At 40.3% G+C, this 60240-nt stretch overlaps 3 protein-coding genes and 1 non-coding gene across 4 annotated transcripts; all 4 read left to right on the forward strand.

The window, feature by feature from the left end:
* Window positions 1-2513: 2513 nt before the first annotated feature.
* On the forward strand, window positions 2514-31387 carry LOC141912217 (calcitonin gene-related peptide type 1 receptor-like). The gene is made up of 12 exons (XM_074803436.1): window positions 2514-2651; window positions 7578-8037; window positions 8482-8579; window positions 11583-11674; window positions 13770-13917; window positions 17756-17906; window positions 19454-19514; window positions 22239-22305; window positions 22395-22477; window positions 23384-23561; window positions 27645-27713; window positions 30676-31387. The coding sequence occupies exons 1-12, from the start codon at window positions 2514-2516 to the stop codon at window positions 30988-30990; spliced, it is 1860 nt and encodes a 619-aa protein (XP_074659537.1). The 3' UTR covers window positions 30991-31387.
* Window positions 17488-17560, forward strand: Trnar-ucg (transfer RNA arginine (anticodon UCG)). The gene has a single exon. It is a non-coding gene; the product is annotated as a tRNA-Arg (tRNA).
* Window positions 31388-33094: 1707 nt separating the features above from the next.
* Window positions 33095-35944, forward strand: LOC141912102 (uncharacterized). Its single transcript, XM_074803320.1, has 5 exons — window positions 33095-33166; window positions 33273-33300; window positions 35004-35218; window positions 35402-35517; window positions 35753-35944. Exons 2-5 carry the CDS (start codon window positions 33273-33275, stop codon window positions 35883-35885), a joined length of 492 nt encoding a protein of 163 aa, XP_074659421.1. The 5' UTR covers window positions 33095-33166; the 3' UTR covers window positions 35886-35944.
* Window positions 35945-46200: 10256 nt separating this feature from the next.
* On the forward strand, window positions 46201-51854 carry LOC141912218 (hatching enzyme 1.2-like; the record flags this gene model as incomplete). Its single annotated transcript, XM_074803437.1, has 10 exons — window positions 46201-46272; window positions 46619-46646; window positions 46789-46874; window positions 47327-47408; window positions 47771-47888; window positions 48559-48755; window positions 49824-50054; window positions 50398-50454; window positions 51019-51186; window positions 51730-51854. Coding segments are annotated over exons 1-10 (1164 nt in total), but the record flags the coding sequence as incomplete, so codon positions are not given.
* Between the last annotated feature and the right edge of the window lie 8386 nt (window positions 51855-60240).

Consider the following 60240-nt stretch of genomic DNA (forward strand, 5'->3'; position numbering starts at 1 on the left):
GGGTAACCTGTTAAGCCGGCTAGTTATGCGGGCACCTGGGTAACCCATCGTCACTAGGGGGTAGATATGTTGATAGTACCATTTCATTAGATTTAATTTCGCTTAACGGCGTCGAATCTAGGTTTCTAATCTATATACATAGACGACGGTTTTAACTGAACGGTCGGTAAACAATTGAATTATACACGTCGAACCCCGAGTGTCGCATGTGTTCATGTCAAACAAAGTCATTACAAATCGAGTATGCTTTCAGGTTCTTCTCGACAATGTATCAAAATATTTATCAATCCGAAATTGCAATTAATATCTCGAATGCTATCTAAATGTTAGCTCAGGTTTAATATCGGATTCGAGCGTTTTTGTTAGTACGTAATCGTTTGAAGCAGACGCCGAAATCGATTTCGATAGAATCTTTAATGACAGTAATTTATGGTTGATTCAATTACTGGTACATGTACTACGCGGAACTAGATGCTGGGTCGACCCGCACAGCTGTAGGACTGAAGGACCGAATTCAAATTTAACGCTCAAAACCGTGGTCCGAATTCAAATTTGATCCCCTAAAATATAAGATGAATTTGGGGCCTGACTCAAATCAACTCGGACACCCATGGAACTGGATCGAGACTCATTTCGAACCAGCACAACTTAAGAATTGAGACCGGAGATAAAAATCTCCATAACTGTGGAACTGGATCCTGAGTTAAAATTAAACCCACACAGCTGTGGAAGTGGATGCAGAGTAAGATTAAACCCACACAACTGTGGAACTGGATGCAGAGTTAAATTAAACCCACACAACTGTGGAACTGGAGCCAGAGATTAAATAAACTCACTATAGAACTAGGTTCAGAGTCAGATTAAATCCGCACAACTGTGGAACTGGATCCAGACAGTAATATCTACAACTGCGGAACTGGTTCCACCACTGACGGCGTATCATCAATAATCACCTGGGAAATCGATCCCAGAACCACAGATATGTACACCTCACTGAAATCGACTAAAGATTAATGACTGCAAAGGGTTTTAACGTAATTAATCATTCGAAAACGATGACAAGTCTCGAATCTACGGCTATAGAACCCATCATCACCGATATGATCATTAATAAGTCTTAGCTGTTTATATATATGTATATGTCTCTGATCAACTGTATCTTAGTATTTATACGGACTCAGCGTCGTAATTCACTTTGTGTCAATATTGAAGATTCGCGAAAAAGGATGTGTGACGTCACGGCAAATAGATATTCAGTTTAATGTTTCACTTGGAAGGATCGCTTGGAGAGGGAGAAGAAGGGGGAGAGGGAGAGGTACAGGGACAGGCACAGGCACAGGCACAGGGAGAAGGAGAGGGACTGGGTGAGGGATAGGAAATGGGAAAGGGAGGGGGCAGGGACAGGGAGAGGGACAGGGACGGACCAGGGAGAGGGACAGGGACAGGGAAAGGGAGGGGTGTAGGGAGAGTGATAGGGTCAGGGAGAGAGACAAGGACGGGTCAGGGAGAGGGAGAGGGACAGGGACAGAGACAGGGACAGGGAAGTGACAGGGACAGGGAATAGGGAGAGTGGCAGGGACAAGCACAGCGACAGTGGCAGGAACTGGGACAGGGAGGGGGCAGGGACAGGGAAAGGGAGGGGTATAGGGAGAGTGATAGGGTCAGGGAGAGGGACAAGGACGGGTCAGGGAGAGGGAGAGGGACAGGGACAGAGACAGGGACAGGGAAGTGACAGGGACAGGGACAGGGACAGGGAATATGGAGAGTGGCAGGGACAGGGACATTGGCAGGGACAAGCACAGGGACAGTGGCAGGAACTGGGACAGGGATGGGGAAAGGGACAGGGACAGGGACAGACAGAGGGAGAGGCAGATGGAGGGGTTTCGTCACTATGATTGATTATTAGTTACCTGATTGACAGCTCGTACGCGCGAGTTGTCAAATATGTAAATTTCCATTCAGCAATTATCAAAGATCTGCATGACGATTAGATCGAAACTAGATCCAGAAACTATTATCCGAAAGCTATCAGAGCCGTGAAATTTGAGAATCGCTGCCGATCTTTTTTGACAGGTTTAACGTCAATTCGCAGCCATTAACAAAATTGTCTGATGCGAGGATGTATTGAGTGATCTTTTAATCTGTAATATTTTAGTAAGGCCTGATTGGCTTATTTACCAAATTCGGTGCCAGGGAGGAAGCTGTATTTGGTGACGTGGAAGATAAGAGTGTTAACCTGAAGAGATGTTAGGAGGGAGAGGGAGAAGAATGAACAAAAAGGAGGAATTAGGAGAAAGGGTGCGAGAGAAGTACTGAGCTTCTTCCGTGCCGAAGCTACATTCACTCCACTGCGAAATGAGAGCGAATCGTTTTTCACTTATCTCGCGTGGAATGGCGTGGCGATGTGGTCCTAGGAGCTCTAAGTCTTTACGGTTAAACGGTATCGGCAATAGAGAATTAAGATTCTTGCGCCTTTCTGTGGCGCGCTATACGGTGAATTGTGCGTTGACGCAATGATTGCCTGGAATCCCGTGAACACGCGGGGAGCTTCCAGCGTTAATCTTCACGGGCAAGCGATCAGGTCGGCGACGAGTCTGCGATATACGATTCTCTTAAAGCGATCACTCAACGAAGATGAGAACACGTTCCGGGTACGTTCCGGCGCTTCTGAGACAATAAACAACTACCCGTTACGCGGTGAAACCCGGTCTCAAACCAACGCGATTCTAATCGAGATGTAGAAACAGTTGAAGCATGAAGAACGACGAGTTACTACTAGTGACACCTTGTGGATCATCACTTGCCACAAGTTGGATGTCTAGTGCTGCAGTGTTTGATATCATACTGCACACAAGTGACACCTGGTGAATCTTTTCTCTAGTACGATGCTCTGAAGTTGACCGGAAAGTTTGAAGGCAGTGCGATGGCTAGGTAATCAACAAACTATTACAATAGAATTCTATCTGGATGGGAACCGACCGTGTCTAGAACGCTTATTTCCAAGTAACGTGTGCTTAGATTGCCGTATCACTTGATGGCCTAGTGCACACTAGCGACACCTGGTAAATCCTCGCATTCCACAAGTTGACTCATCTATCTTGATGTGCTAATGTACACCAGTGACAACTTTCCACAAGTGGGATCTTCTATTGCTACGGTCGTTGATGTCCTACCGCACAATAGCGACACCTGGTGGATCCATACTTGCCACAAGTGGGATCCTCTCCTGCGCCAGTAGTTGATGTCCTGCTTTATGCTAGTGACACCTGGTGAATCACTTACCACAAGTGGGATCTTCCATTGCAACAGAAGTTGATGTCCTACCGTACACTAGCGACACCTGGTGAATCCTCACCTATTACAAGTGGAATCCCCAATTGCCACGGCTGGCGTTGTCTTTCGTATATCGATGTCCGGAAGACCGACTATACCAGCGACACCTGGTGGATCCTCGATTGCCGCAGCAGTAGCGTTGTCGGTAGCGCAATTAATTAGTATTCAACTAATAAACCCTAATGTGGCCGCTGATATAAATCAGATAAATGCCGCGCATCATTGTGTCTCGGTCACGTGGCTTTTCGATCATCACAGACGCACGAAACTCTTGGGAACCGGCGGCAGCAGTCACGCAGTAACTACAATATTAAATGTTTCATAAATCGGCTTCTATTCGCGCGATCCGGACATGAACCGCGCATTAATAAACCGTCGAATCGCGACCTCTTATAAACTCATAATTCGCAAATGAAACGGCCTCGTATGTCCCGGTGAGGCTCGTCTGCGGCACGTTCAGCCGATAAAATGCAATATTCATCAACTCATCGTTGCCGTCATAAACTTGTTTTCGAATCACTTACATCAAAGCCAGAGTAAACTTAATTTGTCTGGATACCGTATAAGTTTGCTATCAGCATTTTTTTCTAACACAGATATTTGCCTCGAACACCTAGCATTATCTGGGCTTATGGAATAGACCTGTCCCTTCAAATGTGATGCCGGTGATTCATTATAAGAACATAACCTCCAAATGCGCTCGTGGTCCACACCCTCAACAGGGATTTGAACCTGATGACATCACGAGACTCTGTCACAGTACAAACCCCTGCCCTAGTAGACACATCCTCCCTCAGCAGGGATTTGAACCTGATGACATCATGAGACTCTGTCACAGTACAAACCCCTGTCCTAGCAGACACATCCTCCCTCAGCAGGGATTTGAACCTGATGATATCGTGAGACTCTGTCGCAGTACAAACCCCTGTCCTAATAGACACATCCTCCCTCAGCAGGGATTTGAACCTGATGACATCATGAGACTCTGTCACAGTACATACCCATGCCCTAGTAGACACATCCTCCCTCAGCAGGGATTTGAACCTGATGACATCATGAGACTCTGTCACAGTACAAACCCCTGTCCTAGTAGACACATCCTCCCTCAGCAGGGATTTGAACCTGATGACATCGTGAGACTCTGTCACAGTACAAACCCCTGTCCTAGTAGACACATCCTCCCTCAGCAGGGATTTGAACCTGATGATATCGTGAGACTCTGTCGCAGTACAAACCCCTGTCCTAATAGACACATCCTCCCTCAGCAGGGATTTGAACCTGATGACATCACGAGACTCTATCACAGTATAAAACCCTGTCCTAGTAGACACATCCTCCCTCAGCAGGGATTTGAACCTGATGACATCATGAGACTCTGTCACAGTACAAACCCCTGCCCTAGTAGACACATCCTCCCTCAGCAGGGATTTGAACCTGATGACATCATGAGACTCTGTCACAGTACAAACCCCTGTCCTAGCAGACACATCCTCCCTCAGCAGGGATTTGAACCTGATGACATCATGAGACTCTGTCACAGTACAAACCCCTGTCCTAATAGACACATCCTCTCTCAGCAGGGGTTTGAACCTGATGACATCGCGAGACTCTGTCACAGTACAAACCCCTGCCCCTAGTAGACACATCCTCCCTCAGCAGGGATTTGAACCTGATGACATCGTGAGACTCTGTCACAGTACAAACCCCTGCCCTAGTAGACACATCCTTCATCAGCAGGAACCTGATGACATAAGATGCTATTTTTGCGCCGATGAAGTCGGAATCACCTTTGAAGGCAACTAAGCGACGACGAGTGACGCTTGTAATGCGCACGGATGCGGCAGGCGAATGTGAACGAAGTAGTTGTTTTTTCCGCAATCTGTTGTTTGAGCCGAGTTACGCGGAAACCGATGCGTTTGATTCGGTCGTTTTTAAATCGAATTTGACATCGCTCGAAACCTCTGGAAAAAGTGTGTTACTGTAGCAGGCATGCTACGTTTGGGGTAGGGTTCAATTTTATGTGAATAATCGTCGTGGGAAGCAGCGAACTATGGACTCTTGCCGTAACTCTGGAAAACGAGATTGATTCTTTCAGGAGATCTCTGCTAAGAAGAATACCAGGACTAACGTGGCCGAAAATTATTAACAACAAAAAACTGCGTAAAAGAACGGATACTGTGCCCTGGAGTGAAATCACATAACCAGAAGACGACTAACTTGGCTTGGACATCTGATGCGCCTACCATCTGAAACACCAGTACCTAAAGCACTACAAGAGTCATTGAGACTAACTGAAAGACCCAGAGGACGACCCCGTAAAACCTGGCTGTCAAACATTAAACAAGATCTCTCTATGATTACGATATTAAACCTCAACAATAGAACATCAGATATTGAAATCCTAAAACGAATTACTGCAGATCATGAGCAGTGGTGAAATAAAGTACACAACATCTTGGCGCAGCGGCGCTTGCTGATGTTACTGATGATGGGAATCAGTATGACAATGACTCCAACATTTTAACACACTCTCTCTCTCTCGCTGGTGGGCTCCCGTATTACCTCCACCGAGTTAATATCGATGTATTAATGATTTCTACTAATAGCGGTACTTTCTAAAATGCGAAGCGATTTCAACGCTGCGACAATAAAGTTTTATCGAATACGGACTGTGTCCATTTAGGAAGACCACAAATAATCCATTAGAGTTATTATTGCACAAACACCAGGTAGACGACGGAAGAATGGAAGAAGAGAGAGAGAGAGAGAGAGAGAGAGAGAGAGAGAGAGAGAGAGAGAGAGAGAGAGAGAGAGAGAGAGAGAGAGAGAGAGAGAGAGAGAGAGAGAGAGAGAGAGAGAGAGAGAGAGAGAGAGAGAGAGAGAGAGAGAGAGAGAGAGAGAGAGAGAGAGAGAGAGAGAGAGAGAAGAGAGTGGGGAAAGCGAGGGAGAGAAAGGAGAGAGGTAAGAGGCGGAGAGGGAGAGAGAGGGAGAGTTACTATAGCGGTCTCTGATTGCGTTATCGGACCCAGTGTCTCTCAGTAGATACTGTTCGGCTTTCTTTAATTGGAATCCGTGCCGATATATACCTGTATCGATACTATACACCTGGGGGTTGTACGGATATTCTAATTACCGCTCCCATTAGACTTGTGTAAGGCATCCATTCTTTGCGTGAAATGATGCCTGATTCGTTTATCGATCGCCTTAATAGATCATCCTGCGCTTGGGTATGACGTCACATCGTCCGAGCGCAGCATTGATTTCGGAACAGTCCCAGTGCGTGTGATATCTGTCGAATTGCGAAACAGAAACAACCAGCAGAATCAGAACTATGTTTTACATTATAATATCTTGTCTTTATCTTATCTGCTGCTGGGGCCGGTTGCATAGTCGTGGCTTAGATCCAAGACTAGTTTAAGACCAACTTAATTCTTTAGTCAATCTAACAACGTAAGACAAGTCTTCTTAAGATTTGAGACCACTTAAGTCTAAAAACATGAATTTGCAACTTGGCCCGGAGAAATCTCCAAATATCTAAAACAAATACCACGTGGCCAGTATGTACCAGCGACGGTTTTCAAAATGGATGGTAATCCACTATATATAAATTCTAGGGAAAAACAATATCGAATTTGAGAGATTAATGATGAGAATTTTACGACTTATTTTTTCAGTTTAGAATCGATACTCCCTACGTGAATTTTCTAACCATTATTCAGCGTGAAATGAATGAATGTGTCCAACTTCCAATGCTCTGTTGGGGATGAATAACATTTTATTTCTAATTGTACCGTTCTCGCTGAACTTAACGAAACAATCCCGAATTCAAACATATTTAGAAATAGTAGACAAAAACCCACAATAAAAAGAAAAACTATCTGGTAGCTAAACGTTTCAACTCAATTCTATGAGCCATTTTCAAAAACTATTAAAAATATTTAGAAATTTTGATATATTAAAAACTCAAAATGTCCAATGAGCAATTCTATCAAAAATGGTGTACAGATCCCTTATGTAGTGTGTAGTGTAAATAGTGTATACATTTTTGATATACGTGATAACATAATAAACTCATGTTTTTCAAAATGTCTTTTTTCTCTTTTTGATATCTATAGACAATTTCATTCCCTCCGCGTACCATGCAAATGGTAGAAGAGCAATAGAATTGTCTTATTGAAATAATGTAGCGATTTGAATCGTGGCTTCAAAACAAACATCATTTCCTTGTTCCTCTATCTTTCCAGGTGTTGTGCGCGTTTTGCTCGTTTTGTCGCGACAGCACCGGTGACCTTGAACCGGGCAGATTCAAACTGTTCACGTGCAAGCAGTGCTATCGCTTTTTATTCCGACATAAAGCGCTGGTCAGTCTGGGGCGAACGCATTATCTGATGGCGTTGAACAATACGATATACCGACCCGGCACGCTGATCGCGCCGGATATCCGTAACGGCACGATTCGTTCGCTAGTCTGCAGATCGTTATCGGCGGATGAATGCAGACGATGGACTTTATGTTGTCGGCAAGCCGGCAAATGTTGCGACGAGCAAATCGAAAATCGGCGCCGGCTAACTGTCACCAATGCAACCCGACAGCGCGGTACCTGTCCGAGCACGTGGGACGGGTTCGCCTGTTGGAAAGAGACGCAATCCAGCGAAACGTCCTATAAACGATGTCCATCCTTTTTAAGCTACGCGCATTCCACAGGTAAGGTAACCGTCCTTTTTAAAAATGAACTACAAACACCAGACATTAGATATTTTATGAGTACACTTTAAAAAACTGATCGCCCAAACTTTACATGTGTTCAGAACTTCACCTGAGACATTTTTAATTGAAAATCAAATACCAGACCTTAGACATTTCATCAGGACAATTTAAAAAAACTGATCGCCCACACTTCACAACTTCATCCGAGACATCTTTAATTGAAAAGTAACTACAAACACCAGACATTAGACATTTCATCAGCACACTTTAAAAAACTGATCACACATTCTTGAACCACAAATACCAGACATTTAACATTTTATCAGTAGACTTACAAAAAATGATTGATCACATATTTCAGTGGGAAATTTGTAAGGGTACTAAGTTTCTAGGCTGCAGATCAGTGATTTATTTTCAAGTCGTGTATTTCTGGTTTTCTAGGTAAAGCGTTCAAACGATGCGGAGAAAACGGAACTTGGTTCAGACATCCTAAAAGTGGGAATGAATTCACGAATTATACAACTTGTATCGATGCACAGGTAAGCAGCGTGAGACCCTCAGGCCCGTGGCGTCACGATGGTCGGGTTCATTCCAATCGCATTGTCGCGTCTAGCTGGACCAGAATTGATAGAAGCTGATTTGAAAATACAGCATTCATTCGGTCCGTTTTAATCTTGTCCGTTCCGGAAACGGACTAAATTAAATTCAAATTCAAATTCAAAAAGGTATATTGATCAAGATTCATTCAAAAATTTGGCTAATCTTAAATAACGATTGGAAGAACAAGCGTCTTACACACTGGGTCCGAAGCTTTAAGATTAAATATGATTAAAATTAATCTTTTGGGGGTAAGATTGGTAGACGCGGATGTTGTTGGCCCTCGTGATAAAGCTTTCTCAATTTTATTATTGTTGTTTGTTGAATATTCTTAAAACGTGAAATCGAGTGACGACTTTCAAACTGTTTTATTCCTGCTGATCACAGTAACTGTTGTCCAAGATGTATATGGTCGGATTTTCAATCGATGCAACATTCCGGACTAGAAATAGTCTGAACTGCGCGTGTATTTACAAACACGCAGTGGTAGTAGGGTTTATTCCGGCGTCAATCTCGGTGGAATACGATATGCGACTTACTGATTGGTTACTGCGGCCGGGAACACAATACCCCGATATTTAGGTGTATTGGACGATCGCGACCTCCGCGCGCGAATCGAAAAATGAAACCACTCGAACCGCGAATAATTCATTTTACCGCTTGTAATTCAATATTGAACATCCTTGTGAACAGTTGATTAGTATTTGTAGAATTAGTTTGTCCTATGCGCGGTCTAGTGTTCCAGGCGGTCGAGAGCTCTGTGTCTGCTGCGCCGCGTAATTAACTACTCGAGTCCCGTCGGACCGAACTCGCAGTTTGAAGTCTTGTTTGCGTATTCAATGCGCCCATTCTCTATATTTGATTCTAATTTCGACCCGGAAGGAACAGAATTGACGGATTCCCCACCGGGTTTCAGTTTCGTGACAGTGGCCCACGCTCTGTTCTTTTTTTTATTTCTCTTTGTTAGCCGTCGACAATTTCGTCGCCCGTCTAAATTAGTTCTCGAAATAGTTTTTTCATCACAAAATAGTTGAATCCTCTATTACCGCAATAGTTGATGTCCTACAGCACACTAGCGACACCTGGTGGATCCACACATGGTGGGATCCTCTATTGCCGCAGTAGTTGATGTCCTATTGCACACTAGAGGCACCTGGTGACTCATCACTTGCCACAAGTGGAAACCTCTATTGCCGAATTAGTTGATGTTTGTTTGTTTGTGTGGCTTAACGCCGCTCGGATCTTGGTTTCTAACCAAGACTAACCCTTGGACGACGACGGGACGGCCTTCGAAGTGTTGCCCGCACACTACCCTACTGCACACTAGTGGCACCTGGTGGATCCTTACTTGCCACAAGTTGAATCCTCTATGGCCGCAGTAGTTGTTATCGCATGCAGCCCATCCTCCGTCAGCAGGGGGATTTAAACCTGATGATACGGCTACACTCTGCCGCAGCACTCGCCCTGCTTGGAAAGCCATCGTGCGCAGGAGGAATACATGTGCAGATAAACCGTTCGAGACGTCCGGCGCCAAATCAGATTGTCCGTCGTGTATAAACGCTGGGGCAAATACCGAGCAAAAATAAATGAGTTGACAGATGACAAATACCCGAAATTTGGAAATGAATACAATGTATCTGTTTCCTTTATGTCCTTGAACACTGACGGGGAAAACAAACTATGACGTCACGAATGCGATATCTGATGGGGATTGCAAGCAGTTTTGCCTTTCTGACCGGCGAACTGAGAACTGAGTGTGAATACTTGGGTATAATCTTCCTCTGCCGGCCGTCCATATTAAACAACAACTCTCGGGGTTATATGCAAATCACTAGATCCCATTACGCAGTTTGACGTACGAATAGCGTTCCGTCTATGACGTGTTCATCTCTGGTTTCTAGGTTTTTCATCGTTTCGATATTTTTTTTCGACAATCTCCGAAACGGCTCGCTAAGTCATTTATTCATCAGATCAGCCAAAGATGGTCGAGTTGAAGATTTTTTGATTTTTGATGATGTATCGGCAACGCTACTGTGGCAATCGAGGATTCAAATTTCTCTTCGCGCGTAATTAACCATTCATGAAACTATAAATGCCAAACATCGACAGTAGAAAAGTGAATCTTTCTATTTCTTAGACTCGTTTGTAAACGTTTGGATTCGGATGTTCAAAAATCAGGTTAAAAGCAAAATGAACTATTTTTTCTTAAATATGGATTGTGATTTTTTTTTTTTTAGACCCCAGCCATTTCAACGGTAAAAAGAACTTTACCTTATAAATCATTGAAAAGTAATCAACAATACACACAAGCTCTATTTACATTAAGCTTGTACCAACTATTGGAGAGAGGTCTATGTATTTCTATTCCTATTTTGATGGATTTAGCTATTGTGGGTTGTTTTTATTTTTCTTTCTAAATATATCAAGGTTACCAAAGGTGTTCAAATTCAGATGTTTCTACGGACTTCAAATATAGAATCATAAACTGTAATCGACTGGAAAAATTAACTGTAATTCATCACCAAAAGCATTACAAGCAGAGATTAATCTATCGTTTCTATCTAACCGAAGGATTGATAATTTATTTTTATTATTCTTTATTTTTCTTTCTTTGTTAAAATGAATTTTACACACGCCATCTGGTGGCGAAGTTGGTGTTTATTTTGGATGAACTTAATCATACAACTTAAGCAGAGTCAGTTATTCATGTCCAACTCTTCAAAAAGTCACAGATCTCAAAGCTTTCATTTTAAGTTTTTAATTCTCACTCCAAACCCTGCTCTTCTAACAAATCAGTACATGAAAAAACCATCTAACAAATCAGTAAGTACACAAAAAAACCATCTACTGAAAGTCGGGGGCTTTTTGTGGCTTACAGTATTACAATTGAATTTACCAAGATCCGGTTTTGATATTTAACGAAATCTCTTTTTACTTTATTTCAGTCTCAAAAGTTGGGAATTTTAATCACGGTTTCATGCAATGTCATCAGCATCCTGTTTCTTGTACCGGCTGTAATTATTTTCATCTACTATAGGTAAGTACTGCACTGACCAAAATTTACATTAGGCAGCCGGTTAGCTTTTAAAAGAATCGTGAATCCATTAAATGTTATTTGTTTTGGCCAAACAGTCAAAGCTTAAACTTGTCTTCAATACGTTGTGAAATTCGTCTACGAATAGATCTTTGACCTAGACTGGTCCTAAGTTGTTTGATTAGTTATAAAACTAAAACGAACTGCTTCGACTCGTCGAAGTCATTATATTGGTTTCAGAACAAAAAAGTACTTTGGCAGGTCGTCAACCTGGTAGATAAAACTGAGTTTAGACTGGTCTTAGGTTGTTAGTTTGGTTATAAAACTAAAATGAGCTTAGACGGGTCTTAAATTGTTAGATTGGTTATAGAACTAAAACGAGTTAAGACTGGTCTCGAGTTGTTAGATTGATTATAGAACCAAAATGAACTTAGCCTGGTCTTAAGTTGTAAGATTGGTTATAGAACTAAAATGAGTTTAGACTGGTCTTAGGTTGTTAGTTTGGTATAAAACCAAAATGAGCTTAGACGGGTCTTAAATTGTTAGATTGGCTGTAGAACTAAAACGAGTTAAGACTGGTCTCGAGTTGTTAGATTGATTATGATACACTTGGCTTTATCCTCTTCTATCCACTCTGGCTGTGGAATTGACGTTTGGCTTAATGAATACAAAACAGATGCATGTAGTTAAAACTGAACAACAAACGAAAAAATCGTTTTATTCTTCCAAGTAGAAGTAAACCCACAGATGTCATACGATAGCTCGCAGAATTCGTAATCGATTATCAATATTTATTACCCGACGAGATAAACCTCTAGTAGAGATAATAAAAATCCGTCTTCGTCGGTAGATGATCGATAACCGTAGTGTGTATCAGACGACACCTGCGAGGTATCAGACCGGCAGACGACAGGGCTAATACGCGATTATAGAAACAAGTACGGTTCTAATAGCCATCTGAATCGACCAGTCTCTGCCGTCTGCTGACGACAAAATATCAACATGATTGGTTGTTGAAATTCGACACTGTTACGAATATATATATATATATATATATATATATATATATATATATATATATATATTTGTTATAACCGCTTCCAAGCGGGCTAGTTCTGTTGGCCCACTGCTTAGCTCGCTTTCTTACTAACCCTGTTTAAATCGCTCGAAATTGGCTCGAATATCGATCGTGCGGCTATCAATCCTCGGACTAATTTATTTCCAATTGAGATCGTTTGGCAATTAACTGCACATAAACCTCAATTGCCGCGGTAACCTTTTAACGAGACGACGCCATTAAATCATGAAACGTCGCGTCGCTTCACTGAAGGAATTAGTCGTAGAACGATTAATAATAACAATCGGGGTTTATTTAAATTAACGAGCACCTTGCGATCGATAAATTTCAACAGCCGTTATATACCGGAAGTCATTCATTTAGTCGCGGATTTGCGGACTGTTGAACGCGAAATCCGCCGTTTGACAAATCACGCGACGGATCAGATAAAAATAGTTGGGATTAATCGAAAAGATGATGATTCGAACTTAAAAAGAAACCCGAAAAGAATTAGATTTATTGCCGTCTCATTTTCATCGTTAACTCTGTCTGTTCTAATTTCTAATGGAACCGTAAAAATATTGACGCCTGGGGATTTGTAGCGCGTGAGGATCCACTATCGGCACATTAGGCAGTTTTTGCTGGATCCTCACGAGGTATAGAATGAATTAAATAACACGATCGACTAACCGTTGGGATACCTGGTGGATCCTCACTTGACACAAGTGGAACCTTCTATTGCCGCAGAAGTTGATGTCCTACTGCACACTAGCGACACCTGGTGGATCCTCACCTGCCACAAGTGGAATCTTCTATTGCCGCAGTAGTTGATGTCCTACACACTTGCAACACTAAGGGTGCCCTCACTTGCCCGATGTGAAATCCTGAAGTCTATGTCCATCACACCAGCGACACCTAGTGGATCCTCACAAGTGGGATCATGGCGCAATAGTTTATGTCTTACTGTACACTAACGACACCTGGTGGATCCTCACTGATAAACTTAAATCAAATGATGTAACTTGTATCTCTTTGTTTCAGAGCTCTACTAGCCCAACACCGAGTCAGACTTCATTTAAACCTATTCCTGTCGTTTATAACCAATGGAATCATGATCATCGTGTGGAACATCGTCATCACATACAACACACTCGATAATCCAAATGGCATCACTGTCAACGAAAACTCGGTAAGTTGTAGCTCTTCTGAACACCTACAGGGGCACCACTGTCAATAAAAAGTATTTGATTAGTTTGAGAACTTCTTAACACCCAAATGGGCAGCCACTGTCGATGAGAACCCAGTAAAATTAGTATATATTTCTAAACACGCCCAGGGGGCACCAGTCTCAATAAGAAATACGTTCGTAAGACTTAGTACTTATAACACCTGCAGGGGGAGCCACTGTCAATGAGAACCCAGTAAAATTAGTATATATTTCTAAACACGCCCAGGGGGCACCAGTGTCAATAAGAAATGCGTTCGTAAGACTTAGTACTTATAACACCTGCAGGGGGAGCCACTGTCAATGAGAACCCAGTAAGTTTAGTATATATTTCTAAACACGCCCAGGGGGCACCAGTGTCATTAAGAAATACGTTCGTAAGTCTTAGTACTTATAACACCTGCAGGGGAGCCACTGTCAATGAGAACCCAGTAATCTATAGTATATATTTCTAAACGCGTCCAGGGGGCACCAGTGTCAATAAGAAATACGTACGTCAGTCTTAGTACTTTTAATGCCTACAGGGGGAGCCACTGCCAATGGTAGTTTCAGTAAGTTAAAGTATTTCTAAACCCGTCCAGGGGGCACCACTGTCAATAAAAAATACGTACGTCAGTCTTAGTACTTTTAATGCCTACAGGGGGAGCCACTGCCAATGGTAGTTTCAGTAAGTTAAAGTATTTCTAAACCCGTCCAGGGGGCACCACTGTCAATGAGAACTCGGTTAGTTATAGTATATATTTCTAAACACGCCTAGGGGGCACCAGTGTCTATGTCACTGTCAATAAGAAATACGTTCGTAAGTATTGGTACTTTTTAACACCTACAGGGGGAGCCACTGTCAATGGTAGTTTCAGCAAGTTTTCTGATTTCAGTATTTCTAAACCTGTCCAGGGGGCACCACCGTCAATGAAAATTGGCAAGTTAAAATACTTCTGAACACTAGGATGAACCGCGGTCAATGAGAACAACGGCGAGATATGGCACTTCTAAGCACCTCTAGGTGGAACTAGTGTCATTGAAAACTCGATAAGTTATAGGACCTCAAATCGTGTCATATCAGCCGATAAGCCTATCGCTTAACTGAAGTATCAGTCGATTCTGACGTCCAAAATGACGTACGTGAACGCTAGCAGTTTGCTCTTCTTGCGCTGAGCCTGCGTTTTCTCACATGATGGCGAATTCATCCCCTGATCAAAGCGATCGCGAAAAATTAACCTAATTTCCGTATTTGACTAATCGGCAAAGTTGGTTCGAGTGATGAAATTCGGTAACTATGATAATTAAACCGGAGGTACCCCCCGAGCAATATTCCGCGACAAGTTTTACTGAGGCCTAATTTCTACTCGCGTAGACGGCGGTACGTAGTAACTTCGTCTGGGGAATTAGCATCGCGCTGATTAAATTCGATGTTTACATAAGTCATTAGGTACAATTACAACAACACAAACATGTCGACGGTCTCGTTAAAACGCCGACTTCGTCAAGCGTCGGAGTTCTGCATTAGTATTGATAGTCAACATGTTTTTTTTATTTTATTTTAAACGTTCATTGCCTCCTGGGCTGTGAATTTCAATAAGCCTGGCCATACGATTCAAGAATAACCGATTATGATTCGTACGAGTGCGCTATATAAGAAAATAGATTAATATTATTATCATTATTGTTATCATTGTCATCATGATTATCATCATCATAATTGCAATTATCATTTATCATTAAGAACCAAACTTGGGTCCTGCATGTTTGACAATAAAATGCGCTGAATAAATTCCATAGTTGTGAGTTAAGATTTGACTGGGAGTTACCTTATTGAAAAATGAACCAACTTTGACTCGGAGATAACTTATTGAAAATGAACCAATTTGAATCAGAGTTAACTTATTGGAAATGAACCAATTTGAATCAGAGTTAACTTATGAGAAAATGAACCCATTTGAATCAGAGTTAACTAATTGAAAATGAACCAAATTGAATCAGAGTTAACTTATGAGAAAATGAACCAATTTGAATCAGAGTTAACTTATTGAAAACGAACTAATGTGAGTCAAAATCAACTTATTCAAGTTAACTCTAACTCGCAAACTGTAAAAAAACCGAATCCAGTATCTGGCAAACTGTGTAACGACAAATAAGGTCGTAATGAATTTTCGATCGTATTTCGTGAAATTAACCGCTTGTGCTTTGATCAGTTGATTGAGATTGTTAACCGATTTTCTGACCGGTTAAACACGACCGGTTTATACGTCTGCCGAAAACGTATCGACATCTGAGAAATTCTGATAAACATTGCGAGGCGATTAATCGACGTTTCATCCTCTCACGGTAATCAATGAGTCTTCGCCCAGCCACCCACTCGCGAAGCACAGGCTCCGGCATTACTAGCCGATACTGGCGCCACCTGCCATTATACTTGTAAACGATCTATATTTACGATCTAAGATTTTGCTGTTGTTTTACTATTTTCAGTGGTTCAACAAGTTGTACGTGGGCCAATTAGTTGTATCGGTTTAACTCTGGACTCTGGACCCAGTTCCACACGTGGTGTGGGTTTAATTCGACTCTGAATCCAGTTCCACAGTCGTGTGGGTTTAATTTGACTCTGAATCAAGTTCCACAGTCGTGTGGGTTTAATTTGACTCTGAATCCAGTTCCACAGTCGTGTGGGTTTAATTTGACTCTGGATCCAGTTACACAGTCGTGTGGGCCTAATTCGACTTGGATCCAGTTCCACAGTTGTGTGGGTTTAATTTGAATCTGGATCCAGTTACACAGTTATGTGGGTTTAATTTGACTCTGGATCCAGTTCCACAGTGTTGTGTGGGTTTAATTTGACTCTGGATCCAGTCCCACAGTGTTGTGCGGGTTTAATTCGACTCCGAATCCAGTGCCCTTAACCATCCAAGTTCCACAGTTGTGGGTTTAATTTGACACTGAACCCAAATCCACAGTTGAGGGTTCAATTCTACTCTGGACCCAATTCCCCGTTTGCGTGGGTTAAACTCAACTCGTCCCATTTCACAATTGTGTGGATTTATTCTGATTCTGTATCCAGTTCCACAGTGTTGTGTGGGACAAGTTAACCCCTATACGTATTGAATCAAGCGCGTTTAGAACAGGTAGTTTGTATTGGTCAGGGTCAGCAGTCAGTGGCAGCTGTTTTGATAGGATTGCTTTCATATTTGTTAATCGTCGTGTAACTCGGTGAATATCTCCGCAGAACTATTGACACCCGGGTCAACTGATGAAATTTGGTCTTTGACTCGGTGATTTCCCTGAAGACGATCAAGTTTTTTGCATCGAATGTCGCTTATATATATCCGCTTACACAGTGGACAGTTTATCGATTTCATATTTCTTCATTTTATTACGGTCTGCTCTGGATGGGAAAATCTGAGGGATGAGCTCTATAACGATATTTATATGACATTTCCCAACATTTGAATTCTCGACGAGGAAGACCAATTTAAGATTCCACTTTCATCCGATTTATTAGCTAGAAATATCTTGCTATATTTTTCCGTCCATCCAACTGTCCGCGTGGCCTAATGGATAAGGCGTCTGACTTCGAATCAGAAGATTGCAGGTTCGAGTCCTGTCGCGGACGTTTTCTTTATTCGTACTCTAGCCGAAGTTTTCAGAAGCTAAACATTATTCTACTAATAATTTAAATAATTTAGATAATTTCTATTAATACTTTACGGCGTTTTCGACCTGATGTCCATAAAACCCGTTATCGCTGCTTCGCGGCTATATTTATTGTCATAACTTACTCTGTAACTGTATTGATTTGTGATTTCAGGCTGGCTGCAAATTTCTGTCGACTTTAACCCGATACCTGGAAGGTACTTGTTTCACGTGGATGTTCGCGGAAGGATATTATTTACATCAGCTACTGAGTAATACGTTCAAACCACAAGACAACCTCATACCGTATTACGTGTTCGGGTGGGGTAAGTTAAAACCAACAAAAAGTTTTTATCTCATAATATTTATATCTTCGAAATTTCTAGTGCGTTCCTTCAGTTGTGTTAAGATTTAAGGTTCACCTTTCAAATACTAAGCCCGGCTCTGGCGAATCTTTCCGAAGCGACGGAACTGTTGAACTTTTATGACCTAGTTCCACAGATGTGAGTTCCCAGTTCCAAGCTTGTGGCTCACCACTAGTTTCCCAGTTACGAGTTTTCATTTCCAACGCTATGTGTTCCCAGTTTCGCGGTGTCGCGAATTCCCTGTTCCAAACCACAAATTCCCAGTTTTACAGTTGTGAGTCAGACCTTTGATTAGAAATAACATTCTCAAATCCAAATACGAATCGAATTGTAACGGTTCGGTTCTTCTGGGGATAGATCGGGTTATTACTGGAATTCTGGTTAATTGACTGGAATTCCGACTTAACCAAAATCAAATTTCCATTAAAGAACAAACAGTTCCATTTTCCATAAGTCCAAATCGTGCTGAATTTAATTCCATTAATCGTCTTCTGTTCAAAAGTATTTTCGAAGAATCCATCGGAAACAATTCTTCTTTTTTCAATCTATGGAGTGCGTTACCGTACGATCGTTGCGTCGGAAATTATTGCATTCGTCCTTGACTTTTTGAACCCGTTCTAGGCAGTGTATCACGTGATTCAATTAGGGCCGCTAGCTGTCACAATGTTTACTTTTCAATTAATGATATCTCGTTTTGTTGATGAGCAGCGAAAGATGCCATCGCAACGAAATGACTCAGTTCGTAAGTGGTACTTGACTCTGGCAAAGTAAAACCCGCATTGCACCTGCTTAAAGATATGAAAAATGGAATCGGGAATCTGATACCGAGCTTTGCCACCAGATGGCGTGGCTAATAGTCGGTTTTACCTTTCAGACTTCCTTAAACTATCATTTCTTAGTCAGGATAATGAAGTTATCTTACATTTGTCAAGTTCATTTCCCGTTTGGACGCTCAACCGAATGGCAAATTCAAATCGAGCTATGCCTCCAGATGGCGCTACTAACAGTGGATTTTACTTCTAGAAAAATTGATATGTTGAACGCCACACATTTCCGATTTGCAAAATTCATTGAAAGAATAATGGAATTGGAAATAACATCGTTTCGTTTTTGAAAATATATTCTGTATTTTGTAACAATTATTCTGTGTAAACAATTGTCCTTCCCTCAACTCGCCATAGAAATGGTATGAGATTAATAAGATTTCATCTTATCTTAACTGATCGCTTCTGTGAAATATGTTTATTTTCAATATCTAACTTTGAACTGAATTTTTCAAATTTCCCGAATCCCAAACGGGCAGTAGCAGCTAACCAGTTAATCCTCATTTGCATAAATACAAGAATATTACTTTTCGTTTATGGTTTACGATATTAAATCTTTTATGGTTGAATTTTAGATATCAAACTGTCGAATGATTTACGATTTCAACGGTTTATGGTTTTATCTACGATATTAAACCATATTCTACGGTTCAATATGATATTCACTTGCCGTTCTATTTTCAGGTTTTCCACTTTTGCCGGTGATGATTTACTCGATTATAAGAATATCACTCTTCGATGAAACGTAAGTCGTACTTATCGAAAATTAACACTATAAACACTATATTTGATAAAAGACGTTTTCATCGTCCACACTTCACATGTGTTCAGCGCTTCAACAGAGACATTTCTAATTGAAAATGAACTATAAACACCAGACATTAGACATTTTATCAGCACACTTTCAAAAACTGATCGTCCACACTTCACATGTGTTCAGTGCTTCAACAGAGACATTTCTAATTGAAAATGAACTAGAAACACCAGACATTATACATTTTATCAGAACACTTTCAAAAACTGATCGTCCACACTTCACATGTGTTCAGTGCTTCACCTGAGACATTGTTAATTAATGAGTGCAAACACCAGAAACTACAAACACCAGACATTAGACATTTTATCAGCACACTTTCAAAAACTGATCGTCCACACTTCACATGTGTTCATAACTACTTCACCTGAGACATTTCTAATTGAAAATGAACTACAAACACCAGACATTAGACATTCGATACTTGATCAGAACACTTTCAAAAACTGATCGTCCACACTTCACATGTGTTCAGTGCTTCACCTGAGACATTTTTATTGAAAATGAACTCCAAACACCAGATATTAGACATTTTATCAGCTCACTTTCAAAAACTGATCGTCCACACTTCACATGTGTTCAGTGCTTCACCTGAGACATTTCTAATTGAAAATGAACTACAAACACCAGACATTGGATACTTGATGAGAACACTTTCAAAAACTGATCGTCCACACTTCACATGTGTCCAGTGCTTCACCTGAGACATTGTTAATTAATGAGTGCAAACACCAGAAACTACAAACACCACACATTAGACATTTTATCAGCACACTTTCAAAAACCGATCGTCCACACTTCACATGTGTTCATAACTACTTCACCTGAGACATTTCTAATTGAAAATGAACTACAAACACCAGACATTCGATACTTGATCAGAACACTTTCAAAAACTGATCGTCCACACTTCACATGTGTTCAGTGCTTCACCTGAGACATTTTTATTGAAAATGAACTCCAAACACCAGATATTAGACATTTTATCAGCTCACTTTCAAAAACTGATCGTCCACACTTCACATGTGTTCAGTGCTTCACCTGAGACATTTCTAATTGAAAATGAACTACAAACACCAGACATTGGATACTTGATGAGAACACTTTCAAAAACTGATCGTCCACACTTCACATGTGTTCAGTGCTTCACCTGAGACATTTTTATTGAAAATGAACTACAAACACCAGATATTAGACATTTTATCAGCTCACTTTAAAAAACTGATCGTCCACACTTCACATGTGTCCAGTGCTTCAACTGAAACATTTAAAATCGACAATGAACTATAAACACCAGATATTAGATACTTAATCATCAACACATCACGCTATGAATGGCGAATCTGGTAAGAAAATAGTTTTGACTATCACGGACTGCAAACCGCATACGCAATGCCGTTCGACTCTGATCGACTGAGGGACAGGAGATCAATTCTCTGCCACATAGAAATTGCCGCATGACGACGAGCGAGACCAATCGAGAGAAATCGCGGACGAAATAAATTGTCATCCCGCGGATATCGAACATAAAAATAGCTTCGTCAACAACGACACGGACGAAATTGATCTTAATTGGAAATGAAGCGAGACCGATCTATACGCAAACACTCCCCCCTAAATCTTACTGCGGTACCTAATTCAAAGCAGAACCTGTTTCAGCCAATTGAAGAAAAAAATCGCAGTGTTTCTGTAAGCCGATAGAAAATTGGGCTTGTTCGTGTTACTAGAACGGGAGTGGGAATTTCTATTCGTTTGATCTCAGGTAGATTGCATCTAGATGCTATCATATCGTGGAAGGCGCTTTGTGCAAAGATTCAGCTAGCTTTAACCTATTATCAAACTTGCTCGTAGCTTTAACTCATTGATAAAAGCATGAACGTATATACTCAACTGTACGTCTATGGTGAAACTGAGAGTGTTCAATGGTCGTCTGTTTCGTCACACAGTTTGTATCGAGGATGTGAAGATTCTTCAGACCGAGTTTAAAATCAGTTTTGTTTTAACGCCAGAAAGTTACGAACTAACTGGAGGCATGGAGGAAGGCTTAAATGGTGAAGCTAAGAGCCTTTTGAAAGTCATCACTGTTTGGTGACAGTTTGTATCGATTTGAATATTCTTCAGACCGAGTTTAGAATCAGTTGTGTTTTAATGCCAAAAAGTTACGAACTGGAGGCATGGAGGAAGGCTTAAATGTTTAAACTAAGAGCCTTTTGAAAGTCATCACTGTTTGGTGACAGTTTGTATAGATTTGAATATTCTTCAGACCGAGTTTAGAATCAGTTGTGTTTTAATGCCAAAAAGTTACGAACTGGAGGCATGGAGGAAGGCTTAAATGTTGAAACTAAGAGCCTTTTGAAAGTCATCACTGTTTGGTGACAGTTTGTATCGATTTGAATATTCTTCAGACCGAGTTTAAAATCAGTTGTGTTTTAATGCAGGAAGGTTACGCAGTATCAATCACAGCCACGTGAACAAACCGTGTTTTAGGGATGAAACTATATGAGAGTGTTCGAAAGTCGTCACTCGGTCACAATTTCACGTGGCTCCGAGAATATCGAAATCATCGGGTCCCTGAAAAGAGTGGCTCCGGGTGTACTTGGTTTTTGGGGTCGAATAGAAACGAAGTCGAATGCATTTGTTTCCTTTTTTTTCCAGATGTTGGATCCTCAATATAGGTGCGTTCGAGTGGATTCACTACGTTCCCAATTTAGCCGCCATTGTTGTGAGTGATAAAAAGATGCATTGAATATTTTTCGGAGATGCCTCGAAAAATCGTTGTTCGTACATGTTCGACTCTGTTTTCGTTTTCAGTTCAATTTGGTATTTTTGTGTAACATTTTGCGAATACTGTTAACGCAATTAACAGCTCACCCGAATGAACCCAGTAATTATAGGTAAGCGCTTTGTAGACCTTGCCACTTCAGGCAGTTGCTTCAGAAGTCTTCTGAAGACCTTGTTGCACAGTTTAATTCTAGAGCTAAAACCATTTCAATTAGGCAGCCAAGAAAGTTCACCCCAATCAGTCGCTTGCCGGTTCAGACTGAATGGAAGATTGTTTGAATGAACCGGAATCGAATTTCCAATTATGTACTTCGATTTAAAAAAAAAAATTCTGTTAACTCGACCGCCGATCACACAACTATATTTGTACTTCGATTTCCGATTTTAAAATCAAACCGCCTGTTTCGCTACCGGCAAGTGTGATGGGTCTGTATGGGACACTCAATCAAAATATTCAAACGAAATTTACCAGCCGAATAAATAACAGGGAAATTCCCTATTTTAAGATAAAAAAACCATTTCAATTCCAACTTCGTTCTCTTGACAATCTAACAACTTAAGACTATAGTCTTCCAATTAAGACGAATTTTGGACTCAAGTCGTGACTGTACAACTGTGGTCCCAACTGCACAGTCGAAAAGTGGTCTTTGAACTTAAACCTGGCTTAATCAGTAGATAACCCAACGGACTTAGATTGTCTTGGAGAGGTCCTAAATTTAGGCCGTGACTGTGCAGCTGACCACAGGGACCAAAAAATGATCTTAACTCTTAAGACTGGTCTATGTTAATCGTTAGATCGGCTTTAGAACTAGAATGAGCTTAGACTGGTCTCAACATGTCAGATTGGCTCTCGTCTGCAACACTGTGTTCAGACTCTGCAGGCGTGTATGAATAACTAAACCCAAATTCAGCTTTGACTGATCTAAACTTTAATTCTTGAACCTATTTCAGTGCCGAAATTAACTTAAAAAAAACGATTTTCTATTCTTATAATAATATTCTTCAAATTTGACTTTCAGACGGGCGTTGAAGGCAACGTTCATTCTGGTGCCTTTATTCGGGATACAATGGTTTCTAACGATCTATAGACCCGCTTTCGATGCGCCCGGGTACCGAGTCATAGACATAGCTCATAGGGTCACTACCGGCCTCCAGGGGGCGTTCGTAGCGCTGATATTCTGTTATTTCAACAGCGAGGTACGTAATGAGTATAAATGTATATATATATATATATATATATATATATATATATATATATATATATATATATATATATATATATATATATATATATATATATATATATATATATATATATATATATATATATATATATATATATATATATATATAACCTAATCTGAACATATGACTTTCCTTTTTTTACTCTCAGTGTTAGCATGAAATTCAAACCCTGCCTGGTGTGTGTTCCTTTACTGCATGCATACCTTCGTCTGCATTTCATCTACATGTAGCCTGCCCCTCGCTTAAGGGTCACCCGTCTCGCCGTCAGGGTTTACAAAAACTGCAGCTTGCGGGGTCGGCTATTTGGTATCATAGTCACGTGGTGACGCCATACTTACAGTTAGACGGAATAAGCGGTTTTAACATTACAGATCCCAATAGTTTCTACATCCCCAATCTTTCTGACCCGTTCGCGGAATTGGGACGTAAAAAACCAAGTGAAATTTTTGTTCTATTGCAAAGCTACAATATTGGAATAAAAAAGGGGATGTAGAAAATACTGGAGCAGTGTAACAATATTGACTACGGGGATGTAGAAACCACGGGTCTATCTGTCATGTGAATCATGGCATCCCAAATGGAAGAACGGAGGGTAATGGGCCGGGGCTTTAATCTATATCGAAATTGGGAAGTACCCCATTGCAAACCGAACTGCGAAATGTTTCGTTGAATCGTCGTGATGTTTAAGCGATTGCTTGAAATGTTCATTTTAGGTGCGACGAATAAGTTTTTTACGTCGGTTCGATAAAAAAATTCCTCGCGGGACGATTTACGTCAACGCCCCGGATGCGTCTGGTGACGATGTTAACATCAAGTAAATAGATATCGATCACTTTTAGACATTTCAGATTTTAGAAAATAATTCTGAGTTCGTAGTTATATCAATCACAAACAATAGAAATCTAGTGGCAAATAGTAGAGATTAGAGCGATTTTCCTTACTTACTCGTAGCGACACCTGGATTTATCGTGACAAACTAAGCACCTTACCTTAGCAAATCAAAACACCGGAAAACACAGAACGGCACCCTCTCTCGGTAGAGTTTCGAACCCGATGGCACCGCGAAACTCTGCCAGAGGACGAACATCGTCCACAAAAACAAAATGGCAGCTGTTGAGGGTCTAGAGGACCAGTCTAGGCACAAAATGTTCACTGACCTTGAAATGTCTCACGTCTTTTGTAGCCTTCACTAATTTCACCGCCCTTACACACAAAGCGCCATCTATGATGAAATGTTTCCTCCAAATTAGCCCACATAATGTCAAGGTTAAGGTCAAACGGAAACAGTCATGTGTTTTATTCGTAGAGTACAATTAGTAGTTGGTGGTTTGAACGAGATTCTAGAAGTACATACCGCATCTAGGGCTTAACGTGACCTCAAAATTCAGGGACGTCGGTGAACCGTAGATTTTATATCAATCGAGTACTGATTAGAAGTATTGTCAAAGAGTTTTCTTATTCCCCGAGGTGAATCAGAGAAAAGGTAATTCCAATTATCTATGATATTCCTTGAATTGGAAGATTTTCACGAACATCTGAGGTCACGTGAAGCCCTAGATAAATGAAGCCATCAAGCGACGAATCAGATTAGTAGCACGTGGTTCGGGGACAGTCAGTATCGGCAATTCTACACTGAGTTCGAATCCTGATAATAGCAACGATTATCATATTTGCAGCAGTCTAGTCCCATCGCCTGCACCTGAGCTGTTTTGATGTTGTACTGTGTCAACGACAACGTTAATTGTACTTCTTGAAACGTTTTTTTTTCTAAAGATGCAATCAAAATTATTAAATGTTCATATCGAATAACGGATGAAAACGTGTGCTGACAATTCAAATTATTTCTAAAAGATGTAGAAATTCACATCACAATCAATTAAAGAAAATATGATTATTCACTTATTTTACTTCAAGCATGTCCTTTTATGTTCCCATCCAATGCACAAACTGCTCAGCTTCAAATTCTTGTATGGGATACTGGTAAACACCAGATGGCGCAACAAATCACTTGGTCATTCGTAGTGAAAATCAGTTCATTTTCGATGAAATTTGAACTCAATTTTTAGGCTTCCAAATCCGAAAAAAATACACTATACGGATAGATATCGGATTCACTTTCCACCCAGTGTATGTTGAGGTTGAATAACGGTAACCCAGTGCCACTAGCGATCCTATCGGATCATCGCCGAGTCCTCGCTTCCCTCAGTTGCCGTGCCGGTGTCCCATGAGCTACAGGCAAGATTATATTAGCGAAAAATGAACGAAAAGCCGAGGTGCTTAGTGGAAATTATATCTTTATTTTATTTGTTATGATATTTGGACTCCTAAAACCCTGTTAAAATTGGCGTGCTCACGGAAAAACCGACTGTTTGACACGCCATCTGGTGGATGTTTGTTTCTTCATATTGAAATCCAGTTAAGCAGTAAAAAACGATGATATTGAAAATGAATGAAAACTTCTCTCCCACACATGTTTTCCGTGTGTCTTTTCGCTCCGTAATTTCGCTAACAATCAGATGATCCATCTGATATCATGATATCCATTTGTTCAGAACGGATTTTGCATTCCGAAATAAACATTAGTTTTTCACAACCTCGTTTACGTTTTCATTTATCAGCGATATTTCACGTAATGCTGAATCGGAGACGTTGCCGTGACGTCACCACCTATTCATTTGCATAACAAAATACACTATGTGGCGCCACATTACGGTCCAGAGAATTCGCTTTTCAGCATAGCGTAATCCAGGCAAACAATCGCTGAGAGATGAAAACAAAAAGAACTTTATAGCACGATAACCACACTCAAACGTGGTGAACGGATAAAAAGATTAAAACCCACTATCTACAGATTAAAAGAATTTAAAATCAAGAATTTATTTATTCGAACAATCTAAAATGTATAAAATACACGACGTTTCGATCTCACCCTAGAGATCGATCGTCAGGTGTGAGACCTGACGATGATCTCTAGGGTGAGATCGAAACGTCGTGTTTATTATATATTTTAAATTGTTCGAATAAATCAATTCTTGATTTTAAATTCAATTAATCAGTAGATATTGGGTTTTAATCTTTTTAAAAAGTACTTTATGTGCATTCATAGATCAATTCCGAATCCAAAATCCTCACTGAACAAAATGCTGTGTAAAATACAACTGATTATTAGATAACAGGTCGAAACGTCGCACGGCTAACATGTGGGACAGACTGTACGTTATCAACGCCATCTGGTGTCATACGTAGCTGTTTTTCCGGTACGCCATTCATTTCACTTTACCCTTTGCTATGTTGAAGCAATTTTCGTCTTTTAAGCAGCAGCATGGAAATCGTTGATATTGTTTATTTTATCTAAGGCGGGCGGGTGATTTCTGGTATTTCCCGGAGGTCAGTTACGATTGACGAAAACGTCCAAAAACCCCGAAAAAAGATTTGTATTCGCTCTGAAGATATTGAAATTAAGTTTAACCAAAAGACACATGGCGGTATTGGTGGGTTAAATGCGTTTGCGGTGTCAGGGGTTGAATTATAGGAAACGTTGCCATTTTCACGCTGATTTGACTCTGCGTCCAGTTGCATCGTGTCGAATTGAACCCGCAGAACTGTGAAACTCTGGATCCGGTTTCACAGTTGTGAGTTAAGATTTGACTCTGGGTTAAAACATTGAAAATGAACTAACTTTAACTCAAGAGTTAACCCTCACTCACAACTGTGGAACTGGGTCCTGGATCCTGAGTAAAGATGAACATACCTACAAAACGATAGGACTGGATTCAAATTCGAATTAAACTCACGCAACTGTGGAACTGGATCCAGGAATCGAACACACACGATTGTGGAACTTGATTCGGAGTCAAATTAACCTCACACGACCGTGGGTTTGGATCAACGAATCTTCAAGAATCGAATTTTCAGGATTTTCCAGGGGCGGGAAGGATCTCATCGATGTGGCCTGAATCTCTCCATCTCTCTCCTTCTTCCCTCTTTCTCTTTTCCTCTGCATCGCATATATTTATGCTGTTATTCTCCTTGTAGGTGCTATCGTTTTTAAAACCGAATTGGCAATGTTCCTTGCAGCGCGGTAGGCATCACACTTCACATCATGTACGTTTGAATATGCAAAAATGATCAATAAACATTGTATATATCGGGTGTATAGAGGTCGTGCATGCGTGACGTCATAGTTTGTTCGACCGTAAGACCTGAAGATTTGCCAAATATTACAAGGGGAATTAGAAATTACTTGGGATTATCAGGCATGGTATTAGATTTGAAAAATGGGGATTCAGAAACTTTGCCACTGTTGGTTTTACAAAAATTGCATTTACATAGAAATGGGTATGAAGAACTACTGGTAGTTTCTTCACCCCCATTGTGTCTGATCGCCAATACGGCCTCGGTAGCACCACGTGACTTGAGCTCGCGACTGCACACGCCCTCTATAGGCACCGTCTTAAACGATAGCCAACACATCCATCGATTACATACAATTACAAATCACGCAAACTTGTAGAGACACAGAATATATATCATGGGAAATCGGAAAATCTCGTATTCAGACCATTGGAGTACCGGGTCTGACAAAAGTGTTAATGGATAGCGTTCGTGAAAAAAACGGAATCTTGTGGACGATCTTGCCACGAAAAAGCGAATCTAAAACGGTTCAGTTTTCAGGTTTACCTGGATATACGTAGAAAAAAGCATTACGTACACAAATAGATGACCACTCCTATATCCATCGGCACTTCTGAATTCCCGTTAAAAGCTGCAGAACTTTCCCTTTGTTCTGATGTTCATCGGTATAAAAGAACAAAAACTTTTTTATCTTGACCTACTCGAGTATTTACCTAGCCCAATACAAATACGTATTCCGACTTTCAGCGAATTTAGAATTTAAGAACTAACGATCTAATGAATGAAGACTTGCAAATTTTTGATGGCTGGCATGGCAAGGATTTCTATATTTGCACATGTACCTGGGCTAATGAACAAATACATCCGAAACGATTTAGTGTTTTTAGAGGATAGGTATCCAAATGTGCAGCAGCCTGGTTTGATCGATCACGATCTCATCAAGAAGGGCTATCCTTAACGGAATATCAGGGACCTATACCCCCAGAAATACCCCCCTTTATACATCCACCATTCCTTTCGGTCTATTCCGAACCACCATTCCTTTCGGTCTAGTGTTGTCCCTTCCCCGAATTCGGGAATGATTTCTCTGAAACTTTCATTCTTTTTCCAAATCACTCCGTACTCTTTTGAGCCACGATGTATGAAATATAGTTAATAACGAACCGTGTCAAAGTTTGTACTACCTTGAAATGGATGTTTTGGCTCGTCGTTGCATTTTTCGGTCTGTTTATGAGTTTTAAGTTTAAGTTTATTGAAATATATGTAGGTATCAATTTGCATCGCCTCAGTCAAACGATACATCGAACTTTTCGGCATATTTTTTAGAAATCGAAAGTCAACTAACTACAAAGACCAGATATTAGATATCCTATCTGCAAACTGACTATAACTGATCGTCTGCGCCTCACATTACTAACGGCTCTTTCCGGTTAGCAGATTGATACCCGCATATCTAAAAGATTTTTTAAATTTTTGTATTCTTTTCCTTCACCAAATGAAATCCCGCACCGATAAATTCCAAATGAAATCCCGCACCGATTAATTCCAACTTTTCTGAACACCCTACGAAATACATTTACGTGTTCAACCATAATTCATTAGTAATATAGACCTATGAACTAACTCATATAATAAGTGCATAAAGGCCTACACGACGTAGAACGCGCGGACATGTGCCTTCTCTCACTCGCCATCTATCGCATCGTGTCGTAATTAAACTGCAATCGTATCACTCGATTTATAACGACTGTAATCGCAACCGAATGGCTGGTGTTCGTGGTGACTGATTCGGACCAAAAAAACTAGGAAAAGGAATTATTTTCAAACAGTTGTTTTCAACAACTTTCAGGTCCGGGAAAAAACCCTTTTTTACGAATGGAAATTTCGTAACCCAAATCAGCCACCACACAAATCGAACCGAGTCTAAACTTTGATCCGTCATTTAGCTCAAAAACGAACTCAATGACTAAAGTTAGCTTACGATTCGAAGTCAAAACTGCCCTTAGATGTCTATCTCATCCCTCTGTCTCGTAATTCATTTCGTGTGCATATATTATCTATACAGCGCTTGTGATCTTGTAGTAATTAGTGCAATAACAATTCATTTCGCCTCTAAGATAACCGATGATAAACTGATTTTAAAGCGATGATGATATGATAATGATATTTATAATTCGATTTCGCTGGCTGCTCAAAAGTTTCGAGTTGAGTTAATTCTGAAGAAGCCGATGTTCGATTTCGAAAAAAGAATCTTTGTCAAAATCACGTGATACGATCGTTTGAAATCCCGAGAATAGGATTGGACCATTTTGACACTTTCTGCGACGACAGGAAAGATTTCGAATAACTTTTAACAATACGCCGTATCGCAACGATTGTCAAAATGCTCTTTTTAAAATTTTCAAAAACGATCGAAGAGCTTCTTGTAGCCTAAAATACGACCCTCCATGAAATGCATCACACCAATTTTGGATAGGGCGGCCATATTGATTCGGGGTTCGCGCATGAGCTTCGGGCAAAATATCAGTTGCAATGGGCCCCAAATCCTAGTGAATATGACCAAAACTTAAGATGGTCCTCTTGATAGGAAATAATTATGTAATAAGGATGAGAGTATTTGGCGATGAACTATTCGAGCCATTTTCAAAATCTAATTTGAGTCCGAAACATCAAAAACTCTATCATGGCTTTTCTCCAAAATTGATTTTGGCCAAGAACTTAAAACGCGAGAAAAAACCGAAAAATTGGCCAATGTAAAAATTTGTATCGTGCCTATTGCCGTACAGAACCTTTTTTTATTTACTATTGCCCGAACTAGCCACCATACTTGTCCATTGATTCCAAAATGAAATAAGTTTCCTCATCGAATAATGCACATAATATCACAAATGAATGGTCATCGCTTATCAATCTTTGGTTTTTTTATTGACAGGTCGTGTCGCTATTTAGACGAACCTGTCCGTGTTCGAGATGGCGACGGCGGTTAGACTCGCAAAAAGTATCCATGTCAACGCAGTATACGATCGACCAGTCGAGCAGGACGATCGATAATTCGTCGCTGGGGGCGCCACCAGCCGATGGTATTCTACGTCGCGAGAATAACAACGCGTCGGCGGCGGCGTCGACTAAAGGTAGTCCGTACATTCCTCTGAGACAAATCGACCCTCAAACCGATCGCGACGGGAAGGCCTGTTCGTGGACGGAACAGCGGGACGGTCAGAATCTAGGACAGAACGCGAAAGCCTGATTCGAGGACAGCTAGCGGAAACGCCTGTGCACTGATTCCACGACTGGGCAGCCGGGAAAGGTTTATTCTATGTCGACACAGCGGTTAGGCCTTGCTCTAGGAGAGAAGTTCAGTTCCTCGGAGCGACGACTTGCTGTCGAATTTGAGAAAACGTCATATCTCGGTGACTACGAAAACAAACAAACATTATTTCACGGACGTGACTTGAAATATACGGTACATTTGTTCAGTGTCCAGAACTGCATTCGCCATCGATTGAATTGATTTAATCCACACAAGAAAACGACGGATATCGTTTTATCAATTTCATTTGTTAAAAGATTATATTCATTATCGTTTTACTTCGCTAGTCGAGAAAACTTCACTATTTGTCTCTTTGTTATCGCTGTCGTTTATAAGTTGCATCTAATAAATCGAAATGTTATCTATGTAAAAAAAGAAATGTGAACGTAGGGAAAAGAACTAAAATTTCTGATACAAAACAAAAACGGAATCAAAAAGTCTTTGATTTATTTTGAAGCTGATTTCCATTGAGACTCCGACGACGTTACTCTGGCAATCGACGACTTGTGACAAGTAAGTATCCACTAGGTGGTACTAGAAGTTGAGTGGTTTTCGCTGTATGTGACATAATTATTTTACCCATCAAATTCTATATTTACTCCAAAACTACTCAAATCGCCTCACATTTAGAGGATAATTCTTTCATCCCTCGATACTGAGGGTTAGCAGGTTTGAGGTGTATTGTTCCCCTCAACCCACTGAGTACCACTCAGGGTATTATTAGCAGGTTTGAGGTTTCTTGTTCCCCTCAACCCACTAAGTTCCACTCAAGGTATTATCAGCAGGTTTGAAATTTCTTGTTCCCTCAACCAACTAAGTTCCACTCAAGGTATTATCAGCAGGTTTGAAGTTTCTTGTTCCCCTCAACCCGCTGAGTTCCACTCAGGGCATTAGATGCGGGTTTCTAATAGTTCTTCTAAACCCACCGAGCAGCATTCAGGGTATATCAAAACATGTATCATGATTTCTTCTCCACGGCTGAGACTTGATCATGAAAATCTGCTTAAGTAAGGCCTCCGGTGCGTTGCAAGAAAACCCCGGCAAGCGAGTATTCCTTAAAATCAAGGGTGGCTCCGGGGATTAGACAAACACCTGGAGCGGGGTATTTATCAAGATGTGAAGCCCTGAAGAGAAATAAAAAAACATTTTTGCATAATTGCTGGTGGTTTTTTGTCGACATTAGTCAGTACGATGCGGGTATATAGGCCAACGCGCAGTGATGAAATCAAAAAATCTATCAAACAGGAAGCCTTTTTTCGAGAGTTTCAATATTCGACCTTGAATCATCAAAAGATAGAACTAATGGGGAAAAACGATGATGTAAACAACAAATATCTGAAACAAGCTTTGCTTGAATTGACAATCCATATTACCGTTGTTATTATAATCTATGGCACCTTTGTACGAGGTAATTTGGTCGTCTGCGATCAGTGATGAAAATGGCCGCGTCTAAACTTCTAATTCTCGTGGTTGCGATACTACTGTGCCGCTGTGGTGCCATATCGGAAATAATTGACGAAGTAGAAAGAACGCTGTGGACTTCAGAAAGTAACTTACTGGGTTTTGAGACATACGGGTCGATGGATGATCTGATGGTTGCCCTGCGAGGTGTGGAGTGCTCTAGTATCACAACATTCACCCGACCGAATTAAGGGTACATACCACACAACGCAAGACAACCACAAGTTATAATAATGATGTTTTATTTACGAATTAAATTACAATATAAAGTAGTAGGAATTAGTACAAAATATTGTAAAATAGGACGTTGGACGACAGGTGAAGTTAAAATAAAGTTGGTCCATTTATTATCGGCAATCGCGAAATATCATCGACAGCTATTACATAAATCTCTTTTATCGATATCTATAACAGATGCGTTTACCTAAGATCGTAGGAAGGACCAAGGTAAACAAAGCTGATATTAAATCTGGAATGGACGACGATATTATCAAACTTTATTGGAAAAATGATTACGCAATAAACAAAGATTTATTTCCATTTTGAAATTTTTACTGCTTTTTATCGCGTGGTCGACGCGTATAAAATCAAGCCGTTTTACGAAGTTATTCAGCAGTCTATAGATTGCACCGCAGTTCCAAGCGATATCAAGGTAAGTAAGTGCAGCACTCGATTATAAGTTTCATCATAATTTAGATTGTAGTTATACATTGAATGAAATTGATATATACGTATATATATATATTTTTTTTTTTTAGATGAAATTCCTCGTCGTTGCTATAATTGGTATGTATGAATAAACGGCTAAATGACATCATCTGGTAGAGTTTCACTGTACTATCAGGTTCAAATCCCTACTGATGTAGGATGACTCTTCTAGGGCAGGGGTTTGTACTGTGACAGAGTCTCATGGTGTCATCAGGTTCAAATCTCTGCTGAGGGAGGATGTGTCTACTAGGGACAGGGGTTTGTACTGTGACAGAGTCTCATGATGTCATCAGGTTCAAATCCCTGCTGAGGGACGATGTGTCTTCTAGGGGCAGGGGTTTGTACTGTGACAGAGTCTCACGATGTCATCAGGTTCAAATCTCTGCTGAGGGAGGATGTGTCTACTAGGGGCAGGGGTTTGTACTGTGACAGAGTCTCACGATGTCATCAGGTTCAATCCCTGCTGAGGGAGGATGTGTCTACTAGGACAGGGGTTTGTACTGTGACAGAGTCTCACGATGTCATCAGGTTCAAATCTCTGCTGAGGGAGGATGTGTCTACTAGGGGCAGGGGTTTGTACTGTGACAGAGTCTCACGATGTCATCAGGTTCAAATCTCTGCTGAGGGAGGATGTGTCTACTAGGGGCAGGGGTTTGTACTGTGACAGAGTCTCACGATGTCATCAGGTTCAATCCCTGCTGAGGGAGGATGTGTCTACTAGGGGCAGGGGTTTGTACTGTGACAGAGTCTCGTGATGTCATCAGGTTCAAATACCTGCTGAGGGAGGATGTGTCTACTAGGGGCAGGGGTTTGTACTGTGACAGAGTCTCACGATGTCATCAGGTTCAAATCTCTGCTGAGGGAGGATGTGTCTACTAGGGGCAGGGGTTTGTACTGTGACAGAGTCTCACGATGTCATCAGGTTCAATCCCTGCTGAGGGAGGATGTGTCTACTAGGACAGGGGTTTGTACTGTGACAGAGTCTCACGATGTCATCAGGTTCAAATCTCTGCTGAGGGAGGATGTGTCTACTAGGGGCAGGGGTTTGTACTGTGACAGAGTCTCACGATGTCATCAGGTTCAATCCCTGCTGAGGGAGGATGTGTCTACTAGGGGCAGGGGTTTGTACTGTGACAGAGTCTCACGATGTCATCAGGTTCAAATCTCTGCTGAGGGAGGATGTGTCTACTAGGGGCAGGGGTTTGTACTGTGACAGAGTCTCACGATGTCATCAGGTTCAAATCTCTGCTGAGGGAGGATGTGTCTACTAGGGGCAGGGGTTTGTACTGTGACAGAGTCTCGTGATGTCGTCAGGTTCAAATCCCTGCTGAGGGAGGATGTGTCTACTAGGACAGGGGTTTGTACTGTGACAGAGTCTCACGATGTCATCAGGTTCAAATCTCTGCTGAGGGAGGATGTGTCTACTAGGGCAGGGGTTTGTACTGTGACAGAGTCTCACGATGTCATCAGGTTCAAATCTCTGCTGAGGGAGGATGTGTCTATTAGGGCAGGGGTTTGTACTGTGACAGAGTCTCATGATGTCATCAGGTTCAAATCCCTGCTGAGGGAGGATGTGTCTACTAGGTAAGGGGTTTGTACTGTGATAGAGTCTCATGATGTCATCAGGTTCAAATCCCTGCTGAGGGAGGATGTGTCTACTAGGACAGGGGTTTGTACTGTGACAGAGTCTCATTATGTAATCAAGTTAAAATCCCTGCTAAGAGATGACGTTGCCACTAGGGCAGAGTGAAGCTATTGCAATATTTTCAATTGTATTGAAGGAATCATGTCAATGAGTGGCGTGCTTGGTGTAATAATGCATAGGACTGGGCCTCCAACTTCAGAACGTGACGATGCCGTCAGTCAAGTCACATGCCCGGACGGTTCTTATATTGTCAAATGCAGTTGTTCTTCGATGCGAGACTGTGACTCGAACTTGGTGGTCGGTAACAACATTTGTAGGGTAACGCATACTGGTCAGCGACCGGTAGTCAAGGTAATATAAAAAAGAAAGTGAAATTTCTCATATATATGTCAGGTATTATAACTACCTGGTGAAGTCCTGGCAATTAGTATATCCTGTAAAGAGGTCGATACTCCTTCGATTGTCTACGGGGTTAGATAGCCGTCTCCAGAATGTGGGTAAAAACAGCTGATTCAGTTAGTTATTGTTTTCCAGCCGATCGCCACCTGCGAAACACTGTATCGTGTTGTCCGATCAACTGCATATTCCAAAACACCTACGATCACTTGTCCCGACGGCCTTGTCGTTCGATCTTGTGGCTATTATAACCCGTGAGTACTTTATAACACTAACAAGATACAGGAAATAGGTTACATGTATCAAATTAATGATAACCGAAGTTAACATAAAACGAAGTTCAGGTGTTAATGAATGAGCGAGTTCGGTATAATAGAAAATGAACGAAACACCGAACACAGAATTGGAAACCTGCTCCAAAAGAACTTAGCTTTTAAGAACTTAGCTTTTAAAAACTTAGTTCTTAAACGTATTCTTGTTTACTTTCAGGTGGGCACATGCTCACTATGTACGAATAAAACCACAGAAATTCAAAGAAAACCAGTGTGTACTAAGTGCTCCATGTTCAAGGCATGTTTGTTTGATACAGGCGGTTTGTGTCGATCCAAGACTTATTATGTGAGATCTGACAAGCCAAAATAAATCTTCGAAATAAATCCGATTGATTCGCCGAATAGAAAATTTGCGTCGCTTCGTTTGCTTGGCATACAATGGAAATATTGGTGAAAATGTTTAGAATCTCCGATGAACTTCGCCTAGTCTTTCACAGCCTTGGCCGCATCAGCGGAGTCTCAAATTAAAGGGATCAGAGCAACACTATGATAAACCATTTGTTGAAGAATTTAGAAATTTGCCGTTGAAGTTAAGTATTTGTTTTATGATTTATACTCAACAGAACATCATGCTACCACCCGTAGCGACAAGCCACTCATAGAACTCATATGAATCATAAAACAAAAATATCTCGTGCAAAAAACGATATCTTTTAGCAATCAAAAGTAGACTCAACATTCTATTGTAACTCAACATGGTATTGCATGAAATGCCTCTATACAACTCGCCTTAACATATTAGTACGACGAATATTGGGTAATAACTATGCTACTAGCCCGCGAGCATCGATGGTTTCGTCTAGGCTCGGCGACGGTTCAATAGGTTCTAGCCGGCGAGCATCGATGGTTTCGACTAGGCTCGGCGACGGTTCAATTATGTGTGTTGCTGTTGGTGGAGATTTCGTTACATCTTTCTCAAGGTTGTTCACGAATTCCCCAATCACAAAATCCAATCAACTCACCATTTTCAGTGTTACAAGCTAAACCCTCTTTAACTTTGATTTCATCAAAGCATATCACGACATTTTTTTTCATAATCGCTGAAGTTGATTTCGGATTTGATTTTGCTGATGACCTCACTTTTGCTGATGAACCCAAGATTCGCTTTAATATTCTGCGTGTAGTCGACTAGTGTGCTTTTATGAGGCAAATTGAGAATTTTCGAGTCTTTTAGCATGTCATATGTTGCAGATGTAGCTGTAAGGGCAATACACCATTTCACTAGCATGGGATGCCATAGCATTTGATGTTCATTGGCTTTAGACATGTATATTTGGTGTTGTTCCCATAGCAAGTCAGCCATTGAGTTTGGGTTTGGTTGGTAAGAAGTGACAATTTCTACGAACTCTTTCTCGTGCTTATCTAACTGGATGCCATCTATTTCAATTTTATCGTAACACTTTTCTTCGACAGTCTTCAATTTCTTTTTCAAATAACGATCATTGCGAGTCATTCGTGCACATTTTTCCAATTCCGTTCTCGTTAAACAATCGTTCCCGGTTGTGACCTGACGTGGGCTTCGCAATCTCTTTCTTACACATTAACCTACTCGGCATTTTGCCTAGAGATGATCAATATATCGAACATATAGTGTCACAAACATGAACTTCGTTAAGATATCGCAGTTGACATGTCACACACAATCGTTTTCTTCACGAGCAGTAACATCACCACTTGGATTCTTAAATACCGCGGAGGTGTCTCGGGATCTATCTCTGCACAATCGCTAAAACCGGTCAGCCCTTGGCATATATTTAATGAGACTAGATGAATAAGTAATGATTCTGTGTCATCACTGCTTAGTTTTTGGCAATTGGCCAATTATCGGATACGACATTTTATCACTGGATTCACTGGCAAATCGGATGTGAATTTGACGTTTGACTGCATCGGTAAAATTTGCAATTTTACTGTGAGAAATGAACAAAATTCTTTGAATCAACGTAAAAAAGTCAATTTTAGCGATCATTTCTACATTGAAAAACGTGCGTATCGTGTTTCATGAGCGCAGCCATGTTGTTTAAGGTGTGCAGTGGAATCAATTGTGAGTGTATCCAAGAATTCCGGGTGAACCCGATATCCCGCAGCTGATGGTCGTCAAGGGAAAACTAGCGACGTACATCGTCTAGTAGAAATGAACTGCGCGCGTTTTCCATTCAGTCTGATCACTCCAAGATAAAACCTATTCCGTGGTGTTTGGATTGACTTTGAATTTGGATTGACTTTGAATAGTTGCCGGTACAGGCGAAGTGACATCAATGCAAGAGCTATTTCATACTTTGAGATCAACGACAAACGTTCGTTGTGCGCACGCACCTTAACGCCCAATCGTTAAGTTTTGAATAAAGAGAAATCAATGAAAGAGCATCAAAACTGTAAAAAAATGACTTAAAAACCTGAAAATTTGAATTAAATATGAAATCAGCCGCGATAAAGCTGTTTTTTTTTTTTCTGTAATCAGGGAAGAATCAGTTTTATTTGAATAATGGATAAGCAATAAGGCAGATCAAGCATGTATTTTGACTGGTAACAGTTAAAAATCCCCTCTGTTTAATCCAAACAAGAAAAAGAGATATCGTTTAACCAGTTTCATTTATTAAAAGACTATATTCAATATGTTTTACTTCGTTAGTCGAGAAAACTTTAGACTTGTCTCTTTGTTATCGCTGTCGTTTATAAGTTGCATCTAATAAATCGAAATGTTATCTGTGTATAAAAAGGAAACGTGAACGTAGGGAAAAGAACTAAATTATCAGATATAAAACAAAATTTTTAAGTTTTCGATCGATTTTGAGGCTGATTTCGATGGTGACTCTGACAACGTAACCGTGGCAATCGAGGATTACACTGTGATGACTAAGTATCCACCAGGTGGCCATCACATTTTATATTCATTACAAAACTACTCAAGGTGCCACTTTTTTGAAAGATCATGTTTCGTTCATTCTCAGGACGTTATTGGCAGGTTCAAGATTCATTGTCTCTCCTTAAACCCCTGAAAGAAAGGTATTATTAGCAGGCTCACGAGGTTTCTTGCTCCCCTTAACCCAACAAGTGTCACTCGGGATATTATAAGCAGTTTCGCGAGGTTTCTTGTTCCCCTAAACCCACTGAGCGCCACTCAGGGTATTATTAGCAGGTTTGAAGATTCTTGTTCCCCTCAAGCCACTGAGCGCCACTCAGGATATTATTAGCAGGTTTGAGAGGTCTTCTTCCCCTCAACCCACTGAGCACCACTCAGGGTATTATTAGCAGGTTTGAAGATTCTTGTTCCCCTCAACCCACTGAGCGCCACTCAGGGTATTATTAGCAGGTTTGAAGTTTCTTGTTCCCCTCAACCCACTGAGCACCACTCGGGGTATTATTAGCAGGTTTGAGAGGTCTTCTTCCCCTCAACCCACTGAGCACCACTCAATTCATCGAAACAAGTTCCCGGCACTTATTTGATTTGATTGTAGTGTAAATTAATTTCATATTTTCTTTGTGTATGGCTTTGTTGCTACATGTTGCTTGTGAGTTATTAATTAGCCTTTTATGCATCTGTCCGTCGCAAATCATTCCTTCTCTTTGTCTTACTATGCCTTGCTTAAACTGTTCTACATGTCGCGTCACACAGTCGTATAATAACTTGTTTACGTCTAAGTCACGTGCGCTTTTTAATCTTTGTAGTTAAGCGGCGAAATGATTTGGAACCTGTCCATTGCTAAGATCCAATCGTCCGGATTTTGGTATCCAGACAATATTTGCAGTCCATCTGTTCATTAATATAAAAGAAAATTAATTCTAATCTGGATATCCCGTTGAACCGGTTGAATTTTATTGTTCCCAAATATTCCGAATTAAGCGGATTTCATTGGTAGAAATATTCTGAATAAAGTGTATTCTACCGTATATTGGAGGAATTTGCTGTTGGGAGTTTGATGCGTGTTGCTCTGCAGCACGGTGAGAAGCGTTCCTAGTATCACATTTTCCATTTGGTGCGCACATCTCAGACAATGAAACCAATAATCTGTAAAATCTGCAAATTTCAATACAGGTCATATCAGCATTCTTCACTTACACAATGACGGTTTCCCACCACCTGTTTCTCATTGTTTCTATTCATTAATTCTCGCTTTGTGTGTGGCTACATTTGATGCGAGTGCATTATCTGTTGCCAAGTCTTACAGAATAACTCCAATAATCTGTAAAATCTGTGCCTCTCGAAAATACAGGTACTATCAGTGCTATTCACAAAAACAATGACTGGTTCCCACCACATGTTTCTCGTTTTTTCTATCCGCCAATCTTCGAGTACATTTGGTGCGTATATTTTAGACAATGTTGTCAATAATTTGCAGAATTGGTAACTCTCAGAAAACCCTTAGACATCAATTCGTTTATAGCTGTGATAAAAAATACTGAAGAAGGCGATATTAAGTCACTACTAACACTGGTTTCAACGGTTTTTAAGTCGAAGCCGTCTCTCTCACTGAGGCAAAATCACAATGAGGCACCCGATGTGCAACTGTGGCAATTGAGGATTCCATATATGGAAGGTGAAAATCCGCCAGCTGTCGCTAGTAGATAGTCGGTCTTACGCATTCAATTTCTTCTACATTTTACCTCAAACTGAATGAATATTTTGAATAAATGAATGGATAATTGATGAAAACTATATCGAAATCCGAGTAGAAGAATGAATTTATTGTATATTCGATGGGTGTTGTGATAATGTATGGATTGGGGAGTCTAAAAATCCAGTTCAAACTTTATTTTGACAACGGACGACCTATTGTTCGTCATGCCATCTTATCGGCGGATAGCTGGTGTTCTGGGTTCCCAATTTAACGATCTATTTCTCTGGCCTAACAGAGTAATAATACAACACCATTTTGGACGCTAATCTATTATAATGGCGGATATCAATAGCATTGTTTGCTGCTCCTTTCCCTTTGCGACGCTCGACTCTTTACAAATTAGTTCATATAATACGCATGGATATAATTCTGATTAACTAGATTATCCTAGACACCTAAAAGATGATACTGTGCTCTGCTCTTAATCTAAGAGCACTGGGTAGGTCAAGAGGTTTGGTAATTTTTGATAATGAATTGTAAAATGCTCATCGACGTAGCATACCAGTATCGCCAGTATGTCCAATGATGAAGTCTTACATGGTAGGCCCTATGGTGCCTGTTCTATCATAAAGTCTAAAAATTGTGAAATTGTAAAATGGATATGAATTCTACGTGCAATCCTAATCCGCATTAGCAATTTCCAAATGTTGTGGGCTACCGTGTTATACCTAGTGACACACTCCAAGAGTAGAATACAGGGTAATAGTGTATAGGGTATAGGGCGTAGTGCAAGGGTGAAGGAACATATTCAATACGTTGGTGATGATTCACTTCTTGATTTTGACAAAGACCGATTGACTCTACATGTGACATGGTATACCGGGGGACTGTCTGCATTCTAAAATGCGTAGTTGAATCAGCTTAGAATTTAAATGTTACTGACATTTTTAAATGAAATATACGACAAGTTAAAAAGAGTTACCCAGAGAATTTTTACCTGCTTTCCTATCAGCAGGTCCTATCGGTATTCTTCAGAAACACAATGACTGGTTACCACAAACTGTTTCTCATTGTTTGTATTCATCAATTCTACGCGTTTTGTTTGGCTACTTTTTAATGCGTGTTCATCCGGTGCAGACCTCATAGAAAATTACGCAAATTATCTGTAAAATCTGCAATTCTTAGAAATTCAGGTCTTTCAGCATTCTTCACTAAGACAATGACGGTTCCATGTCAGCGCTATTTATATCCAGCAATCCTTCGCATTTTGTGACTACTTTCAATGCGATTGCATTCGGTGGAAACAACTTTGACGACGACGCAAATAAAAAAAGGTTAGTAATTTATAGTTCGGGTCTTCTGTCCGTTCTCGGTTATCAATTTTTCCTCGGATATCATTTGCTAAAAAATTCCATATCAAATTCGATTGCATAAAATGTGCTTCAAATTAAGTGCTGACAAAAATAGAATATAATCTATGCACGTAGATTATATGCATTTTATGCTTTTGATTTGCAGAAAATGTCTGATTTCTTATTTTAACCGCGTGAAAATACTGATCCGAATGAAGTGCTTTGAAGTGCTCATGAAATACGTATCCTACCAGATTACACTACTATTAAACAATGTTACAATAGCTACCTGGCATTTTGCTAGGGTACTTTTGTCCAGTATTGTCCGATCATTTTCCATCGTTTTTTCAACCATTTGTGATACGCATTTTATGATGTTTCATTGGTCCATAGATGGATTCTGACAGTTTTAGCAACATCCTGAATGTGTTGATATCTAGTTTTCATAGAAATCATATCTTGAATATGCGCCAATGTGACAAGACTCAATAAAACCCGATAATTCAAGTACGCTGTCGGTTAGCCGTAAAAATCCCCTCGATAAAAATCCCATTTCTACCTACTTTGAATATAAATAAAAGTGAGACTTTAATATATATAAACTATAATAATCACAACTGAGATATTTCCAAATACGATATTCACTAATTTCAAAATTTAGCTATTTAATTAGATATTTATTAGACTTTTGGTGAAGAGTCGAATGATCGATACATCCACGATAAAATCTCAACAATTCCTCCTTGAAAATATTATTTCGCAATACGATCGATTTTGCTGAATCGCCTCTTTGGGTGTGATAAGAATCAAAACACTTAATGACGATAGTTACGAATATAAATGTTTGTCAAAATATATTTCATAAATCTAGCTTACCTCGCGGTAGGTAAAGTATACAATCATCCTCATTCTGTCATTCTGTTGCGAAATTCAACTCGAAATCTATAGGGTGATTTTCATCTCGATGGATATCTAACAGTGAGATCTTTACAAATATTCCAGAAACTTTGCCTCAAAGTACGAACATTTATCCATAACGTTTTAGCGTATTTTTTTATAGAATGAATGATACTATTTCATATATTTTTCAGATGAAATTTCTGGTCGTAGCAATATTTGTATATATAGGAATCCTGTATGCAAGTGATGTGCGTGGTGAAAAAACCGTGATCGGGAATAAAACTAAGAGTCATGACGATGCCGCCAGCGCGGTCAAGTGCCCGGTTGGATATGTCGTTACCCAATGCTGTTGTTCCAAACACGATGACTGCGACTCGAATATGGTGATAAACGGAAACACTTGCAAAGTGACGCTTGCCGCCAGAGGGGAAAGTCCGAAAAGATCGCCAGTCAAGGTAGGAGAACTATTAGAATTACCAATTACAGTCACCTTTCTCAAAACTGAAAATAGCTTCGATAATCCAGACGATAAAATCAGCAAATTGTCTAATATGCAGGGTGCTATTTGTCTGAGGGGGTACAGGGAATTTAGACAGCAGAATGCCTGAGAGGGTAAAGACAGCAGATTGTCTGAGGGGTGCAGGGTACAGACAGCAGGTTGTCTGAGGGGTGCAGGGTACAGACAGCAGGTTGTCTGAGGGGGATACAGGATACAGGCAGTAGATTGGGGTTGCTACAGACAGCAGATTGTCTGAGGGGGTACAGGGTATAGACAGCAGATTGTCTAAATTGGATGCGGGGAACAGACAGTAGATTGTCAGAGGGGTTGCTACAGACAGCAGATTGTCTGAGGGGGTATAGGGTATAGACCGCAGATTGTCTGAGGGGATACAGGAAACAGACTGCAGATTGTCTGAGGGGATGCTACAGACAGCAGAACCGCGAGAGGGCAAAAACATTTCATGATGATATCAGTACGCGTTGATGTTTTTTCAGCCGATCGCAACCTGTGAACATATTAGCGCCACCTGTGGAAATATGTATGCCTTTGTCACAACTAAGTCTGAGATATCACCGATTGCCACATGTACCGGGGGTCTGGTCGTCAGATCTTGCGGCTTGAAAAACCGGTGAGTATTCATACTATGTACAGCCTTTCCTCGCTCGATAGATTTTCACTTCAATTCGATCGGATTTTTTTCTTTTCCCCCCATCCAACTAGGTGTCATATCAACGATGTGTTTATTGCGAGCATTCGGGTGCGTGGTGCCGCTCAAATTTCGCAGATGGCGCTAGTGCGCTCGTAGGATCTCGCGTTTTGAATTCTCTATAGATTTCGATGTAAAACTTTCGAATGTTTCATATTTTCAGATACTCGCATTCTTACACCTTGAGAATTATAGCGAAGCAATCCGGCCAATACCAGTGTACTACATCTGCCCCATGTGATCACAAATTAAGTGACGACACTACACCTGGTTGTCAGGTACAGGCGGTCTGTGTCGCTCCCCAATTCATTAAGTAGTTGTTGACGAGCCAAAATAAAATCTTTAACCATGAATATATTCGAAATATGATCTACATAAACGTATTAGCTTTTACTTTTTATTTATCATCGATGAACGTTGAATTTGATGGTCGAATTTGATCAGCTTGCGGCATGTGATCAGTAGGCGGGATTCGAACCTGGATCGGTTGGAGGCTACCACAAAACCTTGCGCATGGACCCAGTGTGCACGAAGATAAGAGCTTTCGTTACTAAAGCATAGTAGAAATCTCGTAATTATTAACTGGCAGAGAACGGGAATGAGTGAAATCAAACAAAAAAGCAACAATAATACTTGACAATAAACAACATAAATGATATATCTAATCATTTATTCATCGTTTCAATAAAGAAGTTTCAGTGAAATGGCGGTGCGCAGTGGGAGACCCCTTTTGCGCGTAATCTCAAACTCAAGCGGGTACAGATCAGTCGTCAGGAAAGATATTCAAAAAAAATTTAACGCAGGCTTAAACTGCAAATAACCCTCTTTAACCTCTGTGAAAATTGGAAATAAAGCTTTAAGAGATACTTAGATATTTTAAAATTAATAAATATTGCGATTTCTTTTACGCACGGTCTATATATGCGGTCCTTGGTTTCACATCGTCACTGCTCTCAATTTTTGCGTTTAAAAATTCCAAGAATCGCCAGCAAATATCTGCATTTCATTGCCTTTAAAATGGTGTATTAATTAAGTTAATCGAGCAAGGGGCTGCATAACTATATGATATTCAATCTAAACTTATGTTTTAAAAATGAGCGCAAATTATCGCAACAATGGGGACCTCGAGGGACTGCCACAAAATGGCGCCTAGAAACTGGAAACTTCTGTATTCATACGAAAACAAACTAGGAAAGATGCACACAGGTTTAATGTACACAAGGAAATGAGATACAAAGAAATTGAGAGAAAAACACAAATAGTACAAGCTGCGCTGTGGAACCTCGCTAGTGCGATAGTGGGAAAAAGAGAATTATCTACTAACCGAATTACTATTTGATAAAAACGATTCCATATTAACAGACAACCCATAGGATAGTTCATTGCACCGTGGTCCGCGCCACCACACAAAAGAGGCTCGGACGACGCATCGATGACGCGGATGAGTTCCTTAAAAAAAACAGTGGTAACTCATTGTGGACCGCCGGTGCACTGGAGGACTAACTTACGAGTGAATAATTTCGATATTATACATGTATATATATATATATATGCAGTTATAGAATAAAAGTTAGGTAAAGTTATTCAAATATTAACGTTAGTTGAAAGGGATTTATTCGAGCTCATGAAAGAGGACAGCATGGTAATAATGTAACGTCATACAAACGTTATTGGAACGTTTTTATCAAGCAGGTTGCAGAGAGTTATCAAAAACGTTCTGCGAACCTTAAAAATCATTTACAAGAAAACGTTATACAAACGTTTCACGGACGTGAAACATTAACGTTAAAACGTCAGTGAAAAACTTTTAGAAAACGTTGTTTATTTACTATACGAATGATTAGGATAGTCAACTTGGTAAACTTTTTTTAAACCTTTCCGTGGAGTTATCTTGTTTCAGGATTCGGTTACTTTCCTGAATGTAAACGTTGAAAATAAAAATCCGGCTGAAGTACTCCTGAAATAATAAGTGACTCATACAAAGGGTAATCGGTGCGCGTTACATCAGTATGAAATAGTTATGAGCTGATTAGATAATAATTTAGAACGCTTCGACGGTAAAATTAAGTTATAATTTACAGGGTCCAGTTCCACAGTTCTGAGTTAAGATTTAACTCACGAGTTAACTCATTGAAAATGAACTAACTTTAACTCAGAGTTAACTCTATCTCACAACTGTGGAATTGGGTCCATGTTTCACAAGTAATTCCTCTGTAAACATTGCACTAATGTACAATGTCTAATACTTAAGGGCAGCTGGTTCCACGGGCAGATGCTGTAAATTGAAATTCCCTCTCACCTATTGCATTGAGATTGGCTTAACCAGACGACTAATGAGTATGTATCTTTTCCCGCTGGGGGCTGCATCGTTTTTTTTTCTACACTTCGCGCGGGCGGTGGGCTTTCAGCGACAGCGTGGTCAATTACTGGTAAATTGATTCAAGTTAATGTAACCAGCCTATCGAACGGAGATAAACATCGATAAGATAAGCGTATCCCATTATTGTTAGTTCGGCATGATCAGGCATTGATGTTATGACCCACACGCCACGCCGGACTGTCTAGCCAGCCCTGCTCACTTACAAGATGGCCGAAAAAATATCAACAACGACTGAAGCCGCCTTTGTCATTTTCACTTCGTTTATTCTTCTATCGCAGGTACGAATATCTTAATGAAATTTGTTTTAACTCCCATTCGTGGCATTCATGGCCTCGCCAGTGTCTCTCTGCGGGGTTTTTCTAAGTTGAAGTTTGAAGGTAAAATATTTTTTGCTACATCGGTCAAATAGATTATCAAGTATTCTATCTATCTTCTTTTTTTCATTTTTTCATTTTTTTTAGACTGAAGAAGGGTGGTAGTAACCACCCGAAATATTTCTCATATGTTTTAAATAAACATTCTATCATTTAATTCATTTATTGTGGGATTTTACTCGTATCGTTTCATCACGGATATCGTGATCTGCAATTGATTTATCCATCTTCTTTTTCATTTCTATTCAAGGGCGTTCCTTTGTGCCGTTCAACTCAATGTAAGTCGTCGCCATGTTAGCTTTTCCATTTTCAATCAAAACTGTAATAACAACTTGCGATAGGTGATTTTGATGCATAAGTCGAACAGCAATAGGCTATATCTAATTTTTGCATCTGAGAATTAACAACGCTCAATTTTAGGTACCGACGATGATGGATCGGATCCCGAACAGATGGGCGGCGGGATCGAGGGTGATATGATACTAGAATCCGACCCAGACGATGGGGTAACTACGAAATAAAACAATGAGAGATTTCATCATCGCTGTATTTCAGAATTTTGTTTTTTTGAACGATTCAACGTAATGAAATCAATTTTGACAACGAAACGTATTAGACGTTATGTACACGACGTCACAGTGCACCCTACAGTGCCACCGTGGCTTCGATTTTTCCGACAATATCGAGAATCTGTTATTCTGACATTTCGGGTAGAATATCCATACCCATAATCAGAGAAACATTTCGTTTCATTCTTTTTTCTTGTTCGTATTGATTGTCGGAATGAAAATGAAAAACTGTTCTATCCATATTTCAAGGATATATCAATTTCCGGAGTAGAAATTCAGTATTTTGTTTTACTCAGTCATCTTAACTGGGCCATTTTCTAAAATAGAAAAATATAACAGGAAGGTATCTATTTTCAGGTTAACTTTTTTCTTATTTTCGCTATTTTCAGTTTAGGAGCGCGATCAATATGAAAGGGGCTCTGTGGCCAAACGGGATCGTTCCGTATACCTTCAGCGCCAATAGTATTTTCCGTAAGTGACCAGAAACTTGAACCAGCTCCACTGTTAGGAATTTAGGTGGTACCCAAAACGTAGCGATAGACAAGATAGACCAGAAACAGAATTCAGTATTACAACAACGATCATATTGGATCTTACAAATGCCTCCAGATTTATTCTCGCCCAGACATTGTGTCGTCGTGTCAGGCGAGCAGTTTCGCGGTCGTGGCTTATGTTCAGACCAGGTACTAAGACTAGCTTAGTTCTATAGCCAACCTAACGACTAAATAGCAATGCGGATTAAGGGCCGATATTAGTTCGATTTCAGTTGCGACTGTGAAACTTGGCTCGGTGTTATTTCTATGATACTAAACTGTGAATATATATCGAAACAGCTGAAGACCGTATGGCGAATATAACGACCGCTTTCGACAATTTCCACAAACACACGTGCATACGATTCGTACCCAGAACCGACGAGGCGTCGTACATCAATTTCAAATTGGGCCGAGGGTAAGAATCTATCAATGATTCAATAAGGGATCATTCATTATTTCGTACGCATAAGATTTGAATTTTTCAACCCCCCCTCCCCTCTGTACGCAAAATCGGGCTATTTTTTCGTATACATTAAGCATTACGGTACGCAATTCAATGACCCCTACCCTCCCCTAATGCGTATGTTATAAATGAATGACCCCTAAAAGAAGAAAGCCATATTACCAAAAGCCAAAAACTAAGAGAGTAGGACGGTTAGACTGAATTCTATGAGCCATCTTCAAAACTGAGAGAGTGCGTTTAGACTCAATTCTGTGAGCCATTTTCAAAACTAAGAGAGTAGCGACGTTTAGACTCAATTCTATGAGACATTTTCAAAAACTAAGAGAGTAGTGACGTTTAGACTCAATTCTGTGAGCCATTTTCAAAAACTGTTTTGAAAATGACTCATTATTGGGTTGTTACGTATCCATAGGCATTCTATTGATATTTCTTCGTGATAGTGGATTTTACTTCGATAGTTTCCAGGGGTGCGCCGATTCGATGGTCAAAATTCACAAGACATGTTTAAAATAGATAGTCTTCTATATCATGATAGAAAGTCGGGCACCGAGTCCAGAAATTTTTCCTCGAGCGAAAATTCTTCGTTCAAGGTTTCGACTATGCCCGGATGTTAATATTTCAGATGCTCGTCGGCGGTCGGTATGACGCGGTCCGTTAGTCACAGGCGATACCGCGGCCAAAGCGTCATACTGGGTACCGGGTGCTACGTGGTCGGTAAGATTATGCACGAATTAATGCACGCACTGGGATTCTACCACGAACAGATGAGATGGGACCGAGATCAGTATATTAACATCAAAGAAGAAAATATCGCTCAAGGTAGGCGGCCTTTGGGAGAGTTTTCGATGTTCAGCTGGAATTTGCGCAATAAAGAGTGTTTTGAGTTCACTTTTTATACACGAGACATATTTTTGTAATCTCGGGTTTGTTTCTAGTAGGGCTGATGTGGCTAGTTAGAATCCACCAGGTGTCGCTCGTAGTTCCTCGGTTTTGCCCGCTTCGATTTCAATTCTTCTTCTACATTTGAAGTCGAATCGACAACGTTTCACTTCATACAAATTATCAATGCAAAAACTGAGGACAGAAAAAGTGTATATTGGCAATGATCATAATGATAATTGCTTAATTCAGCCCAAAATCCATATGAAATGAAAGTAAAACAATTTAAATAAAAATCTTTACCGAGCTTTTATGATCAACAAATGGGTTTTGAGATATATCTTTTTAAGACTCTAATGAAAATATAATCATCGTTATAATTTAACACCTAATTCTATGGTCGCTGTTCCTTTGCTTCAGCAACCTCAGCTTTAAAACTGAGTTAAAAACTCTTTAGGCGATATCTTAATCAATTTTAATGATCTTTTTAAAACTGAGTTAAAAACTCTTTAGGCGATATCTTAATCAATTTTAATGATCTTTTTAAAACCGAGTTAAAAACTCTTTAGGCGATATCTTAATCAATTTTAATGATCTTTTTAAAACTGAGTTTAAAACTCTTTAGGCGATATCTTAATCAATTTTAATGATCTTTTTTTAAAACTGAGTTTAAAACTCTTTAGGCAATATCTTAATCAATTTTAATGATCTTTTTAAAACTGAGTTAAAAACTCTTTAGGCAATATCTTATCAATTTTTAATGATCTTTAAATCTCATACCCCTATAGATTTTTAAACCGCGATGAAATGTATACGCAGCGTGGTATATAAGAAATAAAAAATGATAATACCATTACTATTATGTACTATCAGTATTGTGCTGCAATGAAGTGTGAGTGTCAACTAGGTGTCGCTAGCAGTCATCCGGTCTCTCACACTTCAATTCCTTCTACATTTATTTTTGAGAAAACTAACTTGTGAAAAATACTATTTTCTTGCATTTTACAGGGAAAATGGGCAACTTCAGATTGTATACTGCCGATCGTTCTAGGACCGATTTGAACGCCCCCTACGACTACGGCTCCATAATGCACTATCCTCGGGTGTCGTTTCCGGCGGATAACGGCCTGGAAACTCTGATCCCGAAAGTTCCGGGGGTCGAAATCGGTCAGCGAGTCGCCCTGTCCCCGGTGGACATATACAAGATCAACAAACTTTACCAGTGTGCTGACAAACAAGGTAAATGAACAATCCTCGTTTACCGGGGAAAACTGCGGTTTACGCGGTGAGTCGACTTCACAAGTGTCGGCCATCTTGGAATTAACTCAGAACTACATTGAAAATGTTCATTTCTATAGTTTGGACTAACTGGCGTCATTCGGTTTCGCTTACGTAGTTCGCAAATAGTCGACAAACTACGAAAACCCTAATCCGTCTCCAGGTTTCTATCCTGGCCTCGAAAACTAGGTCAGAATCCCCTCACTTGCCAGTGCTTGCACCGATCTCGGGCCGATGAAACAAACCCTCCATCGAGGCGCATCTTGACCTTTATTTCGATATTGTTCTGTTTTTCTCTTTCCAGATGAACTTCCGAATACGTATTTCACGACCCCGGCGCCATCCGAACCAGAAAAATCAAGTAAGTCGGTGATGATGAGAATTTATGGTCATGTAATTATGGTTATGAGAATTGCTAGAGCTTTACGGAAATGGGGAATCTCGGACGTTATACTCTGGCAATCGAGGGTTCCACTTATGGCATGCAAGGATCCGCCCTTATGTGTCCCTTACAGATACTGGGTCTTCCGCGTTCAATTTTTAGAATTTCAAAACATATCAAAGTAACATATTAACAATAGTAGTAAGAAAATACTAATCTAGTTCATGAATGTCTTAACAGAGGGGGAACCTCCAAACCGCCAATGGCGAAGTTCACTAAGTTGCGGGCAGACATCTTCCAAATGGTAGCAATATGGCTGATGCTTTAATTTCGATTTGCTATGATTTTCTTTTACTAAATCTCATGCCTCCTTTTAAACATTCGCTTTAAAACCTATGCTAAAAACCTACCCACGGTTATCTGGGACCAGAGAATCGTCACATCAACATCAGAAACCCCCCCCCCCAATAACCGTGATGTATTCTCCAAAAAACCTCAAACCAACGTATATAGTTATCTGCATGTAGATTATATTTTTTCCAGTCGATGCTACTGAACGCGTAGTCGAAGACGGTTTGTTTTACTGCTCGTTCGATTTGGGATACGCCTGCGGTTTCAGGGACGATTTGCGGTCGAATTTCGACTGGAAATTGACAACCAAAAATACCCTCACCAACAACACCGGACCTACCGATGACGTCAAAGGATACGGTACGTACGTGACCTCCTGGACCACGTTGCGGCGTTAAAACTTTACGCCGAGTTAACTCATTGAGAATGGACTAATTATCACTCAGGGTCAACTGTCTTAGTCACAACCTAGACACTAGAATATGGAAAATTGAAATTTAAAATTAGGCCATTTTAATAGCTTGATTTATGGGAACCCGCCTCCCGAAATTTGAAAAAAAGTCAATTAAAAAAATGTTTTTAAATTTTCATTCCCGTATGTGGAAAAACGAACAAAAAAATAGTTTTCACCTACGCCGTATGAGAATCCTGCCTGAATGATGAAAAAAATTGAAAAACGCAAGGTTCTTTTTTTATCACAGTATGCAGAATTCCAACTTTCCAAGAATCATTTGTTTAGACATATTGCCCTATCGACTGTTCCCTCTTCCTTCAAAAAGCGATTTTATCTTGCTGAGGGAATTTCTTTTTTTTTCATTTCCTCCACCGAAGTGATATTTTAATAGGTCTCTACCCCGTAAACCAAACTATCAAAAAGGCTTTATGTATACATTAAAACAACAGGTGGGTACATGTACACGGAAGCGACTCTGCGAAAAGATGGTGACGTGGCTAAACTGGTGTCACCCATGTTCCAGTCGGCACCAGAGGGCGCCTGCGTACGGTTTTATTACCACATGTTCGGCAGAGACATCGGCACGTTGAGAGTTTACATAAAACAGCGCGACGGCTCCGCTAAGGATATCATGGTTAAAACTGGCGAACAGGGAAATAAGTGGGTTAAATTCAACGAGATGGTTTACACCGATGAACCATTCGAGGTAGGTTTCGATGAAGTAGCGCGATACCGTTACTGCAGCAAGCGAGGGGTCTCCGGGACATCAAAATCGGATATTTTCCTGTTTAATTCAAAATTCGATCCACCGCCATCCTGGGCAACTCATTTACGAAAATCAAAATCGTAGATGAGTTATGATATAACATGACATGAATTGAATTTTTTTTTCAAATTTCTAAAGCGATGTCCCCAGGACACCCCCATACTTTGTTCAATAACTAACTGACTTTGGTTAACGTAAATTGGATTGAATTCAAAGCTGATTTTTAGTTACACCAGCTAGTATTTTTGTTTTCGTTCATTAGCCCCCCCCCCCCCCCATTACTCTTTATACAAACTCGATATACAATAACCTGCATTTATTTTAATGGTTTGTGTATTGTGTATTCCAGTTGATTTTCGAAGGTAAAATGCACGACCCGAACTACTCTATGATCGGTTTAGGCGACATGGCTATAGATGAAGTCACTCTTATACCAAAGAAAGAAATGGGTCAAATTCGATGCTGAATAAACAAAGATTTATTTACCTCAAGTTTCACATCGAGTTTTAATTTTTTTTTTCGACGTAGAGATAACGCAGGTTTCAATCTGCGGTCTTGAGCCACCCCTTCAGGCGTTGATCAATCTAGTGAATTTCGTGAAACTTTTTGAAAGTGTGCTGAATAAGTGTCTAATAACTGGTGTTTCAAGTTCATTTTCAAATACAAATGTCTCAGGTGAAGCACTGAACACATGTGAAGTGTGGACGATCAGTTTTTGAAAGCCTGCTGATAAAATGTCTAATATCTGGTGTTTGTAGTTCATTTTCAATTAAAAATGTCTCAGGTGAAGTTCTGAACGCATGTGAAGTGTGGATGATCGGTTTTTTAAGAGTGCCGATGAAATGTCCAATGTCTGGTGTTTGTAGTTCATTTTCAAATAAAAAGGTCTCCGCTGACGTACTGAACATATCTGTGGTGTGAAAGGTCAGTTTTTGAAAATGTTCTCGTTCAATGTTTACTGCCTGGTTTTTCAAGTTCATTTTCAATTAGAAATGTCTCAGGTGAAGTACTGAAATCGTGTGAAGTGTGGACGATCAGTGATGAAAATCTGCCGATGAAATGTCTGGTGTTGGAAGTATATTTGCAATTGAATATGTCTCAGGTGAAGCACTGAACACATGTGAAGTGTGGATGATCAGTTTTTGAAAGTGTACTGAATAAATGTCTAATATCTGGTGTTTGTAGTTCATTTTCAATTAGAAATGTCTCAGGTGAAGCACTGAACACATATGAAGTTTGGACGATCAGTGATTAAAATCTGCCGATAAAATGTCTAATGTCTGGCGTTTGAAGTACATTTGCAATTGAAAATGTCTCAGGTGAAGTACTGAACACATATGAAGTGTGGATGATCATTTTTCTGAAAGTTGCCGATACAATGTCTTATGTATGGTGTTTGTGGTTTAATTCTTGGATGAACAATGTCACAGATGAAGTCCTTAACAACTGAGGTGTGGAAGATCAAGTTTTTGAAAATGTGCTGATAAAATTTCTAATGCCTGGTCTTTCTAAGTTCTTTTTCAATTCGAAATGTCTTAGTTGAGCATTAACTGTAGTCTACAATCCTATTTCACAAATCCTTCGAATGCATCGAGACAAAAATTCTAGACTAAAACTTAAAACTAGCAACAACGAGTCATATATAACAATGCTCAGGAAGAAAAATTCAATACACATTTTACGCACTAAAATATATTAAATATATATGAATATATTTCAAAGCTAAAGTTTCTATAGTGATGTCTATAACATCCCGCATCACAAAAAGCCAATTTGCGTTTGGGTGAATAAAACTAAATTAACTTAGCGAGCAAAGCGCGTTTGCGACGTTCACGAATGCCTCCGGTATCACGGGCAAAGTCGTTTGAAGAAAAGTTCACGGCAAGTTTAGAAACTTCGATACGTCGCTGCTATTTCCGTGCGGATGACAATGCTCGGCAATTACGAGTAACAATAAAAGCTTTTTCGACAAAAGACATTCTATGCAGCTACAGAATAACGATAAATTAAATTAGCAAGTCGCGACTAGGATCAGGCTAAAAGACAAATAGGAAGGAAACACGTATTTCTATAGAATAGTCGCAGTTGACGTTTGTTGTTTGATGCGAGTTGTTCGACATGACACGCCTTGAGGATCTCTTCGTTTTCGTGGTTGCTGTAAGCCACGTTCGCATCGCACGCGCTGATCGCGCAGGCTCTACCGATGAGGAATCGTCCGTGATGGTCCGTTCGTCTTGTAACAACACTTGGTACCCCGTCGATTCTACGTCCGGTTACATCGCTTCACCGAAATATCCTTCGTTAGTGCGCGGTGTTGAATGTCGTTGGTTCGTCAATAGCTCTTTACCGGGGACCTTTCACATCAGAGTTTACCACGACATCGAGCCGTCAATATTCTGCAGTGATAACTACCTTCTCGTCGGTGAATCTGATCACATATTCTGCGGTGAAGGAGATCATGAAATCCGTCGTAACGATTCGATCTCGTTAATGTTCAGTAGTAACGTCAATGGTGCGCGAGGTAGTCGGGTTTATATCGTTTATCGTTACGAACGAAGCCGTTTGAATTTAAGTCACAACTGTAAAAAAATATATCAGTTTAAAATCAAAAAGTTACAAGCATCGAAAGGGTACAAATTTGATATAACGCAACTTCAATGCCAGCTCTTTTTAGAATGGATCGGTCTTACGGATAATTCTGCTCTGAATCTGACATTCATAGCTGTTAGCTTTAAGTTATTACGTGCTCCTGAAATAGCTTCAGTTAAAATTCATGACGGCTGGAACACGAGTAGTGAACCTATCGGCAATATACATGAACAAACTGGACTACCTCCGGTAACTATTTATACAAAAAGCAACAAGGCCACAATCACAGGTTTTCCGTATCATTTCCATTTTCATGTGCGATTGCTAGTTCAAATTTACAAAATATCCGATTGGAACGTCACTAATCCGTTGATTCAGATTTCTAATAACGAATCGGGAGTGCTCATTTCCGATGACAACAGTTTACACGTAATAACTCGATCAAAACACTTACACTGCTGGTCTATCACAGTGCAGATGTTGCAGTACGTCGTCTTCAACTGGACACGTGATCTCGTTACTTCCGGTGGCGTCATCGGTGTCTATAAACTAGAAGGGTTACGCGTTGTAGGAACTGATATACTACTCGGTTATAACTACCTCGAATCGCTAAGTGTCAAATCTGACGGCTTTCTCGTCGTACTGTGCATATTACTATCGGATCAACTTACGAGGTCTGAAATTGAAATATTCTATGGAATGGAATCGCTTTCAGCTGCGGATATCAAGTTTTTAACGTGGCGAGTAAGTACACAAATAAACAAACTGTGATATAAATATGTACCGCCGATTAAACGCTTCAAACGAAAAAATCATAATTTCTAACGACTTTTGTTATCTTTTTCTGCAGCCTGTGGATCTTTTTCCACCTTTTCGAATGTTTCCGACGAAAAACAAACCGACGATGACGTATCGAGTGGTTAGAATAGAGTTCACATCGAAAGTCGATATTTCTGACTACGATTTTCGCATGTTGGTTTTATCTGAGAATTGCGAACGAGCCGGATTTTACATATACGACGGAGGTAATTTGACGGCTAGACGCTACGGACCGTATTGTCCTAGTTCAAATAGATACGACCGTAACGTCGTCAGTCTGATTACATCAGGTGGCGCGGTTACTATAGTAGCGTTCGCTTATAACTGGGACGGACGGTTGACGGAAAATAGCTTCCATGACAATCTAAAATTCCAACCGACGGACTGTACGGGGTACGTTCTACAGGAAGGAGAGAGTCGGATAAATATGACGTCACACTGTCTCGTCATCACACCTAAAAACCGACGCCTGCCGTTAAAGTACATTAACATATTGTCAAAACACGAATATCAAATCGATCGATGTTTTCCTGGAAATCTGGAATCGCCATGCAGCAGATACCTAGCTTTAACTCGTCAGTTTCTCAATAACAGTCTCGTATTGAACACTGTGACTTTGCGCACTGTCAACAAGTTGTGGCAGTTTCCACTAATAATTAAACTACGTCGTAAATGCCAACGTTTGAAGATGGCTGATGCAAATAATATCGGAACGATGTTTCGGGATAAATATGAATGTGGAATCATACAGTCACCGAACTACCCGGGATCTGCGGGCTTTTTTACACAATCGCGTATCTATCACTTTCGTACCACAACACTTGGATTTCGCGTCGAATACAAATATTACAGATTCGTTATCAAGTACATGGAAAATACGCCGTGCTCAAAGGCATCTCCACTAGACAAAGATCCGATCATTTTTACTCAAATGGTGAATAGTAGACAACTTAACCAGGCGATCTGTAGAAACAAATATCCATTACCTGGTAGCATATTTCACAGTTTGAGCTATAATGCTGTCTCCTTCGTGGTAAACGCTAAGGTCCCAACATTTCAAATACAATTCACTTTAGAAGAAGAACCACAGATCGACGCGAAAGCCTGTAGTCCGGGATTCTTGGACTCCGGTTATTTTTCTTGCGTGAAATACATCAAACACGAACGTCTGAATTGGGAGAATGCTGAATTGTACTGTAGACAGAAGTACGCGGGACATCTTCTCAGCATCAACTCAGAACAGGAGATGATCGCCATCAAAAGATTATTCGCTACGAAACTTCTACGACAGGCGTATTCGCAGGAAGCGCTCATAATAATGATCGGATTAAAACTGCAGGTAAATTTTATCTTCGAAGCTTGTAACGAAAATGTGCTGATAAAATTTCTAATGCCTGGTCTTTCTAAGTTCTTTTTCAATTCGAAATGTCTTAGTTGAGCATTAACTGTAGTCTACAATCCTATTTCACAAATCCTTCGAATGCATCGAGACAAAAATTCTAGACTAAAACTTAAAACTAGCAACAACGAGTCATATATAACAATGCTCAGGAAGAAAAATTCAATACACATTTTACGCACTAAAATATATTAAATATATATGAATATATTTCAAAGCTAAAGTTTCTATAGTGATGTCTATAACATCCCGCATCACAAAAAGCCAATTTGCGTTTGGGTGAATAAAACTAAATTAACTTAGCGAGCAAAGCGCGTTTGCGACGTTCACGAATGCCTCCGGTATCACGGGCAAAGTCGTTTGAAGAAAAGTTCACGGCAAGTTTAGAAACTTCGATACGTCGCTGCTATTTCCGTGCGGATGACAATGCTCGGCAATTACGAGTAACAATAAAAGCTTTTTCGACAAAAGACATTCTATGCAGCTACAGAATAACGATAAATTAAATTAGCAAGTCGCGACTAGGATCAGGCTAAAAGACAAATAGGAAGGAAACACGTATTTCTATAGAATAGTCGCAGTTGACGTTTGTTGTTTGATGCGAGTTGTTCGACATGACACGCCTTGAGGATCTCTTCGTTTTCGTGGTTGCTGTAAGCCACGTTCGCATCGCACGCGCTGATCGCGCAGGCTCTACCGATGAGGAATCGTCCGTGATGGTCCGTTCGTCTTGTAACAACACTTGGTACCCCGTCGATTCTACGTCCGGTTACATCGCTTCACCGAAATATCCTTCGTTAGTGCGCGGTGTTGAATGTCGTTGGTTCGTCAATAGCTCTTTACCGGGGACCTTTCACATCAGAGTTTACCACGACATCGAGCCGTCAATATTCTGCAGTGATAACTACCTTCTCGTCGGTGAATCTGATCACATATTCTGCGGTGAAGGAGATCATGAAATCCGTCGTAACGATTCGATCTCGTTAATGTTCAGTAGTAACGTCAATGGTGCGCGAGGTAGTCGGGTTTATATCGTTTATCGTTACGAACGAAGCCGTTTGAATTTAAGTCACAACTGTAAAAAAATATATCAGTTTAAAATCAAAAAGTTACAAGCATCGAAAGGGTACAAATTTGATATAACGCAACTTCAATGCCAGCTCTTTTTAGAATGGATCGGTCTTACGGATAATTCTGCTCTGAATCTGACATTCATAGCTGTTAGCTTTAAGTTATTACGTGCTCCTGAAATAGCTTCAGTTAAAATTCATGACGGCTGGAACACGAGTAGTGAACCTATCGGCAATATACATGAACAAACTGGACTACCTCCGGTAACTATTTATACAAAAAGCAACAAGGCCACAATCACAGGTTTTCCGTATCATTTCCATTTTCATGTGCGATTGCTAGTTCAAATTTACAAAATATCCGATTGGAACGTCACTAATCCGTTGATTCAGATTTCTAATAACGAATCGGGAGTGCTCATTTCCGATGACAACAGTTTACACGTAATAACTCGATCAAAACACTTACACTGCTGGTCTATCACAGTGCAGATGTTGCAGTACGTCGTCTTCAACTGGACACGTGATCTCGTTACTTCCGGTGGCGTCATCGGTGTCTATAAACTAGAAGGGTTACGCGTTGTAGGAACTGATATACTACTCGGTTATAACTACCTCGAATCGCTAAGTGTCAAATCTGACGGCTTTCTCGTCGTACTGTGCATATTACTATCGGATCAACTTACGAGGTCTGAAATTGAAATATTCTATGGAATGGAATCGCTTTCAGCTGCGGATATCAAGTTTTTAACGTGGCGAGTAAGTACACAAATAAACAAACTGTGATATAAATATGTACCGCCGATTAAACGCTTCAAACGAAAAAATCATAATTTCTAACGACTTTTGTTATCTTTTTCTGCAGCCTGTGGATCTTTTTCCACCTTTTCGAATGTTTCCGACGAAAAACAAACCGACGATGACGTATCGAGTGGTTAGAATAGAGTTCACATCGAAAGTCGATATTTCTGACTACGATTTTCGCATGTTGGTTTTATCTGAGAATTGCGAACGAGCCGGATTTTACATATACGACGGAGGTAATTTGACGGCTAGACGCTACGGACCGTATTGTCCTAGTTCAAATAGATACGACCGTAACGTCGTCAGTCTGATTACATCAGGTGGCGCGGTTACTATAGTAGCGTTCGCTTATAACTGGGACGGACGGTTGACGGAAAATAGCTTCCATGACAATCTAAAATTCCAACCGACGGACTGTACGGGGTACGTTCTACAGGAAGGAGAGAGTCGGATAAATATGACGTCACACTGTCTCGTCATCACACCTAAAAACCGACGCCTGCCGTTAAAGTACATTAACATATTGTCAAAACACGAATATCAAATCGATCGATGTTTTCCTGGAAATCTGGAATCGCCATGCAGCAGATACCTAGCTTTAACTCGTCAGTTTCTCAATAACAGTCTCGTATTGAACACTGTGACTTTGCGCACTGTCAACAAGTTGTGGCAGTTTCCACTAATAATTAAACTACGTCGTAAATGCCAACGTTTGAAGATGGCTGATGCAAATAATATCGGAACGATGTTTCGGGATAAATATGAATGTGGAATCATACAGTCACCGAACTACCCGGGATCTGCGGGCTTTTTTACACAATCGCGTATCTATCACTTTCGTACCACAACACTTGGATTTCGCGTCGAATACAAATATTACAGATTCGTTATCAAGTACATGGAAAATACGCCGTGCTCAAAGGCATCTCCACTAGACAAAGATCCGATCATTTTTACTCAAATGGTGAATAGTAGACAACTTAACCAGGCGATCTGTAGAAACAAATATCCATTACCTGGTAGCATATTTCACAGTTTGAGCTATAATGCTGTCTCCTTCGTGGTAAACGCTAAGGTCCCAACATTTCAAATACAATTCACTTTAGAAGAAGAACCACAGATCGACGCGAAAGCCTGTAGTCCGGGATTCTTGGACTCCGGTTATTTTTCTTGCGTGAAATACATCAAACACGAACGTCTGAATTGGGAGAATGCTGAATTGTACTGTAGACAGAAGTACGCGGGACATCTTCTCAGCATCAACTCAGAACAGGAGATGATCGCCATCAAAAGATTATTCGCTACGAAACTTCTACGACAGGCGTATTCGCAGGAAGCGCTCATAATAATGATCGGATTAAAACTGCAGGTAAATTTTATCTTCGAAGCTTGTAACGAAAATGTGCTGATAAAATTTCTAATGCCTGGTCTTTCTAAGTTCTTTTTCAATTCGAAATGTCTTAGTTGAGCATTAACTGTAGTCTACAATCCTATTTCACAAATCCTTCGAATG

The sequence above is a fragment of the Tubulanus polymorphus genome, chromosome 10 (genome assembly GCF_964204645.1).
Source record: "Tubulanus polymorphus chromosome 10, tnTubPoly1.2, whole genome shotgun sequence".
Lineage (NCBI taxonomy): Eukaryota > Metazoa > Nemertea > Palaeonemertea > Tubulaniformes > Tubulanidae > Tubulanus > Tubulanus polymorphus.

Excerpts from the sequence above, each read along its gene's own strand:
- LOC141912102 (XM_074803320.1), top strand. The coding sequence starts at position 33,273 with ATGAAATTCCTCGTCGTTGCTATAATTG. Across the intron at positions 35,219-35,401 it reads GTCAGCGACCGGTAGTCAAG|CCGATCGCCACCTGCGAAAC; the intron begins GTAATATAAAAA and ends ATTGTTTTCCAG. Across the intron at positions 35,518-35,752 it reads TCTTGTGGCTATTATAACCC|GTGGGCACATGCTCACTATG; the intron begins GTGAGTACTTTA and ends GTTTACTTTCAG.
- LOC141912217 (XM_074803436.1), top strand. The coding sequence starts at position 2,514 with ATGATTGCCTGGAATCCCGTGAACACGCGGGGAGCTTCCAGCGTTAAT. Across the intron at positions 8,580-11,582 it reads CAACTTGTATCGATGCACAG|TCTCAAAAGTTGGGAATTTT; the intron begins GTAAGCAGCGTG and ends ACTTTATTTCAG. Across the intron at positions 19,515-22,238 it reads ATATCACTCTTCGATGAAAC|ATGTTGGATCCTCAATATAG; the intron begins GTAAGTCGTACT and ends TTTTTTTTCCAG.